This window comes from Bos grunniens, chromosome 9, assembly GCF_055505025.1.
Source record: "Bos grunniens cultivar Pamir isolate PY7600 chromosome 9, Bosgru_T2T1.0, whole genome shotgun sequence".
NCBI lineage: Eukaryota > Metazoa > Chordata > Mammalia > Artiodactyla > Bovidae > Bos > Bos grunniens.
In genome coordinates, this window is record NC_141173.1 from 65,287,165 (window position 1) to 65,359,253 (window position 72,089).

The following is a 72,089-nucleotide window of genomic DNA, read 5'->3' on the forward strand; positions in this document are numbered from 1 at the left end:
AAGGCTGAGCGCCGAAGAATTGATGCTTTTGAACTGTGGTGTTGGAGAAGACTCTTGAGAGTCCCTTGGACTGCAAGGAGATCCAACCAGTCCATTCTGAAGGAGATCAGCCCTGGGATTTCTTTGGAAGGAATGATGCTAAAGCAGAAACTCCAGTACTTTGGCCACCTCATGCGAAGAGTTGACTCATTGGAAAAGACTCTGATGCTGGGAGGGATTGGGGGCAGGAGGAGAAGGGGACGACAGAGGATGAGATGGCTGGATGGCATCACTGACTCGATGGACGTCTCAGTGAACTCTGGGAGTTGGTGATCGACAGGGAGGCCTGGCGTGCTGCGATTCATGGGGTCGCAAAGAGTCGGACATGACTGAGTGACTGATTTGATCTGATCTTACTAGTGTGTGAGATGAGTACAATTGTGTGGTAGTTTTGGCATTCTTTGGCATTGCCTTTCTTTGGGATTGGAATGAAAACTGAATTTTTCCAGTCCTGTGGCCACTGCTGAGTTTTCCAAATTTGCTGGCATACTGAGTGCAGCACTTTCACAGCATCATCTTTCACTTAAAGAACTTTAAAACAAGGAGGCAATGAAGATGAGATGTCATGGTCTGGCATCTCATAGTCTGGCAGGCAAAAGTGAGGACTTCAAATAAGGTGATAGTTTGTTGTGTACATAGAGAGAGTGGATAAAAACAATTTTTCAGAGATGGAATTGACAGTTGTTTGTTGCTGACAATTTTAAGTGGTCCTGTCCATGAACATGGAATATATGTCTGTCTAATTATTTTTGATTTGCATGGATATTTTTATTCATCTTGATTTTCTTTGTGATGGGTGGGATATGGGACCCATGACTTTTCATTCAAAGGTAGATGTTGTAATTATTCATTCATTCAATAAATATTTATTAAACCCTAGATGTATAACACATATAAATATTCAAGATGAAATTACTCTTCTCAAGGCCAGATATTTTAACTTTTAACTGGAAACAAGAATTATCTGGGGAGATTGTAAAAATGATAATGCCCAGGTTGCAATTCAGACTCATCGAATTATTCTCAGATGTGTTTTAAATGTTCCACATGTGATTCCAAAGTGTATCCAGGGCTGAGGGCTCTGCTCCATGGCATTGCAAACTGTTCAGTCAGTCAACATGTCATTGCAAAACAGTGTGAAAAGAGCTCTTAACAGAAATTGGGACATGGTCCTTTGGCAGTAGAGAGCAAGACCATGAACTCTGATCTCCAGCTCAGGTGGCTGTTGTAAAGACGGTGCTGTTTTAGCTGAGGCTGGAAGGGTGTTTTCAGGAGTTTAAGTGGGGCGGGTGTTCTACTCCAAGGAGCAGCCCCTGGAAGAAAACATGCCAATGCAGAGACTAGTTGAGGAGGAGTAGGGGGAGGTGGGGGAGAGACACAATACTTTCCACTTTTGGAGGGTGATGGACCCATGGGATATTCAGGTAGAAGTGTCAGCATTAGTTGGAATACATGAATCTGCAGAAGTGAGGTCTGAAGATACAGTTTCCAGAGTCTCAGTTTGGTGGCTGAAGGTAACTTAGGGATATCATGTGCAGGGTATGCTAGGCCTAAAGGGTGAAGAGGGAAAGAGAGAACTTGCATGGTAACCCCTTCATCCTTCCCACCAAAGTGTCCTTTCCCTCCCCCACATGTCCCCTGGAGTTCTGGGATGACTGGTGGGCTTGGATCTGGGTGGGGATGGAGGATGGAGAGGGGAAGGATGGTTGTGGCTAATGTGTATGCATGGTTGCCCTTTAATACTGTGAGCTCCTGTATTAGTGGAGGGATTGTCTTGTTTAGCTTTGCGTCCACCCCATAGAGTCTAACATAGAGAAGAACTTCAAAACATATCTTTTGAATGAATGTGTGTGAATAATGTTCAATAAACCTTATGTTTTACTTTTGGAAACATACACTTATAATGATAGATCTTCTATTAGACACAGGATGCATTTCTAAGAATAAAAGATGCTGAAAGGTTTGGCTACGATTTTTTTTTTTTTTAATGCTGGTGAGGTATAAGACACACCAGGTATGGGTCTAGAGATGTGAGCTGGCAGGGTTCTGTGTTCACTGTATATTTAAATTATTCTGAAAATCATATCAGGTGATGATAAATTTACCTTGGTCCTTCATCTAAAAGCTTTAGTTACATTTTCAATGTTATCATTTGCTTATCATCTCTTCAAAGCTTATTTACCTTTTTTAAAAAATTAAAGAAGCAAAATTCATAGATACTGGAAAAGAAGAAATTGTCACTTTTTGCAGAGAACAGAATTACCTATGTAGAAAATAAAAAAGAATATACAAAAGGGCTCCAAAAACTAAAGTTTAGCAAGATCATAGTATATAAGGTAAACAATAGAATCTCATTCTATACCTTGTAATAATTAACTCAGACTGAATCACAGACCTAACATGTAAAATCTTACACTATAAAACTTCCAGAAAAAAATACAGAAGAAAATCTTTGGGATAAGCAAAGATTTTTCAGACACAATACGAAAAATCCTGTCCATAAGGAATTTGTTTTATTTCTTGTTTGTGGGGGTGGTTACACCTCTATATATGTTTGTCAAAACTCACAGAACTGTACACTAAAAACATGGTGAATTTAATGTATGTAAATTGTTACTTAAAAAAATCAAATGTAAAATAAAAGTTTGACACATTTAAAGAAATAAAAAATTAAAAAATAAAATTTCTGTTCGTAAACATGAAAACTTTAAAAAACTTCAATGTATCATCAATGAGAAGCTATAACTTCTGCTTGTTAAAATATTTTAAAAAATTACTAAAAGTCATACGTAATGATCATTTGGAAGAAAAGTTATAGCTACTCAATTATTTTTAACTTCTTGAAACTCAGGCTTTTAGATAGTGTGAGCACTTGTATTAACCATATTAAAGTTCATTCATCCAGAATCTATTCATTGTAAGCCAGAAGGGATAAAATATAAGTATCTAAAATCTGTTAAGCATATGGTTCCCCAAGTATGGCTGGACATATCCTATTTAGTAAGATGACAAACTGATTTTGGGGCGTGCTTTGGTGCTCTGAATACTCACACTAAAGGCAATAATAAATGATTCTTTTCCTTTGTTAGAACCTCTCTGGGCCCTTTGAATTAGAGGGTTTCTGCACTTTGGCACAATGTCACTAGGGCTGTATGGATGGTGGGGACAGAGTGGCTGGGAAGGCCTGCTTCATGGTCCTCAACCTTGGCCTCCCTGGAACTTCTGTCTGTTGAGGGGTGGCACACATTAGAGCTGGAGGCTTGGGGCATTTCTCCAAGCAGCACTGATATTACAGGTGGCCAAAAGAGCAGAATCTCTATGAGGATGAAGGCAGCTGAGGTCTGTCTCCTGCCACTGCTGATACCCTCCTCCCAGAAGGGAGATGGTAAACAGCCTTGGCTTCCAACCTTGGCAAGACTGCTAATTCTTTCTCTGATACAGAATTCACTTTTCCTTTCATCCTTATTCATTGAGCTAGCATTGTATTTCTTTAAAGGCATAATGATTTCAAAGTCAAGTTGATGTCCTCTGCCTTGGCAAGTAACAGCCCTTGTTAAAATTGAATATATCACATGAATTACTTATTCTTTTCATTGAAGAGAGGATGCATGCACAACTTTAGTTAAATTCTTCTTCTGTTCTTTTGATATTGTCTCTGGAGACCTTTGAATATTTCTCTCCAAAATTACCCAAGAACCAAGGGCAGAAAGCCATCTAAATATAGAAGAAGCCCCACTTCTCGTGGCGGGCAGCATGAACAGACTGGAATCCTCAGTCTCCAGGGTGAGACCCATGAGGATCTGCTGATATGATTTGCTTTATGGCAGAAGGCAGTTTTCAGATCTGTGTTTCTGTGAATGCTATTCTAGGGTACAGATTTATTTGCAAATGTTTTTATTGGATTCTTCTGAGAACCATTTGATAAACTTAAAAGTACCAACATTTCTGTGGTTCTAAAACAAGTGTCATAGTGTTTATCAGTTTATTTTCTTGGTGTCATTTCTACTCTTATTCTTAGCTCCATTTCCCCCTTAATTCAGAAACAAAATCTCATAATTAAGTACTTACTGTTAAACATAAAAGGATTACTGGAAAAACAAACATCTTGAAAATGTCCCTCACATCTGACCAAAACCATTTCAGTAATGTGGATGACAAAGAGACTCAACTCAGATTTCTTAACTACAAAGGATATAGTGCGTCTTTCCCAGAAGAAAGATTTTGAGTAGAATTTTCAATGGATGAGGCCTCTGAGATTTGTGAGATCAACTGGTCTGTCCAAGGTGATAGACATAGCTGTTAATTTTCCTTTGTTTTTTTTTTTTTTTTTTTACTACCATCCAGATGGAAAAGAATACATAACCCTTCTCATTTTTCACCTATGAATAGTCTCTCTCCTCATAATCCACAATTATTTCTGGTTCCCTCTTTCCTACCACAGGCCCATTGAGATTTCTCTGCCCTTCCCTTAAATAAATCCGAGCCCCTGGAGCCCCTCTTGTCCCATTTAAAGGTCACTGCACCCAAATGTGCTGTTCTGCTGCTTTCTTTAGTGAGTGACTAATGGTCCATGTGGGGCATCCCAGGAATGTCTGTTGCTCAAAATTATAACCTCCCTCTTCTACCAATGGGATGGAGAGGCGTTTCATAAAACCTTTCAAAACTGGTTAAATTGGTGATCAGTAAGATGACCGCTCTATTCAGTGCTATCTTGGACTTTTTCCCCATTAGGAAGAAAAATCTTCCACTCACTTCTGTTTGTCATTTATGACGATAGCAGACTCTGGGTGAGGAGAAATGTGACTTTCTGCTTTTAGGCTTAAGACTAAATGAGCCCTTCCTTCAACTTTGCCTCTTGAGTTTCCCAATGCATTTTTTCCCTCCTGGAGAATATTTCAATGATGTTATGGGCTTTTCTTCTGCTTTTTGTTTTGTGAGAGGAGCACGATCGTTCATGTGACTGGCCCACTAAGACCACATGCATATTTCAGGGATAACTCCCAGGGCCCACTTTCCTCCCCACTGGCCTCCAACAACAGAGCTCTTCATTTTGGGGTTAGAACTTCCCTCTGGGTTGGGGCACTTTTCTGAGCCACATTATTCATGTTCACTAAAGGAGAAATTCCCTTCCCCCAGTGGGGGGCTCTGGACTATATCTCAGTGAGGCAACATTTGCTGGTTTCAACAGTGATGTTCCTGCCATGAGGTCCTGCTGAAATGTCAAAAACCCACCCAGGTACCCACTATGACTCTTCCTCTGAGAGACTGCAGGGGATCCTCTGTGGTGGATTCTGACTTCTGGTGTCTCTAGACTCTTCTGGTATCCATTGTTGTTTTGTTGTTTTAGTCGCTAAGTCCTGTTTGACTCTTTGTGACTGCATGGACTGTAGCCTGCCAGGCTTCTCTGTTCATGGGATTTCCCAGGCAGGAATACTGGAGTGGGTAGCCATTTTCTTCTCCAGGGCATCTTCCCAACTCAGGGACTGAACTTTCCTGCATTCACAGGTGGATTCTTTACCTCTGAGCCACCAGGGAAGTCCCCATTCTGCCTCTAATTCCCTCTGGGGAGTCATCCTCTTCCTCCTGTAGTCCATGAGATGGTAGATGGTGCTGACCCCAGCAGTGGGTGGAGACTTATGCCTAAGCCAGTTTCTCACAGACTGTCAGCCACCAGGGCTGCTTCAGGGACCAGCCGTGAGGCAGAAAGTCCACGGGACGTGGTGAGACCTTTCCTGGGCTCCTGGACTCACATAAGGTCTGTCCTTTTGGAGTTGTGGGGAGAGAAGGCAGATGGCGTGGGCATCCTGCATCCACTTGGAGGCTGAATATGGAGCCAGTGCCAAGGGAGAAGTGCTGAGGAGTGAGGATGAGAAATTCATCCCTGATGACATTGTTTGAGCCTTGAATCAAGCTCTGTGAAGCTGGTCTTCTCTATTGCACCATGAATAAATGATCTTTTCTTGCTTAAAGTGGCTTAAATGATTTGAATGTGACGTAAATGATTTGAATGGGACTTTTGATCACTTGTAGCCAAAATCCTGTCTGCTAAACTTGTAGCCACGAAATAGCATGTGTGTATGTGTTTTCTTTTGATTTTTCAGAAAAGGAAAAAAAAAAAAAAAAAAGATGAGGATTCATCCATTCCAAAAATGCTCCTCAGTAGATTAAAAAGTTATTTAGGGGACTTATTAGTGGTCCAGTGGTTATGACTCTCTGCTCCCAACACAGGGGGCTTGGGTTTGATCCCTGTTCAGGGAACTAGATCCCACATGCCACAACTAAGAGTTTGAATGCTGCAATTAAAGGTCCTGATGCTGCAACAAAGGTCGAAGATCCTGTGTGCTGCCACTAAGACCCAGCACAGTCAAATAAATAAATAAGTAAAATTATTTGAAAGGACAAAGTAGAATTGGTAAAATCTTTTTAAAAAGCCTGGTGAAAAAGTAGAAAAATATAGGAAAAAAAAGACTTCTGGGTATAAAGGTCACTAAAAATTACAGCAGAAGGTAAGTTTTTAAATACTTGTGTCATTTATTTACTCTTACCCACATGCTGGTCCAGGTCGTTTTCACAGTTTGAGCCTTTCTGTGGGCTATTAAATAGTTTGGTGCAAAATACAGTTTGGTGTATTAAATTGAGTTTGTTTGGAAATGTGGTCTGTTCTTTGACCTTGGGCAAGTTTCTTCACCTTAACATTTGAGGGATATTATTCTGGACATAATGTGTGTGAAGCTCCTAAGTTGGGGCCTGGAATAAAGCAGGCAGTCAAATGTGGGAGCAGCTGCTGTTTATTATTATTACGCTTTACTCTGGCCACTTGCTAGAAACATGAGTCACCCTCCATGTGTCCCTGTTTTCACTAGACCTGGTCAGGAAGTGCCTCTGGCCTGTTGTTGGTCTTTCCTGATGGTGTGGAATTAGCTGCCTTTCTTCTTGATTGTAACTAATGACAAAATGGTCCCTTTTGGAAATTCTGTATTTCTCCTCACCAGTCATCTCTGGACTTCTAATTTGTATTCTCAACAAAGAAGAACATAAAATATAGTTAATTAAGTCTGAACTGAGGGATGAAACAACAATGGGAAGTTATGGGTTGTGACTTCCCTTGGTGCAAACAGATATGCTTATAACCCATAGGTTATTTCCTGCTGAGAAATATTAAAAAGTCCAAACTTGTGCAGTGGTTAACTAATATTATTTTATGATAAGGTATCCCATGGATGGCCAACACAAGACTTCTGTGTCCAACTCTTTGTGACCCCATGAGCCCTGCCAGGCTCTTCCATGCATGGGATTCTCCAGGCAAGAATACTGCAGTGGGTTGCCATTTCCTTCTCCAGGGGATCTTCCTGACCTAGGGATAGAACCCGGGTTTCCCCCACTGCGGGCAGATTCTTTACCATCTGAGCCACCAGGGAAGCCTGGGGCCATCTCCCAATCCTCTATCAGTCTTAGCCCTGTTTCTCACTGAGCCTGAGGTTGGGCTCAGACTCATTCTCAACCCAAAGCACCAGCAATGAGATATTAGTGCTTGAGTTGGAAACATTTCCCCCTCTTCATCCCTGGGTTTCTGCATTTTGATTTTATTATTGTTTACATATTTTGAGGTGTTTAAAACTTTTCTTTTAATTCCCTTCATACTTTGGATTTCAGTAGGAGAAGGGATTATTTGTACAGTCATGAGGCTAGGAGCATCTGGTTCCATGATTCAATATCCTCCTTTAGTGGAAAAGGGCTTATCTTTCTGGGATTGCTTTATTTTATTTTTTAATTTTATTGGGGTATAGTCGATTTACAATGGCGAATGTTGTGTTAGGTTCAGGTGTAGAACAAAGTGATTCAATTGTACATATTTTTATTCTTCTTCAGATTCTTTTTCCATATACGTTATCACAAAATTTTGAACAGAGTTCCCTGTGCTATCCAGTAAGTCCTTATTGGTTATTTATCTTGTATAGCATAGTGTGTGGGGACTTCTTTAGCAGTCCAGCAGTTAAGACTCTGCACTTCCATCACAGGGGGCACTGGTTTGATCTCTGGTCAGGAAACTAAGATCCCGCATGCTGTGTGGTGTGACAAAAAAAAAAAAAAAAAGAAGAAGAAGAATATCATAGTGTGTGTATGTTGGGATTGCTTTCTATCTTAGCCTAATATATGAGAACAATAAAAACAAGAAACCCCACTTCCCGTACAAAATAGGTTAAAAAGAATATAAATCTACCAAAGCAATAGCAGCAGATAAAAATCTGAGAGGAGAAAATCAGGGAAGAGATGTCATAATCAAAAATTTGGACTCAGTTTGGAGTCATCAAAAACAGGCATTGGGACCTCTGCTAAGGGAAGCGCTGTGTGCAGAAATAAACAGGAAGAGTTCTTGCTTTTGAGGAGCTCACAGTCTGGTTAGGAGGCTGTATAGAACAAAGCCCGCAATTACCAGGCACCATGGCAAGGGCTGTTCTCTGTCTGAGGAGAGGAAGATTGAAGGATTGAGTGTTTGAGGTGATCTGATGACATTAAGTGAAGTCTCTGCTGATGCTGCCTCATATCCCTTATTTCATAACCCAAAGATTGGATATTAATAACTGAATTGTTACTTGACTTGCTCTTGTCCTGTTTGAAGTCCTAATTTTCCTGGTAAGAAAGAGGAAACAAGTGAGGTGATAAATAGTACAAATACTCAAGTTCTGGAATCTAACAGTCTGAGCTTTGAATCCTGACCTGTTGCTTACTTGCTGTGTAACTCTGAGAAGGTCAGTAACCGCTCTGGGTCCCATTTCTTAGAGTCATGGCAATTAAAATAGAGAATATCTCTGTTGTACCTGGGGCAACTTGGGTGATGAATAAATAAAATTTATTATTATTGATTCATTTTGTTGTCTTTATTATCAGGTCACTGGTGTTGAACGCTGCCTAAGCATTTGTGTTTTATTTGTCCACTTCCAATTGGAAGTTCACCGTTTCAAATTACAAAGAAAATGATGGACTCGGGATCAAAAGACAAGGGTTGGGGGCTTGGTAGTGGTCAGGGGAGACTTTGAACTTTGTGTTTGGGTTGGGAGACAGAGGTTGAGAGAGAAAGCTCCTGATAGAGGGAGCAGAACCACCAGAGTGGGGAACAGCTGAGGTCTGGGATGAACAACACAAGCATGGGGCTAACAGAGGCAGAAACAGACATGGAGAAAAGTCCGCTCCTCAGCATTCTCCAGGGGGCCAGAGAAAACTATCCTAGACTTTGGGAACGTTTTGTTGATGTGTTGACAGCTAAGGTTACAGTGGTGTTTCCTTCTGAAAATCCCAAGTGTGTAGAAAAGGAACTCTTGCCGAATATTTCAGCTTCAGTTTAACTTCTTCCTGTATAACACGTGCGCATGTGTGTCTGTGTGTGTGACACTTGTTTGTTGGCTATGTGGAGCTGATCGTATCCTCAGTGAGGGAGGTCAGACAGGACAGAAAAAAATAGTGTGGCAGGGGCAGGGGGCAGATAACCACAACAGAAGTTTCATTTGTTTGGGAAACTAGCAGTCGACAGAGCCCAGCACACTTGATTGGTGGGAGAGCACATGGGCAAAGGCAGATGTTACACAGTATTCTCAGAATTTGGTGCCATCTCCACAGACACACACACACACACACACACACACACACACGCACGCACACACACACACACACACCAAATTAGGAGTTGATAGATGACATACGATCAAAACATATCTTATAAAGATCATGTTTACTGTGTAGGTCAAATGCCATACTTTCTACAGTGTACTTTTTCATTGGAACATGAGGATAAAGAGCTAACTTCACCTAGTCATTCATATAATCTTGTTGGTAGAACAACTCTTGAATCAGGTTTCTCTGTTGTTAAAATTCATTTGAGCAACTCAGGTCCTAGTGACTTTCTGTGGCAAAGGATAGGTTGAAACTCTTCTGGATAACTTCACTGCTGAGAATGCCCTTCTCGAGCAAATACTGTCAGGTTAGATGTCCAGGGAGCAGATATGCTTGCAAAGTGTGAAGAGCGCTTGGCTTGTGAGCTGGGAGAGTGTGGTAACTCTCAGACTGTTGTTGGAACAAAGTGTCCAACAAAGAAGAAGCAGTACCTATTCCAGGGGAGCTGGAAGGATTTAAAAAAGGGGGATTTGGATCTGCTGACAGTGTCTTATTTTTTATTTTTATAATAGTCTCTTAAAAAGTCTGACTTAGTAAAGCAAAGAGTTTTCTTCACAGAAGCAGAAAACTGGAGACTCGGAGCACATGTGTGTCCCAGATCCTTCTTAAATATACTGAATCTGCAGATGTCCGTGTCCTCAGTACAGGAAGGGCGGGTTGTTGGTGAGGAAAGGTCAGCTGTCAGCAGCACAGAACACTTCCAGGTTATGGTGGTCACAGAAGACAGGGGACCAGACAGAGGCAAGACTGCAGCCAGGGCATGTGCAATGAGGGTGCAGGCCCTGGGACATGGCCTGGTTTCTGTGAGCCAGGGGTCAGAACAATGCAGCGAGGAGTCTGTCCTCAGTCTTAGCTGGAGCCCAGCGCTGAAGGGGTGCAACATTACAAGGCCCACCCTTGTGTCTTCAGAGAATTCTGGCTGACAGCTGGGGGTCTGTGGGCAGGGACTCCAGAGCAGGACAGCATATGGTCTTCTAGAAGTTGCCTCCCCACTGCATCCTCTCCCCAAACTCTACCCCCAAAGCGAGACGCAAGCCACAAATACTATGGATTCTTTAAAAACTGTAACATTTGCCCCTCTCCTGTGGTAATTCATAGAACTTGTCATCAGTTTCCTTTAGATGAGAAAAATCTGAAAGCACTGTCTGCTCCAGTTACATATTAATAATACCTCACTTTTCTATTTCATAGAGTTGGGGAGTGTGGATGTGTGTGGGTGTGCATACATGTATGTAAAGATAGACACATATGAATAGAAAAACATGTTCTCATTTAATCCCTGTAACTTTGTAAAATAGTATTATTCATAGCTACATATGTAACACATATGTCTGTATACATTTACATATACAGCAACTTCATAAAATGGCACATCTATTTTATTAAAGAGAAAACGGGGACCCAGAGAAATTGACTGACAATCCTGAAATGTTGGTGCCCGTGAAATGTGCAGTCTGGATGAGAGCATAGGGTTTCTGAGTGAGTGACAAGCCCTTTGACCAGCAACCCCTCTGCCCCCAGTTTCAACATAACGTCAAGCCCACTGACTGCCTGCTCCAGGTGTGCTTGAATCAGGATTGTCCTGGGATGTTTAGCCACCTGGCACACAAGTCATCAAAATAAGAAAGTCAGAGTGCCAGCACAACACTTGCTGAGCACGCCCCATGCCCACGGGGTCTGATTTCACTGAACTTGACTTTATTTTTGCAGGACAGGGGTTAGGCTTTCACTGGCTGACCTTCCACGGTGGGGAGTTTAGTTGCCTGTTCAACAACATAGGAGGTGGTATGGTGCGGAGGAAAGAGGAGGGAGTGGTTTGCAGGTGTGCTGACCTGTTGGAATCCTGACTCCAGCACTTAGGGGACATGTATGTGTCCTTTACAGATGACTTTGTGAACTTGATTTCCTAACCTGTGAAGTGAGAATGACAGTACCATTCAGAGTTGTGGTCAGTGCTGGGTATGGCGGCAGGTGACTCCTTGGAGCTATTATTACTGCTCCTAGAATCACAAGTGGCCCAAGAAGTGTAGATGGGATTCCTGCATGGCCGTGGCCTAGGGGTCCCAGGAACCAATTTTTAGGGACCAGAATGTCAAGGGTCTGAGTGATTCTTCTCTTTCCGTATCTGCGAAGCCTCTGTCTGGCTCTCTCCCCCTTCCCATCTTGCTGATTGGACCACCAGAGAGATATAATTGCCCAAGGGCTCTGAAGAGATTTGCAGAGCTTCCCTCCTGCTCTGGGACCCCTGGTAGTTGCTGCTAGAACTGTGTCCTCTAAAATGCGTACATCCACTGTGTGGACATTCCAGAACCCACAGCTATCCTGGAATGACTTGAGCAGTGGCTTGTGTACACCACAGGCCATTGTCACTGCAACTGTTGTTGTTCAGTCGCTAACTCAGGTCTGATTCTTTGCAACCCTCTGGACTGCAGCATGCCAGGCTCCTTTGTCCTCCCCTATTTCCTTGAGTTTCATGTCCATACAGTTGGTGATGCTATTTAACCAGCTCATCCTCTGCTGTTCCTTTCTCCTTTTGTCTCCAATCTTTCCCAACATCAGGGTCTTTTTCTGATGAGTCGGCTCTTTGCATCAGGTGGCCAGTAGAAACAGGATTTCCAGTCATCCCATCACTTCTTGGGGCTCACCCAGGGGACCAGTATTGACACCGTCCTGGTGTACTGTGGTTGGCGGACAGCAGAGGGCACCTCCTGCCTGTGCTGGGAATGCTAAGGGACACTGCACCCCCTTTCCCCCCACTGCCTGCCCTCTCCAGCAGAGAGATGAGAAATAACCCACTCCCCCATGGTGGCCACACTGACTGCTGCTCTTTCTACTTCTCTGGCTTCCAAACACTGTATTTGTTTCACCCACATTTATTCCTGACTCCATCACCTCCTGTCTCTGCTGGGACAGCCCTGTTGGTCTTTCCTGACTTCTGAGTGAAGAAAGAGCTTTGGACTTGGAGGGGGTGGCTTCCCCAGAAAGCCTGGGGACGGCCCGCAGTCACTCCTCCAGGCCTTTGTTGAGAGAGGCCTTCCAGTCGTGTGTGGAACTCTGGTTTATTAAATCTGATGAGTTCTATATTTCTGCCACATGTCACAGATCACCCACGTTGACTGAGCCCTGCCAAAGCTGAGCTGCTGTTACCCTGAAATGAAGCCAGATTTTTTAAGTGGGTGGGGGTAATTCCAGTTTGGTGCAATAAATTATATGGTTCTGCCTGATTTGCTTTGCTCTGGGCTGGGAGCAGTTGATGATGGAACATATCTTACTGTGTGTGTGTGTGTGTGTGTGTGTGTGTGTGTGTGTGTGTGTGTATGTGCGTGCGTGTGTGTGGTGGTGGTAGTGAAGCCAGGGTGAGTGGTGATGGGGGAGGGCATTTTAATTTTCTATAGTGAGTTGTTTGAAGAATAGACACAAACATAGCCTCTGGCCTTTCTTTTTCCATCTTCGTCCCCAACTTAGCTTCTCCTTTCTATTTTTATGCTTTCAAATCTTGGGGGCTGGCTTTCTAAAATTTCAGGAAGAAATCTGGGGACTCAAGTTACCCGTGAAAGGTGACAGAATTCCCTGCGCTCCTATATACTACTCTGTCATAGGAGTTTCAGAAGCTGTGGAGACTTAGAACACCGAGAAACATGCCCTTTAGAAATTCTGAGTGTGTGAGTGTATTAAGAGGTAGTTGGGCTTTGAAGGAGAATGCTAGAGGGGGCTTCCCTGTTGGCTCAGTGATAAAGAATCCGCCTGCAATGCACGAGCCTCAGGAGACATGGGTTTGATCCCTGAATTGGAAGAGGAGGAAATGGCAACCCACTCCAGTGTTCTTGCCTGGGGAAATCCCATGGACAGAGGAGCCTGACAGGCTACACTCCACGGGTTGCAAAGAGTTGGAAACGACTGAAGTGTTGTAGCAGCAGCAGCAGCTGGCGGGGGCGGAATCACTGGTTCGCACACACATTTAAATGTGGCCAACTTCCTGGGAAGATGCACACGGAATCACATTGCTAAGGAAAGAAGGTTTAAATCTTATTTTTAAACCTTAATTATATGGGACATTAGAATCATCAGAACTTTAGAAGCCGGGAGCTAATACGTAAATATGTTATGGGGCGAGTTCAGAGAAGATAAAAGAAGAAAAATTGCTTCTAAATTCTGACTCTGCCTCCATTCCCAATCTCTCTAAGACTTGCTTTGTTCATCTGTGAAAATGGGAATAAAATCTACGTCACAGACTATCATGAGGTTAGGTAAGAAAATGTGGTCAGTTCTACTGTGACATCAAGAGAGCTTAATAAGCACTTTTTATTTTTTTCCTTTTGATGCAGTTCTGAGGGACATATCCAGGCTGTTGTTGGGGAACATTTGTCTTCTGCGCCTTTTCTTCAAAGGGACAGGGCTGAGCAGACCCACCAATGTGACTCTCATGGTCTACAAGTCAGAAGAAAAGGCTACTACAGATCTAAAAAAGTCTTTTGTAGAGAAACTAGGAATCACATTTTGAAGGTGCTTTGTATTTATAAATGTACCCTTTATTTGTTTCCAAAACAAGTAGATTTATCACTGTATATATTATAATTAATTCCAGGTTTAGAATTTTACAAATAAAGTTTTTAAAAATTCTAGTGAGATCCAAAAGGCATCTGAAAAATTCCTGAGTGAATAAAACACCTTTTTTTTTTTCCTCCAACTGCAGAGACTGCTAAGATATATATTGAATTGGTCAAAAAGTTCATTCAGGTTTTTTCCTGTAACATTTTACAGAAAAACCCAAACAAACTTTTGGGTCAACCCAATATTTTGTGGGCTTCCCTGGTGGCTCAGATGGAAAAGAATCTGCCTGCAATGTGGGACACCTGGGTTTGATCCCTGGGTTGGGAAGATCCCCTGGAGAAGGGACTGGCTACCCACTCCAGTATTCTGGCCTGGAGAATTCCATGGACAGAGGAGGCTGGCAAACTATAGTCCATGGAGTCACAAAGAGTCGGACACAACTGAGTGACTTTCACTTTCATACTTTCTTTCAATATTTTGTAAAAATTTGCTTCAAAAATCATAACTTTTGGAAAATCACAGCTGACCAGAGTGGTGAAAACTTCTTTCTTATTATAACAACTTATTTGCACTTGTATCCCCATGGGACTGAGTTGAATTGAAGGTGGCTGCATTGGAATGGTGGAGGCACCTTGAACTTTCTTCTCCACATCATATAATTTATTGAAAGCTTGGGCTCTGGTAAAAATTATAGCTAGCCAAGGAAAACAGAGTTGTCTTGTTTTGCTGATTGCTTTGTTTTGTTTTAGAGGGTAAGCTCTCTGCTTTCTGGATAGCACCTAAAATATCTATTTCAGGTTAAAAAATTCTTAACATTTTTGTCTCATAAACTTGTGAATGAAAGGCTTAAGCAAAAATTTAAAAAGCGGCTAGATTGAAAAAATTTATAATCCTTTGGCAAGCACAGGATTGAGCTGGGAAGACTTGCTCATGACCCCAAGAGGCTACCGTGTTAGAGAACCCTCCCTTTTCCTTACATCCATCACCCTTCTCGCTATGGGTTTCCCAGCTGTTTCTCCACCCATGATTCTTTATTTTCCTGACCCAGGTAACAGCAAGTACTCTGTTTCTTCATGTTCTCTGCCTGGGCATGGTCCTTCTTCATCACTCAGCTTTCTCAAGATACATTATTACAGGAAATTAGCTAACAGTATTGATGTCTGTTTTTCTCAGGTCCATTTTCAGATTCCCTGACTATGCAAACACTCACTTTTCCCTTTGAGACTTTTCGCAGTGATATTTTCTCCTCTATTTGACTTGCCAAAATGCAACCCTTATTCAAGGAACGTATCCATTTAAAATCACATGGAGTTTGCTAAATCTTTCCTGAAGCACTTTATGTAGAATGCCACATATATATCTACTTGAATTTCCCCAAACTACACTATTAGTAGAAGAAACACTTATGATTTTTTAAGTATTTTAGAGTGTGAACTGGTGCTAAAAATAATTCTTTTCAAGGTGAGTAAGAAGATTAGGCAGGCTTTGAAGATAACAGAAAGACCCCACAGCCATCAAAATGAACTGGAATATTTTAAGAGCTCACAGCTTGTTTTCATAGCCACAGGATTTATATTATTTAGTTCCTTAGACTCTAAATACTCTTTCACACTGTTCTATTTTCTACATCATTAAAACTCAATACTCACCGAGTTCCCTTCTTGTGCTAGAAGACATTATATATTCCACTGGGTAGGACTTGAAATGGACAAAAAGAGACACAGGACTTCATCAGCTCTGACCACATTTCTGTTCTATTTTTAAAAATTCTTAGCTTTATCTTTTAATTGAATCAACATTAAAGGCAAAAGGGAGATGCAGGTGGTGGGGCTCAGAGAGGTTGGAACCATCTCTGATTTAAGGTGTAAATATAACTATATTTCAATATATATATATTGAAATATTTCAAAATATTATATTATTCATATAATATTTCAAAATATAACTATATTTTTCTCCATATATAGTTTTGGAAAATGCATAATTATTTTCCAGCATCCATCAAAGAACATCTTGATTCTTGTGATTTATTCAGTATACACTTGCTGAGCATCTCGATGTTCACAGCAGTGGATTACCCAGAGGAGGAAGCAAAGTCATAGAAAACAGTTCCCCTTCCCTGCCCCCCCGCCCCAATAATTTGTTCATAATTGCAATTAGGGAGAAATTATATAGAACACAATATATTAAGTAACAATGAATTGATAAAAGAATAAATGGGAGATATTAAATACAATAAGAGGCACATCAGTTCATTTTTCAAGGAGCAGAGAACACAAATATGGAGGTGGCAATTTGGATGAGTGGAGAAAGTTTTATGTGTTTTTTATTCACAAACACACACACACACACACACACACACTCACCCATTTTCTGCTCTGCTCTGAGTCTTGGAAAGCTGACTTCCATGGACTGCCTCCCTTGCCCTCTGACTTCCTGTTGGTTCAACCAATGGAATGCTCTCCAGCAGCAGGTAGCTAGAGAGACTTGGCTTGGTTCTTCCTCTGATCCCTGCTTGGCAGCAGCTGCACCATCCTCTCCACTTTTGACTACTGCTCTTGTCAGGCAGGCCCTCTTCCAGGTGGCCTGTTCTCTCCTCTTGCTGTGCAGATGGCGGGGTGACAGATCTCCCTTGCTGTGTTCCCCCAAATGCTGACCACATCTCTGTAGAGCCCCTTCATCTGCTGAGGCTTTTGAGTGCCACTGTCTTGTCTCCTGCTGGGACTCTGACTGACACCAGAGGTTTTCCAGGTGCAGAAAACAGAATGAATGGAAACCAAGAGCAGAAACAAGCTTGGGCAAACCCAGTCAGAGCAGAGAAATGGGAAAGTCACACAAGGTAAGTTTGGAGAAGATGGTAGAGGCCAGGTAGGGAAAGACATCAAAAGCAAAATGCTGGAGTCCTGTGAAAAGGAAAAGTCATGGGAGGTTTTGGGATAAAGAAGTCATAAAGCAAAATGGTATAGAAAAATCAATCTGGTGGTTGAATATGGATTAGAATAGAGAGAGAAGAAATGGATGGTCAGAGAACCATTTGGGAGGCCATGACAGAAAATTCTGTAATTTTTGTTGAGGAAGTGTCCTGGTCTCTCATGTAGAAAGCACGCTTGAAAACTTGAGGTTCCAGACTTATAGACAGTCCTGAAGCTGAAGAGGTCACAGCTTGGGTGCCTGATAAGGCTTCCAATATACACATACATAGGAAACAATCCTTGGCTTCTTTTGGGTGACTGTAGGAGTTAGAGAACACCTTAGTAGCTGCTGCCATACCTTTGCACAATGAAAATGACTGACACATGACCCAAGGACCCAGCAGCGAGGAACATTTGAAAAGGGACATGTTTTCAGCTTCGTAATATGTTTTGAATTAGGGATCCAAATATTACACTTCTTACAGATGTTGGAAGAGCATCTGCATTTCCCTGATTAGTTTCTCGTGGCTACAGCTGTGCTCCACCGTGAAGTTGAGGTCTGGAAAATCCTGAAATTTGGATAATGCAAGTGGTGAAGCTGTGAGGTTGTTGGTGCTCTGAAAACATAGTTGACTGGAGGGAGATTATGAGAACCTTTCAAGGGCAGGGCTCAACTTTGTTGATAGAGTCTAATTTGAAGTTCCAGAGGCAGAGATGAGATAGCGTGAGATCTCTGAGTGATGGTCATGGCTTTTTGTGCTTTTCTGTGTGCACAGTTGGACTTCAGGATAATATCACCATAATAAATAAATAAGATGCATAAACACGCTAAGAACAGGGTGTTTCAACAGTGGCATGATTGGCTTTTTGGTCAAGATGATTCCTTGGGAGTTGTATTGAGCATTGTAGGATGTTCCATAGCATCATTAGCCTCAACCCACTAGATGCCAGCAGCACTCCACTCTTCCCTCCCAGTTGTGCCAATGGGAGGGTACACACTAGAAAATGTCTCCACACACTGTCAGATGTTCCCTGGGGGCAAAATCCAACTTGGCTGAGAAGCACTCCTAAGACAAAATGATAATAGAAGGAGTCTCTTTGGTAAGTTAAAACAATTCTTTGCAAGTGATGCACATTCACAAGAAACCAATTTTAGTAACAGCTTGGTGTGATACCAATAAAATCGAGAGAAGTTTATTAATCCATGAACTTAGTCACACCCGCAAGATGCTTTCACTCTCCAGTCAGATAAAGACAATGGCAAGCAATACATTTTCTAGCTAGGTAGTGTAGCTTTATGTTTGATATTTAACTGGACCATCCATGGTTATTTCACTGCAGCTGGGGAATTTCCTAGTGGAATCACCATGGAGGCTACTGATGCCTTGCTGCCTTTTTATTGCACAGTCTTAGAATTTGATTATTCACTGAAGACAGGAAGAAGAATCTAGACTTCTCTGTCGTATAAGGTTTGGGAGACTTTCAAGAAGCTAGAAATCTAGGAATTTCTAGATCATTGGTTTTCAATACTGTTTTCACTACTGTTTTTCAATACTGGTCCATTAGTTTTGTCTCATTTGTAGATCATAAAATCATCAGTGGGCCATGGTATTTTTTTTTTAATGAAATGCAATTGAAAATACTAGATTGCATCAGGCAAAGCAAGGGTAAATACTGCATTGAGAACTTTTTTAATGTGTGTGTGTGAGTGTGTTTGTGTGATGGGTTGTGATTTCATGGTTAAATTTTGAAAATCATTTCTCTTTACGGATGAAGAAAGGGAACTTCAGAGTATTCACTGAGTATGATTTGGAATCATCACATAGGATAACTTTTGGCTTGGTGTAATCTATGACTCAACTACATTTCTTTCCATTATTACAAGGTAAAGTGATAAAATACTTGATGATTATGAAGGCATGATGCTAGGAACTGTGGGGAATTTAAAGATGGAGAGAATATAATTCATGTCTTCAAAATTTAAGAAATGCAAGTTTCAAATTCTGGCTGCTGCTGAAGCTTTGCAAGTTATAGTTGACAAATATGTGAAACAAGTATGGGATATTGTATGACTCCAGAGATCTCTGAGAGCTGGGATTTGTGAAAGCTGCATGGGAAAGACAGGGTTAGGGTGTACTCGAGCTCATAACCAAAAGGAGATATGTAGGTTTGTGTGGGAAGGGGAGGTGGGGGCAGTCCAGGTTGGGGGTAGAATGTGACAAAAGACAGTATGTGGACAGTTTGCCAGAGTATTTTTATCCAGGCAGTTTAGAATAAATTCTAAAGTTTCATAGGGGTCAGATTTGGAGGGCAGTCCAAGACGTTTAACTTTCTTCTTAATTTAGGCAAAATCATGAAAGGCTTTGGGGCAGGGGTTCCAAGATGAGCATGGTAATTAATTCATTCTTTCACTGAATGGTAGCTGTGTGTGTGCATGCTCAGTCATGTCTGACTCTTTGTGACTCCATGGACTCCATGGACAGTACCCTGTGAGGCTTCTCTGTTCATAGGATTCTCCAGGCAAGAATACTGGGATGGGTTACCATTCCTTTTTCCAGGGCATCTTCCCAACCCAGGGATCAAACTCTCATCTGGCAGGCAGATATGTTACCACTGTGGCACTTGGGAAGTTACCAGTCACTTATTATATAAAGAGAAGGGACAAGTGAGGTCAAAGGATGCATAATATCTGGTTCTTGACTCAAATTTCTTAAAGTCCAGAGAGAGAGAGGGAACTGTACACACAAATAGCTTCTGGAGTAATACAAAGAATGGCTCGCAAGCAATCAAAGATTGAGTTGCCTGATCCTCAAAGGATTTTTTTTCTTTTCTTTTTTTTCTTTTTTACCAGAAAAATGGGCTTATTCAGGAATAGCAGAGAATTGCAACTTGGGACAAGCAAACTGTGGTGTTCACAGGCACGTCAGGAGCGCAGAGAAGGACGTGCTTGCACCAGGTTTAGGAGGAGCTTGGGGAGGTGTTTTTCTTTTTTCACTGAGGTACAGTTGCTTTACAATGTTGTGCTAGTTTCTGCTGTACAGTGAAGTGAATTAGCCATAGGTATATACATATCCCCTAAAACTGGTACAGATGATCCTGTTTGCAAAGTAGAAATAGGAATACAGATGTAGAGGATAAATGTATGGACGCCAAGAGTGGGGGGAAGGGAGGATGGGATGAACTGAGAGAGCAGGATTAACATATATTCACTGCTCTCGTGGAGCAGATGACTGGTGTGAGCGTGCTGTATAGTGGGGGGAGCTCTATTTGATGCTCTGGTGACCTAGATGGGAGGGAACTCCAAGGATTTTTACTTGTAGAGATGAGTAAGGACTTCATTAGCCAAGTCAGAGTTTAAGAAAGAGGAACAAGTAATCCAGTTGGGCCGGGGCATAGGCATGTGAAAGAGAATATTTGAATGTAAGACTGGTGAGGTCCTGCTGGGACCTCAAGGAGGAAGGCCTTGGACACCATGTGGTGTGTGTCCTACCTCTGGTGGGGAGGGCCACCCTCCAAGACTCTGCCTACCTGGGGACATACAGTTGGAGTTGTGCTTTCACATGGGCAGTCCAGAGGTCCAACGGAGAATGGAGTAGAGTAAGACTGGATCCAAATCTTTGCACTATAGAATTTTATTGTATCCTATCCCTCATCATTCTCTGAAGTCCAGAGTGAGCCAGTCTTTGTATGCCTGGGATTGAGGACAAAAGTTGAGTGCCAGCAAGTTAATAAAGAATAGCAAAGCATGATGACCACTGCTAAGTGTATTGTTCATTGAATAAGAAACAAAACACAAAATGATTTTTTTGATCCAACTCATTTTCTTTAAGTGATCTCTCTCTCTGCACAGCCCCCCCCCCACCCCCGCCCTTTTTTTGGTTTAGACATTGAAAAAAAAAAAACAAACAAACAATAAAAGGGCAATATTCAAACAGCTCCTAAAACATGACATCAAATCTCCACATTATTTGTAGGGCCCACAGCCTTGGAAAGCAGCTTGTACAATACCAGATTTCTAGAGTCTTTGTATTTCCTTTTCTCTGTGGATCAATAAATTAAGCAACACGTCGATACCCAGATAGCAGATGAACATCTGTCAGGGAGAACGGGTCCTGGGGGCTTTGCGCTCTGGTATGGAAAGTGTTTGATCTTGGTGTGCCGTCATAAAAGATGGGAGAGAGTTTATTATCTTTTATGATCCTGACTTACTAACAATACCTGACAGGGTGATTGTGTCTCGGCCTCTGTTGGAACTTGGGATGTTCTCATTGGCTTATGCCTGTATGAGGCACAGAACTTGCTGGTGAAACATCAAAACAAGCTATAATATGTCTCTGGCCATGGGATTCAGAACAGCTGTGGGGCTTTCTCCTGTAGGGGGCTGGCAGGAAGAAGAAAAATGAAAGTAGAGCAATCAATCTCTGTAGCATTCTATATATTAATAATGTTTGCCAGTGCCAGACATGTCTAATCAATACCGGATGCAGGGGATTGCTAAGGTTTATAATACTTCATATGCCTTGTCCAAACAGCCTGAGTCCATGGCGTGGGGAAGGGGTCGTCCTCTGGTGCCTGGGCAATCAAGGTGCTAGGACCTGGAACTTGACTAAAAAGCCATTTTATCACAGGAACCGATTCCCCAAAAGGCTGGACAGCCCCCCGATTTTCCTCCTTTTTTTCCTGTCTCTCGCTTCTTTTTTCTGATGCCTTCAGAGAAGCCCGAGGTGTTTTCCCCTGAGACTAGCAGAGGAGAAGCGGGGTTCAGCCGCCAGGGGGAGCCCGTGGGGCCAGAGCCCACAGGAGGCTGTGAGCAAGCCTCTGAGGTTCAGAAGAAAAACATTGATTTCATGGAGTTCAGGGATTAGAGATGATTGTAAACACTTGGGAGACTCCCTGAGTGCAGACATTTGTGAAACAGTAAAAGTACAAACGAAAATCGTCTCATGCCATCGAAGAATGTTATTTAGCTTAAGTTGGAAGTCACAGAGAAGGATTTTCCTCTTTGGAAGGTTTAATTGCTGGAAGGCAATGGTGAGCGGCCAAGCAATTCTTGCTAGCAGGAAAAGTAGAAAATAGCAAACACAGATAGGGTGCTATGGGAGAGGCATTTCAGCTTGCACAGAAAACTTCAGTGTATTAAGTGGATTTATATTGATACCTTCAACTGTCATCAGTAACTCTTTCAGGTCCTCAGGAGCACTAACAACAACAACAACAACAAAAAACAAAAAAACCCCATCAAATTAAATGTTTGCTACAAATATAAACAGAAAAAGCAAAACTCCAACCTCAAAGTTCAGCCCTTTTACCTTCCTAACCCACCTCCCTCCTCCCCCACCTAATATATTTTGGCAACATCATTCAAAGGCTGAATCTGCTGAGAGGTTGCCAAGTAAAAAGTGTGTGCACACACACGCATCTAACAAGCTGAAAACCAAAGCTGAGGTGGCAATTTGCTCATAAACCAGATAATTAAGGATGTGCCAAACTACCTGTGGGGGACCCGGGATTTATCAGTGGTTTTTATTTACTGTTTAATAGTATGGCATGTTATATAAACCTTGAAGTAAAGCAATTTGATTATAAAAAATAGCCTTTTCAAAGTCACAACACCTCCCCTACAGAGTTCTAAAATCAGTGGAAAATGGGCAACATCAATAAACACGGGGACTTATGTCAATAAATGTTCTGCCCACCCGGGTACCTTGTTACCCGAGAGGTGTGTACAGGCCAAGGTTTAAATACAAAGATGTTTGTCAGTTTCAATCACTAGGATTTTAGAAATGTAGAAATTTTTTTTTCAATGGGTTTCCTTAAAGGGTAGTCTTTTCTACCTATATTTCTTATTTCGATATTTCCTTAATTTTAAAGCTTGATTTTTGCTAATGGGACTGGAGCAGTGGTTCTGAAACCTGGCTGCACACTGGAATCATCTGGAGAAGTTTAAAAAGTACTGATGAAACTGGTTTCAACTCCAGAGAGTCCCATATAATCGGCCTAGGATTTGATCTCAGGATTAGTATTTTTTAAACAAATTCCCTTACTTCGATATGCACAGTGATGACCTGGGAATCTTTGCAGAAGTTGACTCCAAGAAGGGTATGGCAGGGTTTGCATCTGCATTTTAGCCACTCAGGGTTATGTTGCTACTGCACTCTGAGAACACACTTCTTGAGTAGTAAGTGTCTAGAGGAAGTGGTTTTGAAGTTGCTTTTCTGGTGACTCAGATGGTAAAGAATCTGCCTGTAATGCAGGAGATGTGGGTTCGATCCCTGGGTTGGGAAGATCCCCTGGAGAAGGGAATGGCAACCCACTCCTGTATTCTTGCCTGGAGAATTCCACAGACAGAGGAGCCTGGCAGGCTATAGTCCATGGGGCTTCAAAGAGTCAGACACGACTGACTAAGCTCACATGTGTTTGAACTGTGAAGGTTTTCAATATAGAAGGGAAATAGAAGGTGGTATGGAAGGCTTTTTTCATTGTTCTCATTGGTCTTATATATTCACTGGCCTAGATCCTTTCACTAGTTCTCAGTTCAGTTCAGTCGCTCAGTCGTGTCCAACTCTTTGTGACCCCTAGTGTAGGTAAATCCTGTTATAAGGTAAGATTTTCCTAAAGCAACAGCAATCTGATCTCAAACGTAACATGCTGAGTAATGTTTATTTAGGCTAAGGTGTTTCTAGGGATGACTGGAAGCAGGAAAAGAAAGAGAAAGAACATTTTCTAACTTTTGTTGAGCACTTACTGTTGGCCAGGCATTGTGCCAAATTCTTTGCGAACTTGTGTGACTGAACCCGGAGAGGTGATTGCTGTTCCAGGAACGGCTCACCGGGAGAAGTTACTCCACCAAGAACAGAATTTATGGATTGGGAGGATGATGTGTCTGTGTTGTCCATCTACCCTTTTGTATCTGTCCCTCTTTGGGAGCCTGGCTTGTCCCATTGGGTTGATCTTTCTTATTCTTTATCAAGACGATGAAGTCTTCTCTTTGGCTGGGTCACAACTACTCTGGTCAACTGATTTATGTTCACATATTTTAAAGGGTTTTGTGGGCTCATTATCATTGTCCCGTGACATAATTATTAAGTGTTTTCTCTTTTATCTTCATTTAAAAGGGATAAAGTTCTGATTGAGTTTCACTGTTTGCCCGGCAGCTCTTAAGTGATGCCAAAGTAACCAGTCAGTTCATTAAGAAAACAAATCTGTCAAGTGGCATATTTGAGGTCTTGTGGAACAAGCAACTGCTTGACTGACAATGTTGTTTTCTTTTCCTCCGGTTTGGTTGCCATCGGATGAACCCAACCACAGAATCTTAAGCACTTATTTTTAAAAACCTACCCACTGACTTGTGTCCAATGCGGGTGACTTTTCTCTGTGCACACAGTAACACCATTCATCACTGCTGCTTGAGGAGGATGCAGAGGTGGAGAGGGGAGGGTTAGAGCTTGAAGTCTCAGGCAGGCCCTCCCACCCTCCGCCTGACCCTACAACTCCCACTCTTCTTCCCTCCAATACGAAGAGCTCCCTGGGGGAAGCCAGCTGGGGGCTGTTCTCCTCTTTTTTCCCTGTAGGAACTTTCTAAAGTTTGGGGCACCTACTGTGCAGACATTTGTGTTGGGGGTGGGGGGAGAACAGTGGTTCTGATGGACGCATGAAACAGGTAGCAAAGACTCTGGCTGCCACTCCCTGTGCAAAGCGGCCTCTCCCCACAGCTGCAACTGCTAAAACAATCTTGTTCTTTTGTTTTCCACACTTAAAGAAAGGCCTTCAGCCAAACGGTCGCCCCTGACCTCACTTTATATTTCCAATGCGCCTTTTATTAACTCCTTTTTCATATGGTACATATGAAGCCTGCCACCAGATGAGAAGGAGGTGAATTTCGCAGTCCTGATGGAGAGAGCAGCGGTGAGCCGTGAGAGATGTGATGAACAGTTTTTGTCACAAATATACCTCTCGCATCGATCTGAATTCCATTTGAGTAAATGAACTCCAGGCAGAGATGATAAAAATGCATTGAAGTTGTACAAGTCACTTTAGTTAAAAAACAAATATGAGCCAACCTACCATTAGCCATGCCTTTGAAGCCTTCTTAAGACAGAGAAGTCGTTTTGACTAGAAGATAATTGAAGGCAACTAAAGGAAGATGTTCTGCCTCGTGATGGGACTTCTACTTTTGTTCTTCAACTTGGCAGTTCACCGGGACAGACTTACAAGCTGGGGTGCTGGATCACTTTAAACGAATCCAAGTAAAACTCCATCTTGCAGTCCCTTTCATTGATTTCTAACAGCCCTGTTCTCTACAGAACAACAGCCGGAAAAATAATTTTTGTCTATGGAGGAATGATATACTGCCACTTTTTTTCAAAACCAAAGTTAAACTTTTATTTTTTTCCCCTGTTTTTTCCCCGGAGTGTGTGCCTGTGTGCAGGGTGTCTATCTAATTGGCCACAAGAGGGAATTAAACTAAATAAAATCACTATCCACGGGGGGCCTCTAAATATGCCTTTTTAATTTGAAAATTTTTGTGGGTTATAGTGTAATTCAAGCTTTTCAAGGTTTATTAGTGCATAGCTGTTCGCGGGGCTCCCAGAGCTCAAGACTTCCAGTTCGATCCGCCTGCTGAGGGTAATGCAAGAGCCAAGGCACCTTTCATGTGCCGAACCGCCGAAAGTGACACAGCCTTCAAAAAGCCCTCCCTCCCATCAAGCACATATTAATAAAAGTGACTGAAGGGAGCTGAAGTTGGTAATTTGTGCTGCTGACTTGACACTGTGTTCGTCATTCCGGGTCCGAGGATTTCTGACAATTCACTGCTCAGCCCCCGGGACGCGGGGCTTGACGATAAAGATGTTGCTGGCAGATGGAAGTCAATGCCAAGGACTTGACGCGCCTGCAACCGCGGAGTCAAAACACGCCGCTCTGGGTAATTAATTGCTGCGCGAGGAAACGGACCAATGGCGCCTTCTGCTGTGAAACTGTTAATGGAGAACTTCTGGAGAGAAAGTCGAGTCCTCCCATCCAAATTGGAATGTGAAAGAAATCTGTTGGAAGGTGATGACAGAAATGAAGTAAAACAGTTGTTTCCTGATCCGCGTGCCAGGTGTGTCTCATACTGTGATAAATAAGACCTGCGTCTTACACTCCAGAAATTGGGGATATTACAAGCGTTTATTATGGGGAGTCACAAAAAACCCTGCGCTTGAAATGCTTTGTTTCTCCCGGCACCTAACAGTGAACAGTTACAGCACAAAAGGCTGAAGCTGCTAATTCCTTTGTTTAGGTTTGAGCCAACCTGGCCTATTAAAAGCTTAAATTCAATTTTATTGTTAAGGTATTTATTAACTGATTATGAAAAGACATTAAAAGACTCATAATTAAGCTACTAAGTGGCTCCTTAGCTTGATTAATTCTCTCCTTTTCTTAAACCAGCGAAATGATCCCTGTGTTTGGAGGGAATTGTACACCACCTTGACGTTATTTGTTTTAGCTCTCACCTCTGCTCTGGCCAGAGCCCTAAATTAAGGGAAACCGTGGGAGCCCATGGATTAGGGTTACACGCGTTTCCCTGTAGCTACAGTCGTGTGCAGTGCTGATGCTCACTTTAAAATAGTTGCTGTGTTCCACGGGAAGAGGATGTATGAATGATTCTTGACAAGTTTTGAAACTGTCTCACCAGCTACTTACTTGTTAAGAGGCTGTTCCTAAAGTATTCATGTGCACGTGTGAAAATGCACACACAAGTGAACAGAGGCCGTAATGTATCCCCCCCACACACTTAGGTAGCTTGTTTGTGGTTTGAACTTGCTATCCAAGTTAAAAAGATGATTCTACTGAAATGATTTTCTTTTTATGTTTTTTAAAAATTTAAAGCATTTTGATGTATTTTATTGGCTAATTACTTTCTCTAGAAACTTTAAGAACAGATTTATCAATACAACCTTTTCTTCTGAGAGTAAAATAAAAATTTTATGAAACATTGTTGGCCCTCCTGACCATAAATTGCAGTCTTTTTAACTATTTGAATATCAATTTATAAAAAATAGATATCTTTCCCACAATGAAATTTATTTATTGAAACTGAAAAAAATTTTTTAATAGCAATACTTAATTCTTGTATAAACCTCATTGGCTGCAATACTGCCAGTAGTCAAAGCAGGATTTGCAACTAACAAATCAAAGGAATTGTAATAACTTTGAACACACAAATTATCTAGTTACTGTTGAATCAGTTTTTATTAAGATCTTTGATTTCAGTACCACATGCCCCTGCTTCTGTGCAACCATTTAAAACTGGTTTAAAAGATGAGGAAACCTAATTCTTAAAGAGGCCCCTTAAGCATATTAAGGAAGTTAAACACAGTTAAATAGATTTGCCCACATAACAAGTATGACTTACAAAATTATAAAATATCAAGTATAGCTATGCTTCTCTCAAGGTTCAACTATAACTTTTGTGCTCCTGTGTATCATCAGGAATTTATAGAATTAGTACTAACATTTTGAAAGAGATCTCACTTTAAAAAAATAATGAGTATGGCCAATTTGAAGAAATTGCAGCTTGGTATCATTTGTTTTTGTAATGTTGAATTACTGCTAATTTCAAAAATTTTAAATAAATGCTTACTAAACTAATGTTCTTCCCTTGTACAGTAGTCTCAATGTAAAGTGGTCAAAATCAAGGTTGTTGGTTGCCACTTAAAATTGTCTTGTTTATTTCACACAAAATAATGTGACTTAAATCACTCTTTCTGAAGTAAAAATAAATTTTCTTATTTGTTGTTCATAGTTAATAATCTTTTAAATAATATTCTTTATGCATTACTTGTTTTGGAAAAGTAAGAATAGTTTTATCTGAATTATTCTCATTGGAATTGTATCAGTCATTTTTCCTTAATTAAGAAAAAGCATAAAAATGGGATTTTGTAGTTGCCACGAATCTTGAAAATTGTAAGATCAGACTTTATTTTATAGTCTTTCAATAGTTTATTTTTAAAAATTAATTAATTTTATTTTTGCTGGTGCACTGGCCTCTCACTGTGGTGGCTTGTCTTGTTGCAGAGCACTGTCTCTGGAGCACAAGCTCAGTAGTTGCATTGCAAGGGCTTAGTTACCTTACCACATGTAGGATCTTAATTCCTGGACCAGGGATCCAACCTGTGTCCCCTGCGTTGGTAGGTGGATTCTGAACCACCAGACCACCAGAAATGTTCAGTAGTGTATTTCATTTTTTTGTTAAATCAGCGAATAATTGCTTTACAATGTTGTGTTGATTTCTGCCATACAACAATGTTTCTTTCATTCATTTATTCACTCATTCACTCACTTGACAGGGACTGAATCTCTATGCATTTTGGGAACCTAAGAACTACTAGTAGTAATAAAGCACAGTCTTTGTTCTTGAAAATCTTGACTGAACAGAGGAATTTGTTCACTAAAAAAAGAGGATTGGGGGGGAGGGGGAAACATGACCCTACAACCTGTATTGTCTCTTCATACTTTGAGTAGAGAATGAGAGAAAAATCACGTACAAATGATTCATATTTGAGTGTAGATAAGACCATGTATGCTATCGTCTCATCTCTCGTCCTGCTGATCGGACTCTTGACCTCTTTTCTGTCTCTGTCTGTAGTCCTTTCTCCAACTCTCATACTTCGGATGTCCAGTACATCCACAGCCCACAGCCCTTCTCTGATGGTTCCTGATGTCCAGCCCGTGTCAGGACATCACAGCCTCTCTGTCTCTAAATGGTCTGCTTTGGGCAGAAGCAAACACAGTCCCCACAGAGAATGTGTCTACTTCTCTGACTTCCCCTACTGGACTGTGTTGGATTGTAGGCTTTAAAGTCTTTTGAACAAAGGAAGCAACTGAAGAACAATCCTATGTCCCTCCAGAAAACCCATGAGTCCTGGAGGTCCAAATGGGAAGACAGCTCCATGAAGGAGTTGTCTCTTTGTAACAGAGCCCCCCCATCCCCCACTTTGGGCTGCCCCAGGCCAAGAGTATTTGCCAGATAAATATTATCTGATGCTGGGCTGCAGCCAGTACACCTCCCACCGCCTGAGTTGAGACCTGTTGGCAGCTACAGAAGTTAGGTGTCGCTGACTGACGCATAATTATGGCGGACAGAAAAATGTAGACGTGTTAGCAAAGTCAATATTATGGAGACCTCTGTCTTCCCAAATAGTGCAAGTAAAAGATACTTCTAGAGTATAGCCAATTACATTCTCTGTTTTTACGACCAGTCACAAATGTTTTTTTTATTAGCTGGTATGTTCAATGTTTTGAATGCATAGCCCTTATTTCAGTCTCATTTTAGTCTGTGGTAAGTGCAAAAGGATTTTTGCTGACTTGAAATAGTGAAGCTGCTCTCTTTGAACTGAACTGCCGGGCCTGTGGCACAGAGAGTTTATTCCACAGCCTTGTGTGACTCTTAACTGTAAATTAGTCTGTGAAGTGGTGTTTATTGCTGAATCGGGAGGTTAAGACAGCCTAATTATATGTTTGTGCAGGAGAAAACACCATGCCCCCACCAAGAGCAATTATCCTGTCCCCTTTTCACAGCTTAATCTAGCTCCAGCTAAGAAGAATGAGGAGATGGCCTGTCTTCACCTCACACTTGGCTACCATGTATTTTCAATGTTAATTAGAAATTTTGTTCACTGGAAGAGTGACTTCTTCCATAAGTTAACCTTCTGCCAAGTGGAGGGCATTTGGTAAAGCGACTTGAGGTGTCTTTGTGGATTCCCTCTCTAATTTTACTCATGGGACAACACACAAGTGGGACTCTTGCCATGCTCTCAACCTCATTATATGGTACCATTTCCCCCTTTTTATTCATTTAAAGCTCTATATGGCAGGAGAGAGACTGTTAGGATGCTGGGGATCTGTGTAGTTTTTTTTTTTCCTAGAAATGAAAATCCTGCTTATCCTAAGGGACTTTTTCTTATGTTAAGAAGGATGTAGCGAATGAAAACCAGAACGAGATCAACAGGTCAATGTCTTTAAAGTTGGTCATAAAATGTATCACAACAAAGAATCCATGGGGTAGGAATGGCATGCCAAAATACCTCTGTCTTTGTTCTTGGACACTTCTCTGTCACAAGGGCAGCATACTTCTGTTTCTCTTCAAAAGCATTTGGCTTATATTTTTCATACACAGGCCCAGGCTGAAGTCTTACGATGCATAGGTTCAATTTCCTTTTAGGAAAATAAAAGATGCCCTCATGTCTTCTCGCACTCAACCAGAAATGCTCATTGTCATTGAAACGAGCTGAGGGAAGAACCAGTTCTCTAAGAAACAGCATCCCAAGCGTGGTCCAATCTGCTCTGAAACGATGAGTTGCCCCTAGGGAAATCGACTTCTCATTACTAGCAAATTTCCAGGCTATCACTCAGTTTTCCCCCTTTTATCCCATCTCTATGAGTTTTGTTTCTAGGATGAAATAACATCTCTCTTCTTTCTTTATTTTTCTCCCCCCTTTTCAGCTCTTAATTCTCTTTGCTTCTTAAGACTTCAGCAAGATTCTATTTCCTCATTGGTTAACCCTTTCTGGGTTTCTCGTTAGCTTAGCTTGATTTCTCTTTGTTTTCTGTCTTTTTTTGGTCACATATTATTCACACATTGTGCTGGAGGTCCAGACAAGAAAAACCAGAGGAGGTTGAGAGCTTTTCTGCTTCATTTATTTTAAGAACCTAAAACCTTCTAACCATGTTATAGGACAGCCAAGAACTCTAGGGTAATCTTTTCCATCTTTCCCTCCTTCCTATTTTCTTCCCTGCTTGTCAAGGGAAAATGATTAGGGTGGATGGAAGCTCACAGAGCGTCCTGCTATCTTCCTTATTTTAAACTTCTTTTCAAACACTGCTTGAAAGACTATGTACTTCTCCTAGTGAAATCATATCAGGTCTGCCTAACCATTCTCCTCCTACTTCATGATATGCCAGTGAATTTTTCCAACTAGAATCCTCCGACCTTTTGGCTAGCCTCTTGTACTACAAGGTCGTTCATTTAACAACACTTGACGAACACCCACTACGTTCTGGGGCTTCCCTTATAACTCAAATGGTAAAGAATCTGGCTGCAATGCCAGAGACTTGGGTTCTATCCCTGGGTTGGGAAGATCCCCTGGAGAAGGTAACGGCTACCTCTTCCAGTATTCTTATCTGGAGAATCCCATGGACAGAGGAGCCTGGCAAACTACAGTCCACGGAGTCTCAAAGAGCTGGACAGGACTGAGCAGCTGATACTTTCACTATGTGCTGAGTCTCATTCACAGAAGGCTGCTGCTGGTTTCTCAGGCTTTTTTGTGTTGTCCTAGAGCGCGTCTTTGTTTTTTGAGAGATAGTTTTTTTTTTTTTTTTTCCATTTTAATCCAAATTCCTTGAAACAGTTTTCAACTGATGAAGCAGCAATCTGTTTTAGCCCTTCAACTTGCCAGAATGGCAAAGAGATTGTCTTCCATAGTGAAAGAAAAGTGAAAGTGAAGTTGCTCAGTCATGTCCAACTCTTTGGTGACCCCTTGGACTGTATGTAGCCTACCAGGTTCCACCATCCATGGGATTTTCCAGGCAAGAATACTGGAGTGGGTTGCCATTTCCTTCTCCAGGAGATCTTCCCAACCAAGGGATTGAACCCAGGTCTCCCACATTGTAGGCAGCCACTTTACCATCTGAGCCACCAGGGAAGTATTCCATAGAGGTGTGTTTATATTATTAAGGAGTTTGGTGAATGGTGATCTGGTCAGGTGCTGGGGTCAGGGGCAATACTGTGGCTATAAAATCCCTGCCAAGATCTCTCTCACACTTTATTAACTTACTTTTTTGATGATGAGATTTTTAAAAAATATTTATTTCTATTTATTTATTTATTTGGCTGCACCAGGTCTTAGTTGCAACACATGAGATCTTTTAGTTTGGACATGTGAACTCTTGGTTGCGGCATGTGGAATCTAGTGCCCTGACCAGGGATTGAACCCAGGCCCCTTCATTGGGAGCACAGTCTTAGCCACTAAACCACCAGGGAAGTCCCCTCTCTCACATTTAAACCATGACTATCTTTGACATCCATTCTGCTTTAGCTCTCTCTTTATATCAGGGAGTCACATGAAAATGACAGAACTTTTTTTTTCAATGGGAATGTATTTTCTAATTAAGAAATTTGAAAGGGACTCTTTTGCATTTGAAACTTAGATATTATTTGACTGTGGAAAGCACAGGTTTAACCTCCACCTTTTATCTCTTTTAAGGCTGGAGAGTTTATAACTCTCAAGTCCAAGGTCACACGGCTGGTTAGCAGAGGACTGGGGTATGAATGTTTCCCTGGTGGGTCAGTGGTAAACAATATACCTGCAATAGGGGGACGCAGAAGACTCTGGTTCGATCCGTGGGTCAGGAAGATCCCCTGGAGGAGGGCATTGCAACGCACTCCATTATTCTTGCCTGGAGAATACCATGGACAGAGGAGCCTGGCAGGCTGTAGTCCATGGGGTCTCAAAGAGTCAGGCATGACTGAGCAACTGAGCACACGTGCACAGAGTGAGAACCCAGGATTCCTGAATTCCATTTCAGCATTCAACCCCCACACCCTATGGGGTGACCAGATATGTAGCCCAAGGCACCGTTTGCCACGCTGCTCACCATATTTAACTTTGACTTTGTTCAACAGCAATCATCTTTAGAAAGTTTTCAAAAGGATTTCTAGAGTATTCTTCTCCAAGTCCATTTGCAAACCTCGAAATAAACCTTGAGATAAAATTCCATAGCTTACTGTATTAAATTCGTGCTCAGCTTTGTCTCATTCCTGACTTCAATTTCAGCTGGAACCAGGTTTCTTGGCGTTGTTAAATCGGAATTAAAAGCTTGCTAACTCCTATTAAAATGTGCAGGTACTGTGTTTGTGTTGGAGTCAGGAGAGAGAGAATTCGTGTTCTTCTGCTAGGGAGGTCTGTGGAACTAGAGGGTGGCAGCATCAAAAATTCCTCAATAATTCACAGGAAATAAGCCCTGATGTGGAAGATCACTTCCTGATGACCCAGTGGATAGGAATGAAAACTCGAGTCCTGGCTTTGTGAGGTGATTAAGGAGGATAAAAGAGAAGCCACCACAAGACATGGAGGGAAAGGATGTGGTCATGAAGGATGGAAAGACTCAGGTCTGAATATGGACCCTACCCTTTTCTGGCTGTGTGCTCTTGGGGCAGTTTTCTAGCCTTTCTGAGATTGTTTTCATATCGTTAAAGTGCTTAATTCACAGTGAATCATGACTGGTGAAGGAAGGGATGGACTATGGATCATTTATAACACTGTGCCTGGGATACTTGCTACCTGCCCATCCTGCCCATCCCCTTTTGTTCCCACAGACGGGTGGCATTCTCACCGGACCCCTGCATCCCAGATACCTGATGCCATAATGCTTGACCAGTGATTTTCACACTCAGTCTGAAATCTGTTTCTGCTAAGTCGCTTCAGTCATGTCCGACTCTATGTGACCCCACAGATGGCAGCCCACCAGTCTTCCCGTCCCTGGGATTCTCCAGGCAAGAACACTGGAGTGGGTTGCCATTTCCTTCTCCAATGCATGAAAGTGAAAAGTGAAGGTGAAGTCTCTCAGTCATGTCCGACTCTTCACGACCCCATGGACTGCAGCCTACCAGGCTCCTCCGTCCATGGGATTTTCTAGGCAAGAGTATTGGAGTGGGGTGCCTTTGCCTTCTCCGCTGAAACCTGTTAGTGAGTTGAAAAATCAATTTGTTGTTCATGGTTTGGTAGGCTGAAAGATGCCCCCCAGCACGAAAAAGCCAAAGATGTCCACATCCCAATCCCAAGAACCTGTGAATATGTCACTTTCCATGAAGAAAGGGACTTTGTAGATGTTATTTAGGATCATCAGACAGAGGGATTATTCTGGATTATCTGTGTGGATCCAGTGTAATCACAGGGGTCCTTTTAAGACAGAGGTAAGAGGCTCAAAGGAGAAATAGAAGCTCTGACAGCAGAAGCAAAAGGTGGTTGGAGTTATGTGAGAAAGGGACCACGAGCCAAGGAATGCAGGTGAGTGCTGCAAGCTGGAAAAGGCAGGGAAGTAGATTCTCCCCACAGAGCCCCAGAGAGAACCAGCCCTACTGATACCTTGGTTTTAACCCAAGTGAGTCTTGATTTTGGAATTCTGATCTTCAGAACTGTAAGATATCTGTTATCTGATTTTGAGCCATTAGATCTTGGTAAGTTGTTACAGAGGTCACAAGAACTAATCCAGTGGTCAGCATGTTATGACAAATGAAATAGAAGAGCAAATGCAAGTTTGGTTTCGGTTCACATGTGTGTCCACATTCATACCCACACAAACACATGTGCAATATGCATGTGTGCCCTAGATTGCTGGGATATTGTGTGGTATTCCTAGCTATGGCCTGTGGGAAGGTGGCCACTGCCTCCTGGGGTGTTGCTGGATGGACGGGCCTTGTCCTCTGAGCTGTGCTAACAGCTTGGGGAGTGCTTGCTCTCCAGGGTAGCTGAGTTGGCAAGTCCATCTTGCCTTTCCCAGTCCTTAATTATTCTTAACAGCCAAAGCCAAATGAAAGTCTGGCTTACAGGACGCATATGGAGAAAGTGCTGATTTGGGCTCAAGAGCAACACATGAGCTCATCTACAAATCATGAGCTGGTGTCTGACAGAGTTTCACATGAAAATTAGAAGTGGTGTTTCTGTCAGTGACATGAGTCAAATGTGAGGTAAACTGAGGAACAGCGGCACTCAGCTGCAGCTGGAGGGGCTGGGTGCATATGAGTTTGGCACGCAGTAGGTGTGCTGCTGATAAAATCTTGCAGGAAACAGACTAAAAAAAATACCAGGACCGATAGCCACCGGATTGTGTATTTGCAGGTGCGGTCTGTGAACTCAGAATGAGTTCCTTTCAGAAGGTAGCCAGGACTCACCTTGAAACAAAAATGTAACTCCTGAGTGAGGAGTAAATCTCAACCCAATGACGGCAATGGCCAGCTAGCTGAGTCCTTAATGACAGACTTTCAACATCAAACTCAACTTTAGGACAGGTTTTGTCAATGACACGTCCTCTGTCTTAACGTCAAGTGGTGGGCAAGATTTTCCAATAATAATGTCTCCGGCTGAGATGTGGAGAGTGGAACCCAGACCTACCAGAACCTGTAAAGCCTCAAGAAAACTTTTGTCGTTGTGTCATGCTGTAATGGAGACACATAATGGCTTCTCCTAGACTACCTCACCCCACCCTTATCTCCTCTCTGTTATTAATAAATGCATTATCAATTTCCTGGTCATGCCTGGTAACTTGATCAGGTCTTCAGGAATTGGAATTGGACATGGGTCAAGCAATTAGACTTTGGCATTAGACTGTGTGGGTTACATCACTTACTAACCCCGTGGTCACGACAAGTTACTTAACCTCCTCAAGCTTCAACTTCCTTACCTATACAATAAGGACAGTAATCACACCTTCCTCACTGGTTTTTTGTGATAATTAAATGAAACATCACAGGAAATGTTTATTACAAGGTAGCTGTTGTTAGTATTTTCCTCATGCTAAGTTTGGATCATGGAAGTGTAAAATTATCCATAAAAGTTATTTTTAGAACTTATGTTTTTGCCAGTATGAATACAATGTGAACTCACCCAAAGGGTCTGAAAATGTAAATAGCATTTGCTATTGTCTTTCTCTCAAGTTTAAAGGTGAGAAATATGACAGCTTGGATTGAGCCCCACAAAAGACTCATGATGATGTGATTTCTTCTGAGAAATTACAGGTAAAGATTGATATTATATGATGGTGCAATTCAGTTCTTCCTTTATCTAGGAAAAAAGTCCAGTATGATGAAACAAAACTTTCTATAATTATGAAAAGAAATCCTTACCACTTGCTACTTCATTAAGGCATCCTAGGACCACCAGGGAATTGGGATATCTTAATTTCTCCTCTTTGTGTTCAGGCCAAATTGCTACATGTCTGTGTCTATAAGAATATGGGGACAAACAATAAACTGATACTCAGCACCAACTCAAAACATATTTTTTCCATCTATAAATCTTGCTATCAGTGTGGCCAAAGAACAACTAACTAGTGAAATCCTTGGAGATTCAAACTAAAAACCTGAATTTTGAAAAGCCAACAAGCATTTGCTTAGAAGGAGAATTTTTTTAGCACTGGGGGGAAAAAACTAGAAATATCTATCAACATGGATTGTCATTTTAAAAATTGCCTTCCAATGCATGGTAAATTAAGTAGCTTTATCTTGTTAGGATTATCATGATAATAAATCAAATGTGTTATTCTTCTTTTGAGTAGTGCTGGTCATTTAAACCATCATAGTGTTCATATATAGAAATTCATATACACAACCTTCCAGAGGTATTGAATTCTTTAGTTTCCTCTTTCAAAATTCTGACAAATGCAAAATAGAAGAGGTGTGTATCAGAATACCTAAGAAGGGGGAAAAAGTCCTCATTTTCAAAATGGTGGAATGGGTTGACTCAAGAAAAATATTGATACACTCCTGAAAAGTTTCTAGTGTAGATAACTAGATCACTTGTAAACAGAATGAGGTGGCACAGTGCTAAAGAATCTGCCTGCCAAGGCAGGAGATGCAGGAGACGTGGGTTCAATCCCTGGGTCAGGAAGATCCCCTGAAGGAGGGCAGGGCAACTCACTCCAGTATTCTTGCCTGGAAAATCCCATGGACAGAGGAACCTGGCAGGCTACAGTTCATGGATAGAGTTGCTAAGAGTCGGACATGACTGAGTGAGTACGAACAGAATGAGAAACAATGAAGTAACCAGGATAGAGTTTAAAAAAAGATAAGTTTCACAAGACCGAACTTAACTCTTTTTAAAGTGTAGTTAATACATTATTCTTAATTTCATTTGAAAGAATCATTTTCTGAGTAGTTAAGGATCTCAACTTATTCTTATTTATGGGTTGAATAAGTCCAAGGATTTCAGCAAATCCTTAGGAGTTTCCTCATGTACAAGATGAAGAAATGTGGGTAAATGATTGTTTATTTTGGTCCATTGATAGTTGCTTGAACAGTTGCTCCCAGAGTGGGTTGATTAATGGATCAATGACAACCAAGACATGAATGACTTGCCTAATACCAGGAGCTCTGTCCCTGCCTTGGCTGGGGAGCCATTGAAGACTAGTCAGATCTGTGGCAAACACAGAACTGGAATGTGGCAGGAATGAAATGAATATGTTAGTCATTTTGCAACCCCATGGACTGTAGCCTGCCAGGCTTTTCTATCCATGGGATTCTCCTGGCAAGAATACTGGAGCGGATTGCCATTCCCTTCTCCAGGGAATCTTCCCGACCCAGGGATCGAACCCAAGTCTCCCGCATTGCAGGCAGATTCTTTACCATCTGAGCCACCAGGGAAGCCTGTTGCAACAATGCAAAGGGAGATTAAATATTTAAATGACAAGCTTTAGAAAAGGGGACAAAATCATGGGCTAAAATTTAAAAATGAGCAATCATGTATCTGTGTTAAAAAGCCAGTGACACAACTACTGAATGTGGAACTTTGCTTGAGGGCAGTTAATAAGAAAATAATAACTAGGCACAATAGTACATATATAGTTTATAAAATAATATAAAAATGACACCAGTACCAGCCTGCTGCTGCTGCTAAGTTGCTTCAGTCGTGTCCAACTCTGTGCAACCCCATAGATGGCAGCCCACCAGGCTCCCCTGTCCCTGGGATTCCCCAGGCAAGAACACTACAGTGGGTTGCCATTTCCTTCTCCAGTGCATGAAAGTGAAAAGTGAAAGTGAAGTCTCTCAGTCGTATCCAGTACCAGCCTATGCTTGCTGAATACAATCTTCAAGCACTCCTAAGTGCTTGCAAGCATTACCTCAGTTCCTGTGGAAAAGAACCATGTATGATAAAAAGTAAATACAATCTGAGATGCTACAGAGAGGTCCACGTGATAAGTGAGTCTCCCTGTACGCTGTACTGTTCACTCAACAACTACATTATCAAATTTAGTTTCAGATGCCTGAAGTTGAAAGGAAAGTGTGAGGAGAATTGATTGAAGAGCATATTTGGTTGAGGAGGAGGGCTGCTTTAAGTTTGGAGTCGAGGTGGCATTGCAGCTGGCTTTCCCTCCTTGGATGAGGCATGAAATGGAAGGAGGAAGGCAGGAACAACACCACAGTGTCAAAGAAAACAGGAAATCTCTTGACTTTCTAACCATCAGAGATGCTTGACTTCAACACAAACCACTGCAAGAAGCTCTGAGCATTCTGAAACTGTAAAGACTCAGTTCAGTTCAGTTCAGTCGCTCAGTCGTGTCCAACTCTTTGCGACCCCATGAATTCCAAGGCTAAATAACTGATTTTTAAGAGATACACATAAGATCAAAAATCAATTGAGAGGAGAGAATCTATCTCTGTATCTATCTCCCTATTATCTATCTGTCAGTTTATCCATCTATCTGTGAATCACCAAGATGTATTACTTCTATAATGCCTCATGAATTTCAAGACACTGATCAACAAAAGTTTACTTTATGTCTTTTTTTTTTAAGATTTTTTTTTTTGAAGGGACCATTTAAAAAGTCTTCATTGAATTTGTTAGAATACTGTTTTTGTGTTTTTTGGCCATAAAGTGTGTGAGGTCTTAGCTCCCTAACCAGGGATCAAACTCATTCCCCCTGCATTGGAAAGCAAAGTCTTACTGGACAACCAGGGAAGTCTTTTTGCAGCTCTGCAAATCCTTCAGGCTAAGTTTTATGTAGTAGATGATACTGAAATTCTTTGCTGTCCTCCTGCCCTTGTCTTCTCCACTGAGGTAGGAAGCATGGGACTTGAGTTTCTCTAGAGTTTAGGGAAGAGCATAATTATGGAGACAGGCCAAGGGGGGATTCTTTCCTAATGATTTCAGTCTAATCAAAGGAGCCACTATGATGACAAGTATGCTTCAAGGTTATTTACTCTTTTTTGTCTTTTTTTCACAATTTGATCCTGCAAATGCTTAAAATGGAAGTCCCGTGTGTGTGTGTGTGTGTGTGTGTGCGTGTGTGTGTGTGCGCGCTAAGTCGCTTCAGTCGTGTCTGACTCTTTGCAACCCTGTGAACTATAACCCGCCAGGCTCCTCTGTCCTTGGAATTCTCCAGGCAAGAATACTGGAGTGGATTGCCATGCCCTCCTCCAGGGGATTTTCCCGACCCAGGAATTGAATCTGCTCTGATATCTCCTGCATTGGCAGGTGGGTTCTTTACAACTAGCACTACTTTTGCATTAAAAATATTGAGAAAAATGATCTACACATTTTCCAAACTGCCTTTCAGCTGAATTATTTAATTCTCTGTTAGTATGTAAATACAGATGTCTTCTCGGAGACTAGCTCTGATTTTGGACAAACCTGAGTAGATGTGTAGATCATCACTTCAAGTTCATGGACAAAAGTCCCTGGGTTTATTTTGAGTCTTAAAGAAAGACTATAAAACACTGCTACACTTAAAATGAAAAGCCAAAATGTGGATAGCACAGGGAACTCTGCTCATTGTTATGTGGCAGCCTGGATGGGAGGGGAGTTTGAGGGAGAGTGGATACATATGTATGTATGGCTTAGTCCCTTTGTGTTCACCTGAAACTATCACAATATTGTTTTTTTTTTTTCTAATTTTATTTTATTTTTAAATTTTACATAATTGTATTAGTTTTGTCAAATATCAAAATGAATCCGCCCCAGGTATACATGTGTTTCCCATCCCGAACCCTCCTCCCTCCTCCCTCCCCATACCATCCCTCTGGGCCGTCCCAGTGCACCAGCCCCAAGCATCCAGCATCGTGCATCGAACCTGGACTGGCAACTCGTTTCCTACATGATATTTTACATGTTTCATTGCCATTCTCCCAAATCTTCCCACCCTCTCCCTCTCCCACAGAGTCCATAAGACTGTTCTATACATCAGTGTCTCTTTTGCTGTCTCGTACACCTGGTTATTGTTACCATCTTTCTAAATTCCATATATATGCGTTAGTATACTGTATTTATGTTTTTCCTTCTGGCTTACTTCACTCTGTATAATAGGCTCCAGTTTCATCCACCTCATTAGAACTGATTCAAATGTATTCTTTTTAATGGCTGAGTAATACTCCATTGTGTATATGTACCACAGCTTTCTTATCCATTCATCTGCTGATGGGCATCTAGGTTGCTTCCATGTCTTGGCTATTATAAACAGTGCTGCGATGAACATTGGGGTACACGTGTCTCTTTCCCTTCTGGTTTCCTCACTGTGTATGCCCAGCAGTGGGGTTGCTGGATCATAAGTCAGTTCTATTTCCAGTTTTTTAAGGAATCTCCACACTGTTCTCCATAGTGGCTGTACTAGTTTGCATTCCCACCAACAGTGTAAGAGGGTTCCCTTTTCTCCACACCCTCTCCAGCATTTATTATTTGTAGACTTTTGGATCACAGCCATTCTGACTGGTGTGAAATGGCACCTCATAGTGGTTTTGATTTGCATTTCTCTGATAATGAGTGATGTTGAGCATCTTTTCATGTGTTTGTTAGCCATCTGTATGTCTTCTTTGGAGAAATGTCTATTTAGTTCTTTGGCCCATTTTTTGATTGGGTTGTTTATTTTTCTGGAGTTGAGCTGTAGGAGTTGCTTGTATATTTTTGAGATTAGTTGTTTGTCGGTTGCTTCATTTGCTATTATTTTCTCCCATTCTGAAGGCTGTCTTTTCACCTTGCTAATAGTTTCCTTTGATGTGCAGAAGCTTTTAAGGTTAATTAGGTCCCATTTGTTTATTTTTGCTTTTATTTCCAATATTCTGGGAGGTGGGTCATAGAGGATCCTGCTGTGATGTATGTCGGAGAGTGTTTTGCCTATGTTCTCCTCTAGGAGTTTTATAGTTTCTGGTCTTACGTTTAGATCTTTAATCCATTTTGAGTTTATTTTTGTGTATGGTGTTAGAAAGTGGTCCAGTTTCATTCTTTTACAAGTGGTTGACCAGATTTCCCAGCACCACTTGTTAAAGAGATTGTCTTTAATCCATTGTATATTCTTGCCTCCTTTGTCAAAGATAAGGTGTCCATATGTGCGTGGATTTATCTCTGGGCTTTCTATTTTATTCCATTGATCAATATTTCTGTCTTTGTGCCAGTACCATACTGTCTTGATAACTGTGGCTTTGTAGTAGAGCGTGAAGTCAGGTAGGTTGATTCCTCCAGTTCCATTCTTCTTTCTCAAGATCGCTTTGGCTATTCGAGGTTTTTTGTATTTCCATACAAATCGTGAAATTATTTGTTCTAGCTCTGTGAAGAATACTGTTGGTAGCTTGATAGGGATTGCATTGAATCTATAAATTGCTTTGGGTAGTATACTCATTTTCACTATATTGATTCTTCCAATCCATGAACATGGTATATTTCTCCATCTATTAGTGTCCTCTTTGATTTCTTTCACCAGTGTTTTATAGTTTTCTATATAGAGGTCTTTAGTTTCTTTAGGTAGATATATTCCTAAGTATTTTATTCTTTCCGTTGCAATGGTGAATGGAATTGTTTCCTTAATTTCTCTTTCTGTTTTCTCATTATTAGTGTATAGGAATGCAAGGGATTTCTGTGTGTTGATTTTATATCCTGCAACTTTACTATAGTCATTGATTATTTCTAGTAATTTTCTGGTGGAATCTTTAGGGTTTTCTATGTAGAGGATCATGTCATCTGCAAATAGTGAGAGTTTTACTTCTTCTTTTCCAATTTGGATTCCTTTTATTTCTTTTTCTGCTCTGATTGCTGTGGCCAAAACTTCCAAAACTATGTTGAATAGTAATGGTGAAAGTGGGCACCCTTGTCTTGTTCCTGACTTTAGAGGAAATGCTTTCAATTTTTCACCATTGAGGATAATGTTTGCTGTGGGTTTATCATATATAGCTTTTATTATGTTGAGGTATGTTCCTTCTATTCCTGCTTTCTGGAGAGTTTTTATCATAAATGGATGTTGAATTTTGTCAAAGGCTTTCTCTGCATCTATTGAGATAATCATATGGTTTTTATTTTTCAATTTGTTAATGTGGTGTATTACATTGATTGATTTGCGGATATTGAAGAATCCTTGCATCCCTGGGATAAAGCCCACTTGGTCATGGTGTATGATTTTTTTAATGTGTTGTTGGATTCTGATTGCTAGAATTTTGTTAAGGATTTTTGCATCTATGTTCATCAGTGATATTGGCCTGTAGTTTTCTTTTTTTGTGGCATCTTTGTCAGGTTTTGGTATTAGGGTGATGGTGGCCTCATAGAATGAGTTTGGAAGTTTACCTTCCTCTGCAATTTTCTGGAAGAGTTTGAGCAGGATAGGTGTTAGCTCTTCTCTAAATTTTTGGTAGAATTCAGCTGTGAAGCCGTCTGGACCGGGGCTTTTGTTTGCTGGAAGATTTTTGATTACAGTTTCAATTTCCATGCTTGTGATGGGTCTGTTAAGATTTTCTATTTCTTCCTGGTCCAGTTTTGGAAAGTTGTACTTTTCTAAGAATTTGTCCATTTCTTCCACGTTGTCCATTTTATTGGCATATAATTGTTGATAGTAGTCTCTTATGATCCTTTGTATTTCTGTGTTGTCTGTTGTGATCTCTCCATTTTCGTTTCTAATTTTGTTGATTTGATTTTTCTCCCTTTGTTTCTTGATGAGTCTGGCTAATGGTTTGTCAATTTTATTTATCCTTTCAAAGAACCAGCTTTTGGTTTTGTTGATTTTTGCTATGGTCTCTTTTGTTTCTTTTGCATTTATTTCTGCTCTAATTTTTAAGATTTCTTTCCTTCTACTAACCCTGGGGTTCTTCATTTCTTCCTTTTCTAGTTGCTTTAGGTGTAGAGTTAGGTTATTTATTTGACTTTTTTCTTGTTTCTTGAGGTGTGCCTGTATTGCTATGAACTTTCCCCTTAGGACTGCTTTTACCGTGTCCCACAGGTTTTGGGTTGTTGTGTTTTCATTTTCATTCGTTTCTATGCAAATTTTGATTTCTTTTTTGATTTCTTCTGTGATTTGTTGGTTATTCAGCAGTGTGTTGTTCAGCCTCCATATGTTGGAATTTTTAATCGTTTTTCTCCTGTAATTGAGATCTAATCTTACTGCATTGTGGTCAGAAAAAATGCTTGGAATGATTTCTATTTTTTTGAATTTACCAAGGCTAGCTTTATGGCCCAGGATGTGATCTATCCTGGAGAAGGTTCCATGTGCGCCTGAGAAAAAGGTGAAATTCATTGTTTTGGGGTGAAATGTCCTATAGATATCAATTAGGTCTAACTGGTCTATTGTATCGTTTAAAGTTTGTGTTTCCTTGTTAATTTTCTGTTTAGTTGATCTATCCATAGGTGTAAGTGGGGTATTAAAGTCTCCCACTATTATTGTGTTATTGTTAATTTCTCCTTTCATACTTGTTAGCATTTGTCTTACGTACTGTGGTGCTCCCGTGTTGGGTGCATATATATTTATAATTGTTATATCTTCTTCTTGGATTGATCCTTTGATCATTATGTAGTGACCTTCTTTGTCTCTTTTCACAGCCTTTGTTTTAAAGTCTATTTTATCTGATATAAGTATTGCTACTCCTGCTTTCTTTTGGTCCCTATTTGCATGGAAAATCTTTTTCCAGCCCTTCACTTTCAGTCTGTATGTGTCCCCTGTTTTGAGGTGGGTCTCTTGAAGACAACATATGTAGGGGTCTTGTTTTTGTATCCATTCAGCCAGTCTTTGTCTTTTGGTTGGGGCATTCAACCCATTTACATTTAAGGTAATTACTGATAAGTATGATCCCATTGCCATTTACTTTATTGTTTTGGGTTCGAGTTTATACACCGTTTTTGTGTTTCCTGTCTAGAGAATATCCTTTAGTATTTGTTGGAGAGCTGGTTTGGTGGTGCAGAATTCTCTCAGCTTTTGCTTGTCTGAAAAGCTTTTGATTTCTCCTTCATACTTGAATGAGATCCTTGCTGGTTACAATAATCTGGGCTGTAGGTTATTTTCTTTCATCATTTTAAGTATGTCTTGCCATTCCCTCCTGGCTTGAAGAGTTTCTATTGAAAGATCAGCTGTTATCCTTATGGGAATTCCCTTGTGTGTTATTTGTTGTTTTTCCCTTGCTGCTTTTAATATTTGTTCTTTGTGTTTGATCTTTGTTAATTTGATTAATATGTGTCTTGGGGTGTTTCTCCTTGGGTTTATCCTGTTTGGGACTCTCTGGGTTTCTTGGACTTGGGTGATTATTTCCTTCCCCATTTTAGGGAAGTTTTCCACTATTATCTCCTCAAGTATTTTCTCATGGTCTTTCTTTTTGTCTTCTTCTTCTGGAACCCCTATGATTCGAATGTTGTAGCGTTTAATATTGTCCTGGAGGTCTCTGAGATTGTCCTCATTTCTTTTAATTCGTTTTTCTTTTATCCTCTCTGATTCATTTATTTCTACCATTCTATCTTCTAATTCACTAATCCTGTCTTCTGCCTCTGTTATTCTACTATTTGTTGTCTCCAGAGTGTTTTTAATTTCACTTATTGCATTATTCATTATATATTGACTCTTTTTTTATTTCTTCTAGGTCCTTGTTAAACCTTTCTTGCATCTTCTCAATCCTTGTCTCCAGGCTATTTATCTGTGATTCCATTTTAGTTTCAAGATTTTGGATCAATTTCACTATCATTATTCGGAATTCTTTATCAGGTAGATTCCCTATCTCTTCCTCTTTTGTTTGGTTTGGTGGGCATTTATCCTGTTCCTTTATCTGCTGAGTATTCCTCTGTCTCTTCATCTTGTTTAAATTGCTGAGTTTGGGGTGTCCTTTCTGTATTCTCGCAGTTTGTGGAGTTCTCTTTATTGTGGCGTTTCCTCACTGTGTGTGGGTTTGTACAGGTGGCTTGTCAAGGTTTCCTGGTTAGGGAAGCTTGTGTCAGTGTTCTGGTGGGTGGAGCTGTATTTCTTCTCTCTGGAGCGCAATGAAATGTCCAGTAATGGGTTATGAGATGTCTATAGTTTTGGGGTGACTTTGGGCAGCCTGTATCTTGAAGTTCAGGGCTGTGTTCCTTTGTTGCTGGAGAATTTGCTTGGTATGTCTTGCCCTGGAACTTATTGGCCCTTGTGTGGTGCTTGGTTTCAGTGTCGGTATGGAGGCATTTGATGAGCTCCTGTCAATTAATGTTCCTTGGAGTCAGGAGTTCCCTGGAGTCAGGGTTTGGACTTAAGTCTCCTGCTTCTGGTTATCTGTCTTATTTTTACAGTAGTTTCAAAACTTCTCCTTCTATACAGCACCATTGATAAAACATCTACATTAAAGATGAAAAGTTTCTCTACAGTGAGGGTCACTCAGAGAGGTTCACAGGGTTACATGGAGAAGAGAAGAGGGAGGAGGGAGTTAGAGGTGACCCAAATGAGATGAGGTGAATCAATAGTGGAGAGAGTGGGCTAGCCAGTAGTCACTTCCTTATGTGCACTCCACAATTGGACCACTCAGAGATGTTCACAGGGTTATACAGAGAAGGGAAGAAGGAGGAAGGTAACAGAGGTGGCCAGAAGGATAAAAGGGGGGAATGAAAAGGAGGGAGACAGATCCAGCCGGTAATCAGTTCCCTAAGTGTTCTCTACCATTTGGAACATACAGAAATTCACAGAGTTGGGTAGAGTAGAGAGGGGTTAGGGAGGAGACACAGGCGACCTGGTGGAGAAAAAGGAGAGTCCAAAGGGAGAGAGAGCAGTCAAGCCAGTAATCTCACTCCCTAGTGAAAAATGGGTCCTGAAGATTGGGTCCTTAAAGGTACAAAATTGGTAACAAATACATAAAAGCAAAAATTAAAAATCTAGAGTAGAGTTTGGAATTTCAAAAATACGATGTTAAAGAAAAGAAGAGGGAAAAGAAAGAGAGAAAAAACGAACAAACAAAAACAAACAAGGTCGCGAAAATTATAAAGAAAGTACAGGTACAAAATTGATAACTAATACCAGAAAGCAAAAATTAAAAATCTAGAGTAGAGTTTGGAATTTCAAAAATACAATGTTAAAGAAAAGAAGAAGGAAAAGAAAGAGAGAAAAAACGAACAAACAAAAACAAACAAGGTCGCGAAAATTATAAAGAAAGTACAGGTACAAAATTGATAACTAATACCAGAAAGCAAAAATTAAAAATCTAGAGTACAGTTTGGAATTTCAAAAATACGATGTTAAAGAAAAGAAGAAGGAGAAGAAAGAGAGAAAAAACGAACAAACAAAAACAAACAAGGTCGCGAAAATTATAAAGAAAGTACAGGTACAAAATTGATAACTAATACCAGAAAGCAAAAATTAAAAATCTAGAGCAGAGTTTGGAATTTCAAAAATACAATGTTAAAAAAAAAAAAAGTAGAAGAAAAATAAAGAGAGAAAACAAACAAACAAATACGAACAATGTCACAAAAATTATAAAGAAAATACAGGTACAAAATTGATATCAAATACCAAAAAGCATAAATTAAAAATCTAGAGTAAAGTTTGGAATTTCAGATATACAATGTTATATCAAAGAAGAAGAGAAAGAAACAGAGAAGAAGAGAAAAAAAAAAAAAAAGTCACAGAAATTATATAAAAAAAAACTATAGGTACAAAATTGATAACATATACCAAAAAGCGAAAATTAAAAATCTAGAGTAGAGTTTGGAATTTCAAAAATACAATGTTAAAGAAAAGAAGAAAAAAACAAAAACAAAAAACAACAACTACAACAAAAAAAACAAGGTCAAAAAATTATAAAATATATATATATGAAGTTTGCTGAAGAAGAAAAAAATAGGGTCTTTTTTTTTTTTTTTTGCAAAGTAATAGGTTATAAAAGTGAAAATTAAAGGAACAATAGAGGACTTAAAAACTTTTTTTTTAAATTAAAAAAAAAAAGAAAGAATGATCGTAAAAATTATAAAAATATATCTAGGACTTTTTTTTTTTTTTGTGGGTGTTGTGGGTTCAGTTCATTTTTGGCTAGTTCCTTGGTCAGATTTATATTTCTCAAGATCTATAGGCCCCTTCCTATGTAGTCTGTAGTAACCACAGGGTTTTGATCTATTGCCTGTAGCTTCCAAGGCATTTCCCTCTGTTATATCTTCTGTTTGCTAGTCTCTTCAGTATCTGGTTTCCGCCCTGACACAAAGGGCACGGTGGAGGACACTTTTTTTTTTTTTTTAGGCTTACTTGTTCAGTCGCGCTGTGGGGAGGGAGGGAGGGATGCTGCAAACAAATAACACTGGCGTGGGCTCGCAGTGCCTCAGCCACCCTGGGTCTGCCCCCGCTCACGGCACGTGTAGCCTCCCTGTCCACACTGCTCGGACTCTAGGTTGTTCCGCCGGGAACAATCCGAGGCTGGCCCTGGGCTGCATGCACCTCCCAGGTCCAAGCCGCTCAGCTTCAGGCACTCGGGTAGTCCTCAGAGGCGCAGACTCAGTTGGGCCTGCGTTTTGTGCTCTTCCCAGGTCCGAGCAGCTCAGGTGATGAGGTGTTTGGTGAGCGCCAATGCTGCGACTTATCGCCTCCCCGCCACTCGGTTATCTGGGTGTAAAACCGGCGCACCTTCTCAGGCAGATGTTGACCGTCCAGACCCCCAAGAAGTTTTAGTTAGCAAAGAAGCCTGCTTACAGTTTTATAGATAATGTCTCTCTGGGGCTGCGATTGCCCCCTTCCAGCTCTGGCTGCCTGTCACCGGAGGGGGAAGATCTGCAGCCGGCTATCTCTGTTCAGTCCTTTGTTCAGTGCGCGGGCCTGGTGGTCTTAGGTTAGGGCTGGCTTTTCGCGTGGTAGATATCCCACAGTCTGGTTTGCTAGCCCAAATTATTTCGCTCAGATAGCGCTCAGGGTATTCAGGCCAGATTCTTACTCTCAGCGATGCAGCCCACGCAGCGCCTCCCTGCCCAGCCCCGGCTTGCTAATGGCGGATGCAGGCGTCTGCGCTGCTTCTCCGCTGGGGGAGTTACCGTAGGGCTCGCAATCTGTGAGTTTTAATTGTTTATTTATTTTTTCTCCCTGTTATGTTGCCCTCTGTGCTTCCAAAGCTCGGCACAGATTCGGCAGTGAGAAGGTTTCCTGGTGTTTGGAAACTTCTCTCTTTTTAAGATTCCCTTCCTGGGACGGAACTCCGTCCCTCCCTCTTTTGTCTCTTTTTTTTTGTTTTTAATATTTTTTCCTACCTCCTTTCGAAGAGTTGGGTTGCTTTTCTGGGTGCCTGATGTCCTCTGCCGGCATTCAGAAGTTGTTTTGTGGAATTTACTCGACGTTTAAATGCTCTTTTGATGAATTTGTGGGGGAGAAAGTGTTCTCCCCGTCCTACTCCTCCGCCATCTTGGCTCCTCCCTCTATCACAATATTGTTAATAGGCTATATCCCAATACAAAATAAAACTTAAAAAAAAATAAAATAAATAAAGCTACCCAGTTATTAAAAAAAAATTGAGAAAAATGCATGTTTTTCTTTAGGGAAACAACCATTCCTTATATCTTGGGTAATGAGCATTTTTGCATCACTGCAAGTGCATTGGAAAATGTGTGGAGGCCAAAAAAGTCACTAGGTAAAAAAGCCGTTGAGGTATTATTGTGTATGCTTCCCTATTAACAGCAACAAAAGTCAGTGCTAGACATCAGCTGTTTGCTTTCAAATTCAGGCTCTGCTCTTCCTTCTCCAATAATACTGAGGGACCTACTCCTGAAGGCTACCAGATTCAGCCAATGGGAGGTGCTAGAGGGCTGCTGAGCGGTAGGAGTAAGGGCCAGGGAAGGGCGTTTATTCCCTTTCTCTTCCTTCCAGATGACCTCAGAGGCAGTGTTTTCTCGAAGGTTCCAGCTCTTTCTTGACAGACCCTCCCTTGGGGATCTCGCTCCTGCTGGGGGCCTCCTTTGCCATGCTGCTTTCTTCGGACCACCATCACTCTCTTTCTTGGGTGCCTTCAGCCTTGGAGCCAGTTGTGGCTTCTGGCTTTGTTACTGATAAGGTTTTCTAATCAGGCTTTTCAGCTCTCCCAATACCTTGATAACTATGTCCTGATATAAAATCTTCCTCACAAAGTACTTATATGGGCTCAATTTTTCTGACAGGATCCTGGCCAGTGTGATGTCTAATCAAGGTTTGTCACAATGTCAGTGTTTAGTGCAAGCCTTTGACTCTGTGGATCACAATAAACTGTGGAAAATTCTTCAAGAGATGGGAATAGCAGGCCACCTGACCTGCCTCTTGAGAAAACTGTATGCAGGTCAGGAAGCGACAGTTAGAACTGGACATGGAACAACAGACTGGTTCCAAATAGGAAAAGGAGTACGTCAAGGCTGTATGTTGCCACCCTGCTTATTTAACTTCTATGCAGAGTACATCATGAGAAACGCTGGGCTGGAAGAAGCACAAGCTGGAATCAAGATTGCAGGGAGAAATATCAATAACCTCAGATATGCAGATGACACCACCCTTATGCCAGAAAGTGAAGAAGAACTAAAGAGCCTCTTAATGAAAGTGAAAGAGGAGAGTGAAAAAGTTGGCTTAAAGCTCAACAATCAGAAAACTAAGATCATGGCATCTGGTCCATCACTTCATGGCAAATAGATGGGGAAACAGTTTCCACTTTATTTTCTTGGGTTCCCAAATCACTGCAGATGGTGATTGCAGCCATGAAATTAAAAGACACTTACTCCTTGGAGGAAAGTTATGACCAACCTAGAAAGCGAAAGAAAGAAAGAAAGAAAATGAAGTCGTTCAGTTGTGTCTGACTTTTGCGACTCCAAGGACTGTCACCTACCAGGCTCCTCAGGCGACAGTCCATGGAGTTTTTCAGGCAAGAGTACTGGAGTGGGTTTGCCATTTCCTTCTCCAGGGGATCTTTCTGACCCAGGGATGGAACCTGGGTCTTCTGCATTGCAGACAGATGTTTTATCATCTGAGCCACAGGGAAGCTTCATAACCAACCTAGACAGCATATTAAAAAGTAGAGACATTGTCAATAAAGGTCCGTCTAGTCAAGGCTATGATTTTTCCAGTGGTCATGTATGGATGTGAGAGTTGGACTATAAAGAAAGCTGAGCACCAAAGAATTGTTGCTTTTGAACTGTGGTGTTGGAGAAGACTCTTGAGAGTCCCTTGGACTGCAAGGAGATCCAACCAGTCCATCCTAAAGGGGATCAGTCCTGGGTGTTCATTGGAAGGACTGATGTAGAAGCTGAAACTCCAATCCTTTGACCACCTTATGTGAAGAGCTGACTCATTTGAAAAGACCCTGATGCTGGGAAAGATTGAGGGCAGGAGGAGAAGGGGGTGACAGAGGATGAGATGGTTGGATGGCTTCACCATCCAACTCAATGGACATGAGTTTGGGTAAACTCCAGGACTTGGTGATGGACAGGGAGGCCTGGCATGCTGCAGTTCATGGGGTCGCAAAGAGTCAGGCATGACTGAGCAACTGAACTAAACTGAAGTGCCAAGAAACAATAAATTTTGGCTAAGTTATAAGATTATTTTCATGAGGGAGCATCCTATGGAGATGTCAGTCTGGATCTTGAGCCGGAACAGACTCTTAATTTTCCTGGGACCCATAGCAATGCCCTCATCCAGGAGATCTTCCAGACCCAGCGATCCAACCTGTGTCTTAACTTATGTTTCCTGCATTGGTCGATGGGTTCTTTAGCACTAGCACCACCTGAGAAGCCCCACAGCTGTTGGTTGACACCCTCAAGTGTGGAACCAAGGTGTGTCAGATACAAAAACTTAAACAAAGTGGCTCAAATCAAATAGAACTTTACTTTCTTATATAAGTCAGGAGATCTGCAATTGCTGATCCTTGTTCAGTGACTTCATAGTATCGGGACTTTAGCTTGGCATACCTGTGATCCTTTAATGGCAGTCTAATCAAAGGGATCATTATGATGACAATGATGCTTTTAGGTTATTTGCTCTTCTTCTAAAATCCAATCCTGCATCTGCTTAAAATTGAACTCCCTTGGTCTTTTTTATTGAAAGTCTTGAGACAGACGCATGTCTTTTTTTAGGGAAACACCCATCTCTGATATCCTTTGTAATAAGCATTTTCTGATCATTTTAACTTCATTGGAGAATGTATGGGGGCCAAAAAAGTTGTCAGTTCTTTCCCTCATCCTCTCAGTGCAGCTATGGCTGCATCCATCTTGGTGTTCAAAGCACCAGGCAGTTCAGGGAAGGTGGTAAAGCTGGCTACGTCTGTTGCTTTCATTAGAAAAATAAAATCATGATCACAGATTCTTTCTTGTGTCCTTTTGGCCAAAATTAGGTCACTGGTCACAACAGGGGAAGTTGGGAAAGTGGGGAATGGGAGTGTCCTGAAGAATGTGAGGACAGAGAGCTGGTGCTGACAGTGGGGGAGACACTTCCTCCCTTGTTTTCATTCTGTTTCACTAGTGTGCTCTCTCTGTCTCACTGTGGGGCTCTATGTCAACTCTAATTATATCTTTGAATGAGTGCAAAAGCCAGAATTTATTCTTAGTATTATCTGTTTCTTAAGATTTCTTTAGCATTTCTTACATAGAGTGTTTTTTTTTGTTTGTTTGTTTTTTTTAAGCATGAATTGTATAGCAACCAGCAATGATCCTTTTTCCCTCAACAGGAAATACTTTGTCCCAGGGAAGTTGCCTTGCTATATGATTAGAGCTCATGACATCTGAATGGAGGATTTTAAATGTCTCTTTCCAGAATAACCAAATATCCACATGGAAGAAAGTTCTAAGCTTAGGCAAGTACCCTGATGAAGGCACATTCTGTTTGGCATGGAAGCCAGTTATTTGGATGGAAGCGTAAATTAAAACCCTGGAGAAGGACATGACAACCCACTCCAGTATTCTTGCCTGGAGAATCCCATGGACAGAGGAGCCTGGTGGGCTACAGTCCACAGGATCACAAAGAGTCAGACACAACTGAGTGATTAACACACACATAAATTTAAAAGTTGGGCCATAATTCAAAATGATATGTGTACCCCAATATTCATAGCAGCACTATTTGCAATAGTTAGACATGGAAGCAACCTAGATGTCCTTCAATAGATGAATGGATAAAGAAGTTGTGAGATATATATATACTGCTATTGCTAAGTCACTTCAGTCGTGTCCGACTCTGTGTGATCCCATAGACGGCAGCCCACCAGGCTCCTCCGTCCCTGGGATTCTCCAGGCAAGAACACTGGAGTGGGTTGCCATTTCCTTCTCCAATGCATGAAAGTGAAAAGTGAAAGTGAAGTCGCTCAGTCGTGTCCGACTCTCAGCGACCCTATGGACTGCAGCCTTCCAGGCTCCTCCATCCATAGGATTTTCCAGGCAAAAGTACTGGAGTGGGGTGCCATTGCCTTCTCCGATATATATATATTACCTACCCACAAAAAGGAAAGGAACGAATTTGAGTCAGTTGTAGTGAGGTGGATGAACCTAGAGCCTGTTATACAGAGTGAAGACAGAAAGAGAAAAACAAATATCATATATTAATGCACATATACAGAATCTAGAAAAATGTTACTGACAAACCTATTTGCAGGGCAGGAATAGAGACACAGATGTAGAGAACAGACTCTTGGACACAGTAGGGGAAGGCGGGGGAATCAAACTGAGAGAGTAGCATTGACATGTATATACAACTGTGTGTAAAGTAGGTGGTGGGAAGCTGCTATATAGCACATGAAGTTCAGCTTGGTGCTTTGTGATGACCTAAAGGGGTGGGATGGGAAGGAGTGGAAGGGAGGCTGAAGAGGGAGGGGGTATATGTACGCATATGGCTGATTCATGTTGTTGTACAGCAGAAACCAACACAACATTGTAAAGCAATTATTCCCCGATTAAAAATAAAAAATTAAATAGCTTTCTAAAAAAAAAAAGATTGGGCCCTTTAATCAGGGAAAGATCTACTGCCTACCTAATGCAAGATGTTTATGAAAAGTAACCACGTATTAAGCAAAAGCAACTAATAATTAAGAGTTAAACTTGATTTCTGGGTCCTGCCTCCCAATCCTTTTAACTCCTCTAGGAGCAGCTGTGAACCAAGTACAGTAATGGTTGCCAGATGCTGTTTCTTGGTGAGTGTGGATCATCTGCTCTTGAGGGAGGGGGACAGTGCGCTTTATAACATGTGTTTTTTATTGTTGGTGTTCATTCAACAACTATTTATTTATTTTTAATTGGAGGATAATTACTTTACAATATTATGTTGGTTTCTGCCATACAAAAACATGAATCAGGCAGCCATAAGTATAGAAATGTCCCCTCCCTCTTGAACCTCCCCTGCCACCCCCTACCCCATCCCAACCCTCTAGGTTGTCACGTAGTACCACGTTGAGCTCCCTGTGTTATACAGCAACTTCCTATTAGCTATCTATTTTACAACTGGCAATGCCTATGTTTCAGTGCTTCTCTTGTTTGGAGTTATTATTAAGGGGGAATTTGAGGAAAGACAACTTGATTGATAATCACAATGGAAACAAATCAATATCTTCTATCTTTTGTGTCCAATGTAAGTAACCAGAAATATTTGTGGTTATAGTACATCAGATGTAGAGGCCTTCTGATTTTAAACTCTTACCACCCACTGGTCCAGGAAACTGCAGTGTCCTTGTGGTCTCTCTGGAGAATTGATGTCTGGTGAAAAGATATTCTTGCCAGCAAATAGACCTTAGTTGGTCATGTGATCCCAAGACTCCATTTTTCCAGGCTCTGTCTGGTACTCGTCTGTCAATTACCTTAGGACAAAGATAGAGTTTTGGAGTTTAATGAATTTCAGAAGCCATTTAATCCAAAATTCTGTCCAAAAACCTTTTAACTGGTATCCCTGCCTCTGCTTTTCTCCCCTACAATCCATTTTCTCACACTGCACACTTTTTTTCATATTGCTTCCCACTGCACCTTGAATAAAATCCAGTGTCTCTCTCTGGTCTACCATGACCTTTTGGTTCCAACTTACCTTTCCAACTCTATCTCATATTCTTTACCCCCTTGCTCAGCCACATTGGATTCTTCTTTCTGAAACATGCCTGCTTCATCTCAACTCAGGATTTTGACTCTTGCTAGTCTCTGCCTGGGATGCTGTATCTACCATGTCTCTTCCCATAGGCAGCTCTCTTTTGTCACCCAGGAACCAGCTCCAACGACACCTGCTCAGGTAGGTTATTCCTGACTGCCTCATCTCAGGAACCCTATCCCACATCACAGCACAGAAAGAGTCATTGCAATCATGGCCCTTCTCAAGCTCTAAGATTATATTTTTCAAATTTATTGCTAGTTTATTATTTGTCTAGAGTGGGAGCCTTATGACAACATCAATCTCATCCATCTGGTTTACTAAAGTATCTTTCCAGCACTCAGGATAGGAACTAGTATAACACATACCAGGGTTTTGGTGGCGCATGCGTGCTAAGTCACTTGAGTCATGTCTGACACTTTGCAACCCCATGGACTATAGCCCACCAGGCTCCTCTGTCCATGGGATTCTCCAGACAAGGATACTGGAGTGGGTTGCCGTACCCTCCTCCAGGGGATCTTCCCGACCCAGGGATTGAACGGGCTTCTCTTATGTCTCCTGCAGTTGGGGTCTTTACCACTAATGCCACCTGGGAAGCCTCGGGGTTTTGGTGGTATCTTCATATAAAGGGGGAATTGGAGTTCCCAGGAGAAATTGTGGACCCATGTGGGCTTATTCAAACGAAGTTATAGAGGAGCATCTTAAATAGATTCCGCTGTTGCCATGACTCATCCTATTCCTTCTCAACTTAAGATTCAACTTAACTACTTTCTAACAATCATATTTGACACTGGGGTCAAATATTAATGAATCACAGTCTAACATAATGCCATTATTATGCTTCAGGGCCATTTTGCTCATCCTCTATTTGAACAGAAATAATAAATCATTTGGTGCTTTTCGATGGGGTTGTCCTTGGCATTTTGGAGTGGACATTACTTAGTTGTGTCTAACTTTCCTGAGCATTAATAGGACATTTAACATTCTTGGCCCCTGCCCACTGTTAGTGGTCTGTCATACCTCATCACTGTGACAGCCTAAAAATACCCACGCATTTGCAAATGCTGCTGAGAGAAGTAGTGATACTAAACCTGGTTGAGAAACTTAATTCGAAAGTGTTCTCTAGAGCAGAGGTTGCCAGCCTCTGAGATTTAATGCCTGATGATCCAAGGTGGAGCTGATGTAATAATAGTAGAAATAAAGTAAGTAAAGAAATAAAGTAAGAAAATAAAGTGATAAAGTAAGAAATTGTAATATGATTGAATCATCCTAAAACCACCCCCCACTCCCCAATCCGTGCAAAAATTGTGTTCGGTGAAACTGGTTTCCTGGTGCCAAAAAGGCTGGGGACTGCTGCATAGAGTGGTGTTAACCCATCATTTGTGTAAGTTAAGAAAAAGAAAACACTCCCCCTGTTATATACATTTCAGTAAGGGGCTTTTTCACCTTCCTCTCTTCCTGGAGGAAGAGAGGGAAGACCACCTGGAAGGCACAGTGTTGAGGCAGGCAGACCCCAGAAAGTGAATGGTCTCTGCTGGGGAGAAACCTGACTCCTGTTCAAATGATGACGATGATGATGAGCAGGTAATGGCTACATTTTTTTGAGATCTTATTATGTGTCACACATGATTGCGAACAGTCTCCAGTCAATCCTCCGTATCCACAGGTTCTGCATTCATGAATTCAATCAACTGAGGATCAAAAATATCCAGGGAGGGGGGCGGAAAAAAGGACCGGAAAGTTCCCAAAAGCAAAGCATGAATTTGCAGTGCTCTGGCAACTATTTGCGTAGCATTTGCAAATTATTTAAAACTACATAACATTTACATTGTGTTATGTATGAAAAGTAACCTAGAGATGATTTAAAGAATATGGAAAGATGTGTGTTGGTTATATGCAAATACCATGCCATTGTATATAAGGGACTTGAATATCCTTGGATTTTACTCCTTGGATTGGGAGTCCTGGAACCAATTGCCCATAGATATGAGAGATGACTGTTTATGTCTTAACTCATTTAATTCTCACAGCAATCCAGTGGGTGAATATTATAACCCCATTTTATATTAAAAAAACCCTGAGGCACAGAGAAGTTAAGTTGTCCAAGCAGGTAAGCTGTAGAGTTTTGAGTCTAGCCCGATGGCTACACGGCAGACAGCATGGACAAGAGAAGTAGACCAGGTCTTGGAGGTGAGCAGAGTGGTGGAGATGGTGGGGATGTAGAGCATGTATTCTCTACCTGGGGCAGACACCACTCACCTCCAGCCTTTATGGTCAAGCAGAAAAGTGGCCAAACCTTCTGGTTTCTTTTTAAGGGATACAGACTGTCTATAGAATCTCTCAGTTTTAAAAGACTGACTAAATTTTAAAAATATACTCTGACACAAATGAAATATTGATTTCTGCTGTAGGGGAACCCCGTGTTTCTGGCCATCAGTTTTCTTTCCTATCCAAACAAAAACCATCAAAAACAATAACAAAAACTCTAGATTTCAGGTAATTAACAAGATGGGGTGTGCCGGATTTTCTCCATTCTCTTTTGGCTCCAAGAATGTTCTCTTTCTGTTTTCTCAAGTCACAAACATCTGTTTATGGCCATCCAGCTAATTGGGCCCCATTGAGTGTTCTAATGAGGGCAGAGCAGGCAAACGAGTGGATTTAATGCCCGTGGAAATGCATGTTTCTAATTGTGCTCCAGTGAAGGTGGAAAGGTTAAAGTAATGAGCTGCTCTCAAGAGTTCTGGCCAAGAGAGAGAGGGCTTTGTTGTTTCACATTCCATCTTTGTTATTGTCACTGAGATGTGCACTTATTTCCACCATGGCATTGATTGCCAAGAGGTTCTGCTATTACATTTCATTATCATGCCATTTCTGAAGGAAGGGAGTCTGTTCTTACTAAACAATGACAGTGTGCAGGCAACCATAATCGCCCCTCACTCAGCTGCACTCCCCAACATCTTGTATACAGCTGTGAAGGGCTGTATTAGTGCCAATTAATCTGGGGGAGGTTTCCTGAAGGAGAGGGTGCTGTAATGTACAAAGGGACAGTGCCTAGGTTTTCCAAGTGGCATTTCTAGAGAAGACAGGGTCACTGGAAGGAGAGACAGACAACAAGGCTGTCAGTTTCCAGGGTGGGTAAGGGGTTGATGTCTCTCCACCGTTCCTGTCACCCGGCTTTCCCAAGCAAGTGTGGAGGCAGTGCATGCATGTGTGCTAAGTCACTTTAGTCGTGTCCAACTCTTTGTGACCCTATGGACTGTAGCCCACCAAGCTCCTCTGTTCATGGGATTCTCCAGGCAAGGATACTAGAGTGGGTTGCCATGCCCTCCTCCAGGGATCTTCCTGACCCAGGGATGGAACCTGTGTCTCATTATTTCTCCTGCATTGGCCGGCAGGTTCTTTAACACTGGCAGGGTCCAAATCAAAAGACTGGATTTAGAGTCTCTAATCCAAGGGATCAGAGCTGGAACTGTGTGTTATTTGAAGACCTTGTGAAGACCTGATTTAGTTGAGTCACATTCAGTTAATTCAGTGACCGCTGGAGCTGAAGATGTGTTGTTATTTTAGAAATGAAGGGTTTCTGTTGCATTGAGACCCAGATGTTGGGATCCTGGGGCCATAGGATAACTGGGTGTGATAGGAGGAAGCTTTTCCTTTCAGTGTTCATGCATATCTTACATGTTGCAGCTGTCATAAAACAAATAGAATTATGACTTCTGTTTCTGAATTCAAAGTTCCAACTGTTAAGAATTTCCCCCCATTGTCCCTTCTTTCTGCACCCCCTCATTGATTTAGGTAGATTGTACATGTGTAGGTAGATTGTATATGTATAAGGAAATGAAATAAAAATAATTAGTTGAGCTAGTTTTGTGCAGTGTTTTCACTGATCTGGTGAGAATTAAATATATGTGCATGCATGTAGCACAAATATAAACTGAGAATTTATAATTATAAAATATTTTAAATGTAAAATTCTACGTAGGAGATAAATTCTCTTATGTTGTGCTGTTGTTTCAGTTGCTAAGTTGTGTCTGACTCTTTTGCAAAACCATGGACTGTAGCCCACCAGGCTCTTCTGTCCATGGGACTTCTGAGGCAAGAATACTGATGTGGGTTGCCATTTCCTTCTCCAGGGGTTCTTCCCAACCCAGGAATCCAACCCATATCTCCTGCATCTTCTGCATGAGCAGGCAGGGAAGCCTGAGCCACCAGGGAAGCCCAAATGCTCTTATATTTACATTTAAAACTGGCATTGGCAATATGAAGATTAACAGTAAAATTTATACTAATAGCTTAAAATATTAATTTTTCTCTCCTGAGAATGATATGATATAACAAAAAATAATAATAAAAGAACCAGAACCACTATAACAAGTCAAGAAAGAGAAGGCAAAGGAAAGGAAAGGTTTTTTTGTTTGTTTGTTTGTTTGTTTGTTTTACTCTTTTAGTACCATTAGCAGCACCTTTTCCTCAGTCACGAACAAGGGGCCCACATTTTACTTGCCCTGGGTCTTGCAAATTCTATAGCTTGCTCTGCCCTTCTCTTACGGACTGCTTGCTGTCCATGTGTGCAAATTAGCAAGCAGTGCCACTTGTCTCCTGATCTTCTGTTCTTGGACACTGAGTGGGGAGTGAATGAACTGGTGAAGGCTCTTGGTGACAGTGAAGCCACCAGATCCTGGTCACTGTGAAGCAGTGTCTCTGAACCTCCTGAAGATGCGTATCCCGGGGACTAGCCTCCAGCTGTTCCAAGAAGGTCTGAATGATGGCGACTTCTCAGAGAACAATTAATGTGTAGGTGATCACGGGCAGTGAACCAGTCGTGGAGTGTGGTAGAGTTGGTCTGGGTTTCCCTCTGGCATGCCCTGTCTCCACCAATGATGCATTGTCACCCACAAAGCTGCCCAGATGGTGCAATGGGATTTGACCCAGGAACAACCTTCATTTTCTGTTGTGTTCAGGAGGTGAACACAAGGATTAATTTAAGTTTCCTCTGCAGAGTGTATTTCCTTCTGTGGCACTAATTCCCAAACTAAAGTCAGTCATCCTTTTATCATTATTAAAAATGGCTATAACTTAACTACATTCATTATTGTGCATGCTTGCTCAGATGTGTCTGACTCTTTGGGGCCCCATGGACTGTAGCCCACCAGGCTCCTCTGTCCATGTGATTTTCCAGGCAATAATACTGGAGTGGGTTACCATTTCCTCCTCCAGGGGATCTTTCCGACCCAGGAATCAAATCTGAGTCTCTTGTGTCTCCTGCATTGCAGGTGGATTCTTTACCACTTGAACCATCAGGGAAGCCTACATTCACTATAGAAATATGAAAATAGTATATGGTGCCTCAGAGTATACCCTGAAGACTATTCAGCCAGCTGAGATTTGGGACATAGAATTCAGTTCAGTCACTCAGTAGTGTCTGACTCTTTGTGACTCCATGAATCACAGCACGCCAGGCCTCCCTGTCCATTACTAACTCCTGGAGTTTACCCAAACTCATGTCCATTGAGTTGGTGATGCCATCCAACCATCTCATCCCTCTGTTGTCCCATTCTCCTGCCCTCAATATTTCCCAGCATCAGGGTCTTTTCAAATGAGTCAGCTCTTCACATCAGGTGGCCAAAAGATTGGAGTTTCAGCTTCAACATCAGTCCTTCCAATGAACACCCAGGGCTGATCTCCTTTAGGACGGACTAGTTGGATCTCCTTGCAGTCCAAGGGACTCTCAAGAGTCTTCTCCCACACCACATTTCAAAAGCATCAATTCTTTGGTGCTCAGCTTTCTTTATAGTCCAACTCTCACATCCATACATGACTACTGGAAAAACCATAGCCTTGACTAGATGGACCTTTGTTGATATAGAAGTAGGTATTTGGAAATCTCATGAAGACTGTCAGTCAATAATGCTTTTATTAGCTCTACCTTCTTCACCCCTTTGTCCAAAAATCTTAGATTTTGCCAATTCCTGAACCTCTTAGAGGTTCTGTGGCATAAATATGGCTTCTATTTAGCTTTACCTACTGCTATTAGCATTTAGCTTTATTGGCTCTGCTAAATCTATTGCTCTCATTCATTTTCTTTCTGCAATAATTTTGTTGCATTTATCTTCACTATTATCTTGGCATTGTGTGTTTATGGCTTCTTAAAAAATCTCTTTGTTGTTACTATAGTAAAGTCCCTCTATAAGCCGGAACAGAGATAATACAATAAGCTGGCATTTGTAACCAGAAGTAAATATACAAAATCTTTGATCTTTACATTTTTCTAAAGTATGCTTGAAGTATTTTAAATGAAACCAGATTTTAGTATCTGTTAAAATCTTCAAACTGTAATTTCCTTGTATTTAATTTCATAATTAAAAGGTTAATGTTCTCTAATTTATAAATTTCCTTTGTAAACATGGGAATTAATGTGGGGAAACATAATAGATTGATCCAATTATGAATTGAAAGTTACCAAAAACACAGCAAGGAAGATGTCTATCTTGTGCCTGGTAGCATTTTTGTGGTAGAAAGAGTAAAAGCTTGGATCTCTATCTTGCCTGTGCTACTTGGTAGCACAATAAAACTTAATCCCTTTGAGACCTCTGTAAAATAGGCAACACAAACCGATACTGCATTTAGCCAAAGGCAAGACTGAGTAAGAGATGAATGTAGGAGCCACCAATGTGTACCATATGGGCTACTGCACAGAAGAAATGAGTTCTGTTCTGTGACACCAAAGTGAAGTGGGAAGAACGTTGGCACGCCTCAGGGGAGATTAAGGAGGATGGAGTTAGGAGATACCCCTAACCCCTGAGGGCCCTCAACTGAACTTTGGAGCCCATAGTCACTCATGTGGACATTACATACTTTCTGTGAATATAAGGAAATCAGTAAAAGGAGGTCCTGGAAAAGAGGGTTATCTGGCAGGGAGCAGGAGAAAAAGAGAAGGAAAACAAAAAAGAAAAGGAAGACGATGGATAAAAAGAAGGGTGTGCTGGTAGACGTATCGTTGGCCAAATTGGCAGTAGTGGAACATCTAGTCACCTCCAGCATGATACCCAGAGTAAAAGCATGCAGTTAGTAAATTAACCTAAAGCCAAGAAGAAAACACCTTCAACTTTGACTTAGGGGTGATCTTCCAGTTAAAGGATTATATCTTTCTTCTCCTTGAATTTATCTCCTTCTCCTGTTGCCTGACCCTGGCAATTCATTAGTCTTCTCACTAGAGGAACAGTAAAATAAATAAAAGAAGATGAAACTTGAGCCAATCCTTTGTACTGACTAGCAAAGCTTGTGAAAGTTTGATAAAGGAGAAAGCAAATGAGCTTTCTTGATCATGGGTGCAATTAAGTTATGTCTGCTATACCTAGTTTCTATTATAGGGAATAATTGTGTGCTGGCCACATGTCAATTTAGAGGAACAATTTGAAATTTAAATAAATTATCTACATCTGGAAGTTTCTGTTTCTCTAAAAAGAACTAAGACTGAGTTAAAAAGTTGGATGACTTTCAAAATTTTGAATTTGTCAGATTTTAGTGGTCATTAGTAGAGAAGCAGAAAGAGCAGCAAAAGGAAGGTAATTAGTTACCTGGGGAGAGAGACTATTTTAAAAAATGGTTAAGGAACAGTATGTAACTCTGTCCAGGTAAGAAGCAGTTTGTATCAGGCACTGTTCCACGAGGAAGCTTGATGCTTACTTATCCTTTGCCATCATCTAGAATCCTTTAGCTCTCAGTTGGATCCACCCTGTGTGAGTCCCTTCACAGAAATCACTGGAGGGGTTTCTTTACTTGGAAATTTGTGAATATGATGAAGGTGTTTGAAAATAATTGAGCCTTTACCACTGAGCAAGCTCTGCAACCTATAAAACAGTAAAACATTTACTTTAGAGAAAATATACTTAAAACAATTTTGATACACAGTGGTGTCTCTGATATTGTTTTCAATTCCACATCCCTAAGATAATCCTGGGCTTCCCTGGTGGCTCAGTACCTTCCAAAGAAAGAGATGTGTGTTTGATCACTGGTTCAGGAAGACTCCCTGGAGAAGGAAATGGCAACCCACTCCAGTATTTTTGCCTGGGAAATCCCATGGACATAGGAGCCTGGAGGGCTACAGTCCAGGGGGGTCACAAAGAAGTTGGATACAACTGAGCAACTGAGTACATGAACACAAGAGGCCATCAACATAACTCTTAGCCAGGTGTGTTAAGGGAACAGATAGTCCATGACTAGTTTTGTTCAAACCACCTTCTTCTTTCATCATCTTGTTCTGCATCATTTCTGGTCTTCAGTGTCCCACAATGCTATGCATCCCATTTGACAAGTCATGTCCTTGTAATGAGATGAATACCCAAATTGTGGCAATTCTCACTGTCACTGTTATATTCACTCAGAATTCATACTTTTAAAGTGTCATCACTAGCTATGTTTATATTGTGAATATAACTGCTGTTTCTAATTCTCTCACACAAGGTTGATACCTACAGGGCAGAAACATAATGGAGGACCTTTCTCCTTCACCATGCTGCTCGCAACCCTCCCCAGACCCTTGACTGTCTCTCGGCTCTTTTCTGATGCTCTGCATATACTCAGGAATGGTAGAAGTTTTATAGACAGCCACAAATTAAAATATATATTTTCTTATATATATATATATATATGCACACATATGTATATCAATCTCTTTTTCTGAAATTTCTATCATCTCGAAATTTCTCTCCCAATTTGTTGAAGTCGTTGGAATATATCTCTTGGGCTATGCTTTCATATATCTTTCTAACTGTGAAACTTAAGTGCTTACTATTTTACTGTTTGAGGTCTATTCTGCACCACCATAGGATCAGATAATAATTTTATAATTACTAAAGTATATAATGCAGTTTTAAAATTGTATTGTGAAATATGCCATACATAAAAAATTGTGCATGAAGTACATGTACCATCAGAAGACTAGTAACTTGAGTCTCATTTACTCACCACTTAGCTCAAGAAATACTATATTGTCAGTCCTTTTAAAACCTCTGTGTGCCTCTCTAATCCCATCTTCCTTCTATCCATCAAAGTCAATACTAATCTGAATTTTGAATGAATCATTCCCTTGCTTTTCTTTATAGCTTTAACATATATGTAAATCCCTAAACAACATATTAAACTTTATTTTTTATTTTTAAAAATATTTATTCATTTATTTTTGGCTCTACCAGGTCTTTGTTGTGTAACAATAATAAAATAGTAATAGATAAGTCTTCTTTAATTTCTCTCAATAAAGTTGTATAATATTTCACTGAAAGCCTTGCACATGTTTGTTAGCTTGATTCCTAATAATTTGATAATATTAGATATTGTAAATAACATATTTGCATCTTTATTGATTATAGGATACATTGTTTCATTTGGTTTTCTAACAGCTTGATTGAATTAATTTTTAAAAATTCATTTTGTACTCAGCAACTTTATCAAATTCTCCTATTACTAAAAAATTCTTGTACACATTTAAAATTTTTTACATCTATACTCTTCTAGGGGCTTAGATAGGGAAGAGAATTTATTGGCTCACATAACTGAAAAGGTCAAGATAGTTTTGTTAAACATGGCTGGGTCCACGTATACTCTTATCACCTATAAATTTTGTCAGTGTTATCTCTTTCTTCTTAACATGTGTAAGATGGAAGATATTTATTTTTCTTGTATTGTTGTCGGCTCTCCAATACAATGGTGAAAATCTCCAATACAGTGGTATTGTCCAAACGCCTTGTCCTATTCCCTATTTGAAAGGCCAGTTTCACCATAGGTTTGTTGTAGATTTATTGTAGATTTAGGAAGTTTTTTTTTTTTTTTTTTTTAGTTTACTAGTTTTCATTAAACATTTAAAAAGTTATTTAATGCCTATTCTTCATGTAGTTAGATAAACATGTGTTTTCTATATATTTCTGGGTTTGTTTTACAGATATTTTGCTTAGACCTTTTGAGTTTATATTTATGATAGGCCTGCAGTTTTACTTTCTTGTTCTGCCTTGGCTTTGGTAATAAGCTGTACTAGTTTCATAAAATAAATAGAGAAATGTTTCCTCTCTTTCTATTCTCTGAAAGAGTTTGTAAAAAATGGAAATGTTTGTTCTTTCGGCATTTGGTAGAAATCATGTTTAAAATCATCTGGCCCTGGTGTTTTATTCTGTGTATAAAGATTTATAACTCTGGAGTCAATTATTTTAATCAATAGCGGGAAAGTCATGATTTGTCTTTCTTCCTGAATTAGTGTGTAAATGTATATGTTTTTAGAGAATATTTGTATCTTATCTAAACTTTTAAGTGGTGTATATACTACAGATTCTTTGAAATTTGTAGACATTCATTTTATGGCCTAACATTTGTTTGATTTTTATGAATTAACCAAAAGTTGTTCATAATATTCTATTATCTTTATAATCCATGCTGCAAGCATAGTTATAATCTTTTTAGTTCTTAATACTGTGTTTGTGCCTTCTCTGTTTTGTTCTTGATAAATCTTTTAGGAGATGTATTAATTTTACTAGATTTAGCAGAAAAGGAAGCAAACTTAGTTATTAGGTTGTCTCTAATATGTCATGTTTTATATTTCTTTAATTTCTGTGCATATTTATTCCCTTTCTTCTATTTTCTTTGGGTTTTATTACTTTATTTTCTTTTTCTAGCTTTTTAAATTGATACATTGTTCAGTTATTTTCAATCTTATTTATTTTAATACAAACATGTAAGGTTTCACATTTTTTCCTAAGTGTTATAAGGGTAATAAGCATTTTTCATGATTGTTTATTTTAAATTATTTTAACATTTCTTTGATATATGTATTTTTTACAAGTGCATGTGTGTGCATATGCTAAGTCACTTCAGTCGTCTCCAACTCTTTGCCACCCCGTGGACTGTAGCCCACCAGCCTCCTCTGTCCATGGGATTTCCCAGGCAAGAACACTGGAGTGGGTTGCTGTGCCCTCCTTCAGGGGATCTTCCCAATCACTCGCAGCACCTGGGAAACCCCATTGTTCACAAGGATCAATATACATTTCAATTTCCTAATACAAGAGTGTTTTTAGTTACTATTTTCTACTTAATTGCTAACAATTTTTTCAACTTTTTATTCTGTATTGGAGTATAGCTGATTAACAATGTTGTTATAGTTTCAGGTGAACAACAAAGAGACTCAGCCATACATATGCATGGATCCATTCTCCCCCAGACTCCCATCCAGGCTGCCACGTAACATTGAGCAGAGTTCCTTCCACGTACTATATAGTAGGTCCTTGTTGGTTGTCCATTTTAAATATAGCAGTGTGTACATGTCCATCCCCAACTCCTCAACTACCTCTTCCCACCATCCTTATCCCGCCAACAACCATACTCTCAGTCTGTGAGTCTCTTTCTGTTTTAAATTTGTTGTCATAAGTTGTGGTCTTCATGCTATAGAATCTTTGAAATTTGCTGAGAATTTTGGGGCTTTGTAAATTATTTAATTTACAAAAATTAAATAAATTTTGAAATTTATTTAATTTTTGTAGAGATTTTTTGTGTGTTTGAAAAAAACACATTTTCCAATTGCTGGGTGCCATGTTCTATATATGTCTATTGCCTCAAGGATAGTATTTGTATGGTATCATCTGTTACAATACATTCTTAATGCTGTTTGATTGTGAATTCCACTTTGACCTGTATGCTTGTTTGCAGAGCATCCCTCCTGAGTTGACTTTCCTTTGCCTGTTCGGTGACATGAGGGAATTGTCACGTGAGACTATTTTAAACTACATTTTTTGTTGGATTTTTTGTTTGTTTGCTCTTTGACCACATAGGTGGCATTGATTTGGCCCCTATATTTGTCCTCAGTGAGTGTAGCTTGAGATTAGGAATTAATTCTCAGTAGAGAGGCAGAGGGAGGCATATATTGACATTGTCTCCTTCCATGGAGTGTATTTTTATTCTACATCACCCACTGAGAAAACTGGTCTCCAGAGGTCCTGGCTTTTAAGTTCGTGTATCTCCTAGGCAGATGCTGGTTCCAGCATTTACTTATCCCTGAGGATTTATGCTTTCTCATCATTTCTGACATCTGAGGAATTCCCTTACTCTCTAGCCAACTTATCCATGCATTAAAATCATGATTCTATGTTTTAAATAGCAGCTTTATTTGTGCAGTACTTGGAGGGGTTTCTACATTGCTTGAAAGATAAGTCTATAATGTAATTTGGGAACCAAAAAAAGTTGGAGTAATCCAGCATCAGACTATGATTTCAGGTGAAAATGGCTCTGGATTTAATTTTCCAGCTGGACTGTTCCAGAGTCCAGGAGGAAATAGTGGAGTTAAAAGGATAAATGGAAAAAGAACTGAAGCACATGGAAGATTTCTCATTATAAGCTCTTTCTTATCTGCCAAACCAGTGCAAAATTTTCTACTTCCTCTCTCTGAGTATCAGTGTCTATAATGAAATTAATGTTGCTACATTTGAGATTTGTGAAGTTTTCATAAGGAAACATCTACAAAAATGCTGTATGTGAGACTGCATAGAGAGAACACTCAGTAAATGTGGGGTGAAGTTGATTCTGAGTCTTCTATTATACTAGAACTTTGATAGGTGTTTCTCAGAGTTTTCTGAGAGACACAGATGATGCTAATCAAAAAGGGAACTTTGACTAAATCAAGTAGAACAGTGTGTTGCTCAGTTGTGTCCAACTCTTTGCTAGCCCTTGGACTGTAGCCCACCAGGCTCCTTGGTTCATGGAATTCTCCAGGCAAGAATACTGGAATGGGTAGCCATTCCCTTCTCCAGGGGATCTTCCCAACCCAGGAATCAAACCTAGGTCTTCTGAGCTGCGTTACCATCTAAGCCACTAGGGAATGATGAGAGGCAATTCAATGGGACAAGAATCACTTTGAAGAAAACATTCTGATGGGTGCCCTTCAAACACAGGTCTCAGAGAATTTCCCCCAAATTTCCAAGGAACAAGGGCTCACAATAACTCCAAACACTTCAAGCCTGGTAGATTTCAGACACCATCCTGATAATTGGATTCTGAACAAGGCTGTTCATTTATGACAGTGGTAAATGGAAGACATTTCCTTGGATCATAGAATCAAGGATAAAATGTCCTAACTTACTGCCTTCATTCTTATTTGACTTTTTTACTGTGCATTTTTTTTTTAATAGAGTGGGTTTTAATTGCTGAAAGGCAGAGGAACAACTCTGGGTCATTTGAGTATGCAGACTGGGAACCCCAGGATGCCTCACAATCCAGTGAAATGTAGAGGCTTCGACTTGGCTCACTCAGGGTGAATACTGATTATCTTTGACATTTACTGGATGGGGACATTCTTGCCACAGGAATGAAGTGTGTTCCAGTTTATTTTAAATGGAGAATTCTCAATTCACTGTGATCATTGGTTTGGCAGAGTTAGTTGCCATTAAAAATTCCCCCATCTTGAATGAAACTTAAAATGACTCTGAGCCTGGATAAAGAAGGAAAACTTGACAAAGTAACTCTGGGTACTGCATTATGAGTCATAGCAGAGGAAAGACATCAAGGGCGTCTGTCACTGCCCGTCTCAAAGACTTTGAATGATGTGGAGGATGGACTCCAACTGGTCACCTGGTCACACCCATGACTTCCTCCCTGGCTCTTGGACCACTTCTCATGTTACTTAGCTAAGGCTATGGAAAAAAAAACTGCCTTCAGCATGTATCACTTTCAGATCCTTTATATTCTGCACACATGAACACATACACATGTGCACACATATGTTGAAAAGGACAATGAAACAGAAGAATAAAGATATAATGAGGTTTTTCACCAATGGTTAGAAAATTTGCAAAGAAATAAAGTTGTGTAGTGAACATGAGTTGCTCGAAGAAAAGCAGAGTTCATTGAGGAAACATAATTTGGTTTCATCTGCATTTCTTTTTGCCTCTGGGAATGTGAATATCAGTTAATAAGCTTACAGTGTGCACTATACAATATTAGGCTCTTATCAAAGCCCTGTTATCTAAAATAGTTACATTATTAGATACATTTGTATAAGTATGTGTATTTTCCGATGATAAAAATGGGACCCAAAGATATTTTCAATTACATCTATTATTTCATTATGAATATAAGAACAACAGTTATTCTTATGACTTATTTCACTTGAATATTGGCAACAAAAAGACCCTGACTCTTGGATTATTAGGTTACACTTTCCATCAAGAACACTTTCATAGACCTGATTAGGAGTAGTGTCAAGCAGCAGGCCCTGTATCATGCATTTTGGTCTTCTGAAAAGAGACACAGTTTTTTTCTAGAAAACTTAATAAAGTTGAGCTTCCTGTACTCAACCTCCCTGTGCAGGCTCTAATCTGCAAATCAAGCCTTGTATGTTTTATTAATTGATAAAAATTAGATGTAGTCTGTGTGAAAACCAGAGAAAAACTTGTTTCCTTTTAAAAACACAAGTTAATCCATTGGGCAAGATTTCCTATCCTGAGGCCATGAATCCCCTGAAATGTGCAAAATTTTGTGTGTGAGAAGTAGTGCATCTGTGGGGTGTGTGTGTGTGTGTGAGAGAGAGAGGTGTTCCTTGTTGATGTCTTTCTTTTTTTCTGGGGCAAGGTCTACAGCTTTTATTAGATTCTTTAAAAAGTGCATCATTAAGGGCCCTTGCCCAAAGGTAAGAGTACTTTCTCAGGTTAGTTATTTGGTTATATGAGCCTATTTTCTGCAGACAGAAGCAGATTGTGTCGTATTTCTGAAACAACCTTTTCTAATAATATTTATCATCAAAAGTCTTAATGTTTGAGAAATTAAAATGGAACATTCTGTAGTGTTTAAGAAAGAAGTGTTCAAAAATAGCTTTGGGAGCGCCCCAGGGTTTTACAATATTCTGCAAGTATGGCCTATTTTCCTGAGACATGAATAATCAAGATATACGGCTCTATTTGACTTGATGTCTTAAGGCTTATAATTTAGTTGTTCCATTTTACTTCGTCGTTTGCCAAGTGTTCACATCCATAGTTCTTCAACAGTGTCTAAAATTATGAAATTCAATTATGAGGTGACTGGAACCTTAGGATAGCATTCAAATAACCACCTTCCCTCCTTCCTTTCCTTCTGCTTTCCTTTCCTTCCTTTTCTTCTTTTTGTTTTATTCTTTTTACTTTTTTCAGTAGTATAAAAATAGATGGGTGTTTTGCAGAGAACCCTGTACAATATTATAAATAATAACAATAACAATAAAGTTTGATCACCTAAGATCTTTGTCATATTTATTGCTTATGATTTATTTCTCTTAGAAATAGGGGAAAAAAGGCTCTTACCTCATTAAGTAGGAAAAAAAATAGCTATCCTTATTAAACTAACATCTGATCTACTGTAGTCCTAACTTCCATTTGAAAGCATTAATAACTTCTCTTTGGTAGAAATACTCTGAATAGCATACCGTCCCTGATTGACTGCCAGGCCATAATTCAATCACCAGTCTTTACTGACACCATGATCCCTAGGGGTGCGGCTTGAGGCTTTAGGAATGGCAGCTAAGTCCCAAGCCTGAATTACAGCTTCGTTATTCAATCTGGAGCCATGCTTTGTTATTTATAGTACGTAGAAAAAGTGTGTGGACTTTTTGAAGAGGAAAACAATAAATCACACTAACAAGATGACTGGATCTAATATTAAAATGTAAACCTCTGTGATGTAGAGGTAGAAAGATTAATGAGCATATGATGTAGGGTTATTAAAGGTGTGATGGGCAGGAGAGGGAATGGATTATGGGGAAATTAAATGAAGTATTTCACTGGAAGGCAATCAAGTTCTGTAGAAGTTTTTAAATGACCAGCTAGTACAGCCTGTTCTATTACTGTAGTGACCTAACCCAAACCCACAGGCCTCTCTAGATATCCTTTCTCCTAAAATCCCCGAGTCTTGATGTCATGACATACAATCACAATGGTGTGTAAAGACAATTACATGTTACAGCATTGCTACTGATTTTTTTTTTTTTTTAACAGTTATTGCTCTCCTGCAATGGGTAATCATGTCATTTGGGAAGGCCTGAAACAAAGAGATAATAAAGTAATGGCTATCAAGAATGATCACCAAATAACAAATGTACCAAGATCATTTGTCTGAGGTCATTCAAAGATGTTAAAGTTGGTTTGAGGAATGAGAAGAAAAACATGTTTTCTGATGAGTTTGCTTAAGATAATACACCAGTTAAGATGCTGATGAACTAATATCAGAGGATCTCAGTTTATTGGTTCTCATTTCTGTGTAATGGAATCAGTTGCTAAAACCAATTTCTCAGCACACACCCTTTAACCTTTGCTGTGGTGTTTTTGCAGTCCACTTAACCTGATCCCTCCTTCCCCTCTCCTTCATCATCCCTTCAATACTTTAAGTCTCACTTCCTGTCTAGCAGTTCATAAAAGAAAAATGTCACCCCTCTAACCCTCACCCAGGCCACCCTCTGTTGCCTTCTTATCAGGCAAAGTTATTGCACCTTTGTTTAAAGTTTATCAACCTGTCAAACCCAGAAAGTCCAAATGTTCAGAAATCTGCAAGTTGACGCTTAAACAACTAAGGTATCATTTGCTTCAGTGCAGAGACCTGAGGCTGAATCAGTGGAACCAGTATGAAATATGGAAAGGAAAACAAATCTGGTGTTAAAAAACCCAATACTCCCCAAACAGCAAAAAGCCTTAACTGGATATGGTTTACAAGTTTTTTTTTCAAGGTATATTACCCTCACTGGAAGGTCAGTGGGTCTGGTAGGACCACCTTGTTCCCTATTTGCTGTGACCACATCACTCTGGACGCTTTCCCTTCAGTTACTTGTATGGGGTATAAAATGAGCTTGACTCTTTGCTAAGTTTCACACCAGAAATGTATTGAAGCAAAATTACAAGGACTACTTTACATCGTTTCTTATGGTGGAACAACCATTTAAAAATAAGTACACTTAAAGGTTGTTCTCTATTAAGCTGAGAACACTGAGCCTTTAAAAAGAATTTTAAAAGTTCTTTACGTTGAACTTGGTTTGCAAGTGTTAATCGGTAAATTGTTAGAGAACTAATGAGAAGCAGTTCATTTAACAAACACTTAGATCGTTACTTAGAGTATTTTATATTTTTATTTCTCTTGAGGGAAGGGAGGATCTCAGGATGGTAGAACTGAAAGGGACCTTAGGTATCTATTCGTTCAGTTCAGTTCAGTTCAGTTCAGTCGCTCAGTCGTGTCCAACTCTTTGCGACCCCATGAATCGTAGCACGCCAGGCCTCCGTGTTCATCACCAACTCCCGGAGTTCACTCAGACTCACGTCCATCGAGTCAGTGATGCCATCCAGCCATCTCATCCTCTGTTGTCCCCTTCTCCTCCTGCCCCCAATCCCTCCCAGCATCAGAGTCTTTTTCAATGAGTCAACTCTTCACATGAGGTGGCCAAAGTGCTGGAGTTTCAGCTTTAGCATCATTTCTTCCAAAGTAATCCCAGGGCTGATCTCCTTCAGAATGGACTGGTTGGATCTCCTTGCAGTCCAAGGGACTCTCAAGAGTCTTCTCCAACACCACAGTTCAAAAGCATCAATTCTTCAGCGCTCAGCCTTCTTCACAGTCCAACTCTCACATCCATACATGACCACAGGAAAAACCATAGCCTTGACTAGACAAAACTTTGTTGGCAAAGTAATATCTCTGCTTTTGAATATGCTATCTAGGTTGGTCATAACTTTCCTTCCAAGGAGTAAGCATCTTTTAATTTCATGGCTGCAGTTACCATCTGCAGTGATTTTGGAGCCCCCAAAATAAAGTCTGACACTGTTTCCACTGTTTCCCCGTCTATTTCCCATGAAGTGATGGGACCAGATACCATGATCTTCGTTTTCTGAATGTTGAGCTTTAAGCCAGCTTTTTCACTCTCCACTTTCACTTTCATCAAGAGGCTTT